The 72,089-nt window shown below is 43.4% G+C and overlaps 1 protein-coding gene across 1 annotated transcript; it reads right to left on the bottom strand.

The window, feature by feature from the left end:
* Positions 1-12,466: 12,466 nt before the first annotated feature.
* LOC126088390 (uncharacterized) lies at positions 12,467-27,230 on the bottom strand. The gene is made up of 2 exons (XM_049906530.1): positions 26,043-27,230; positions 12,467-13,000 (listed from the first exon to the last, which is right to left on the bottom strand). Exons 1-2 carry the CDS (start codon positions 27,228-27,230, stop codon positions 12,809-12,811), a joined length of 1,380 nt encoding a protein of 459 aa, XP_049762487.1. The 3' UTR covers positions 12,467-12,808.
* Positions 27,231-72,089: the final 44,859 nt, after the last annotated feature.

Raw genomic sequence — 72,089 nt, forward strand, 5'->3', positions numbered from 1 at the left:
TATGAACAGGCTCTCCTCAGCGACCATTCAGCGAACACTGCTGCATGTGGTCATCCACAGCAGACGCCTAGTTCATGTACCCTTTCTGACTGCTGTTCATCAGCGACAAAGACTGGAATTTGTACGCCAGAACCGCAAATGGACTTCCACTGACTGGTGGCAGGTGGCTTTTTCAGATGAATCACTTTTCATGCTCCTTAGGGCAGATGGCCTTTGGCGTGTACAGCGTGGAACACCTGAAAGCAAACACGCTGCAAAAATCGTCGGAGATTTATGGCCTGGGGAATGTTTTCGTGGCACTCCAAGAGAGATCCCGTTGTTTTGGAAGGTACAATAGATCAACAAAACTACGCATCAGTCGTTGGGGATCATGTCCACCATGCTGATCGTTTTTCCTCGGCACGGTAGCACCTACAATCAGGACAAAGTAATGTGTTACACTGCTCGCAGTGTACGCGAGTGGCTCGAAGAGCACCAGGGAAAGTTTATCGTACTCCCATGGCCACCAAACTCCCTGGATTTATACCCAGTAGAGAATCTGTGGGACCGCCTCGAGCGGGCTGTTCGCACCATGGATCCTCAAGGGAGAGATATTGCTCAGTAGGCCACGGCACTGGAGTCGGTATGGCTGTATAACGCTGTTGCCAGCTTACAGAATCTCAGCGACTCTTTTCATGCATCTCTGCGCTGCAAAATGTGGTTATTCAGGCTTTTGACAGGTGGTCACATTAATGCCCCGTTATTTTTCCGAACGATCCTATGCTCTTCTCGTGGTGCAGTCCGTCTGGAAGGATCCGTGCCTATTCTTTTTGGCATACCGTTGTACTAAATTGTACTGCATGGAACTGGGGACCAAGAAACGACGGAGAGGCTTCGTCCCTGCCGCAGCGCTCAGTGGGTCACAACCCCACAACAGACTACAGCAGTCCACTCACCCCACCGCCGCTACACACCGAACCCAGGGTTATTGTGCGGTTCGGCCCCCAGTGGACTCCCCCTCCCAGGAATGTCTCACACCAGCCGAGTGTAACCCCAATGTTTGCGTAGTAGAGTAATTATGATGTACGCGTACGTGCAGAGAGTGTTTGCGTAACAATCGCCGACATAGTGTAACTGAGGTTGAATAAGGGGAACCAGCCCGCATTCGCCGAGGCAGTTGGAAAACCGCCTTAAAAACGCCGCGCGAATTTGTGCCGGGGACCGGCACGCCTTCCCGCCCCGAAAGCAGTGCGTTAGACCGAACGGCTAACCGGGCAGGCACTAGCATACCGTTTCTCTGCTATCATATCCATTCGTTTGAAGTCATTGCGCTACAGCCAACTGTCTGCATCATCTGTCGGTACGATGCTCCCTTGTCCCTAATGCCAATGATTTGACCTTCCTCTAAGTCCAAATCATGGCGATGAACTGCACATGGAGGCATGGACGTCCTCTGGACCTGGGGTTTTACGATCTTCAGCTGTAAAAACTACTGTAACATTATACGCACCCAGTGGAGTTGAAATGTATCGGAATGGTACTTTTCTGCACAGAAAATACTAAAAAATAATACCGTATGAGGATGGCATTTTGATCAACATGACCCACGGGCTTGGAAATACTGGTGTATCATTTGGGTAGCGCTCCGTCAAGGTGCTCGGGGTCTAACAGTTTTTATTTCCGTCAGCGTGTAATACAGTGTGCCAAGCAAAATATATATTTTTATGAGACACCATCTTCTCTCCGCTTTTGAATGTTATCACATTGCCCTTTTTACATATTGACCTTCTGTGACTAGTAGAATGATACCTTTATTGTTTTCATTTGCGGTTGGTAACCCCTTTGGGTCCTATCTTCGGAGCCTATAATGGAGACCAGTGTCATATAGTGAGAGGGCTATTTTCTATCAAAACATCTTATTGTTGTACGTTCTGTACAATGATTCTGTATGCCAGATAACTTCAGAGTTTATTTCGATGAAGAAGGAATGAAAGTTAATTTAATAATTAGCCTTCCCTAGAAGTCGAATTCGTTAGATGGGGCACATAAACTGACATATCTACTATTTCCTAGAAAAGGAATCCGTCCAGTAGTCACCATAATTTATCGGGGACAACCTCAGAAAACGTGAATTTGGACGGCTGGACGGAGATTCGAAGCCCGAACCTTGCCAACGCGATTCCATTGCGCCAACCACTGTGCCAAATGGATCGGTTTGTTTTTACATTCTACATGAAATGTGTAGGACCTCAGAACGTTCCTCCGTCTCGCTATTATAACTACATTTGGAGAGCACTATAAAAAAGAGAAATATCATTTATGAGTTATTGTTGCTGTTTTTCAGAAAACGCTTATTTCAGACTTTACTGGGTAGTTGAAGATTACATTTCTCAGAACAATTTTGACTACTGGTGTAGTTGTCATTGTATTTTTGGGAGGTGTAGCCTTGGAAGTGTTCGCTGCCTCGTCACCAGGCAAATTGTCAGGCACTGTCAGCCCTGGTAGCATGTCAAAACGTTAGGCCACAGCAGCAGACGTAGGGAGGAAGAGCAATTGCCTGAGTATCGTTTAGAGACACGGAAACTTCAACCAGGCTGTATGTGTTTTTATGCTAGATTGCTTAAGCGGAGTTGGACCGCCCTATCCCGACAACGTTAAATTTAATGACTTGGCTTCCCTGTATTTCCGGAACCACTGTAGCCATTGACATGATACTTTTACAGAACATTAAACTGTATGTAATGAGTCTACTGAGCTACAGTAATTGCATTTCAGCCACTGCTTTCGGAAATACTGTCTAACAGTACACCGTTAAAATTTTGTGTAATTTTTTCTACATTATCCTAAATAATTTTAATTATATGTGATATTATATTCTCCTTTCAGTTCAGTAGACTCAGGATATGTATGTTATTACTCCTTAAAATTTGAATTTTTAGTCACTCAGAAGCACCCAGCACCATACTGTAAATCATCCTCTTGATCTTTTCCCAAGTTTTATCCTCTTTCCTTCTTTCTGGATTCCTTAGTGGCCAACTGTGCTGCATACTCTGCTTTATCAATGCGAACCTTGTCCATCTGTTCAAGTTCACTGACGCAGATTTTCGCCTGGCTTAATTCCCATATGCCGTAGTACTTTCACCCTACCAATGTTGCTATCATTAAACTCAATAACTGACCCTCCGCTTTAGTGTCTTCATTCCAACAAAAACATTTTTTGGTAAGCGAGTCCCTATAAGATTATTGAACGACTCATTGGGATTTTGAGTCTGACCATGCAGGGGATGGAATGTTTATGGTTGAATGAACTGTTTGAGTTCTGGGCATTGCGGTTATGGCACCACGAATCAGGTCCAGGAGGGCAAAGGTGATGTATCGATTTTTCATCAGTTGACAGTCTGTGGAAGAAGGTAGCCCATACTGCCTGCTTCATTTTCAACAGATCCTCAGTGTTATTTCTAAAGACCATCCCATAATGCTGCTGTAGTTCATCAATCATTTTGTCTGTCAGCCTGCCTCTTATGGATTTACCATCAGAAAGTTTCTTGTCACTCAAACTATGTTTCAACTTCCTCAACCTGGTGCCCGTACAAACATGTAATGTAACCTTTATAACACAGCAACCCACAGCTTTCTATATAAAAAATTACCGATTTTATTAGATCTTGAAGTAATGCATGTAAAAATTTTAAAAATTTCAACCGTGTAGATTAGATTTAGGAAAATAAAATAAAATACATCCCATGTGAGTTTACAAGTGATATATAAATCATTTTACTCGGAAAATTGCCAGTTTTATAATGAGATGAAGATCCAAAAATGTGAAACAATTTTTTTTCCATTCTAACTCTCCTTAAATCAGAAATCGTATACTCAAACGTGAGCAGCACTACGTATAAGACTGATGCTTCGCTGAGACGATAAATAGAGCTTAAAATAACTTCCTGCCGTCGTGTAACCGTGTTGAGTCGAATGAACACCTTACCATTCAGCATCGTTTCGTTGGTCTATTTATATGTATTATATGGTACTTTTATCTAGTTAAGCAGTGTCCGAAGGCATGCTTGTGAGGCTTGCTTATACATTTGATTCAGACATAGGTTGGTCGATGACCAAATCCATTCATCTGGGATTGTAAGCCTGTTCGGCAGGGTATTCATGGCAACGTGTTTCTACCTTGCAAAATCGATTTAGTGAATACGCCAGTGCCATAGTCGGCTCTTTATAGACCGAACCCGGTGTTGTTAGTGATAGAAAGAGTGCCTCGAGCCGTTCCAGTAATTGGTGGGGGTGCAACATGTAGAATATCATAATATACAGGAAGAACAGATCAGTACCTACTTATACAACCTCGGACGTCTTCCGGCTTAACACAAAGGATAGTCTTGTGACTTACATTTGGGACAAAGGAATAAACTAAAGACCACGGAGAAGAGGAGGAAACGAAAAAAAACAGCTTCACTTGTTGAGAAGCTATGTAGTGTTATTTCCGTTATATCAAATTTGGGTCAAATTTATGAGGACCTAGGCAACACGAGGCCGCTTATCAGTATGATGTTGCACCTCCACTGGTCTGAATGCTAGCACTGATTCGGTTAGAAATGGCCTCAATAAGCCATTATGAGCTCTTCTGAGGCAAGCTGGCCCACAACTATTTAAACGGGTCCTTAATATCCTGTATTCTGGCAGCAGGATGGAGTTAGTTTCGAGATGGTGTCTCATGTTCTAACGCGGACAGATTTGGGGATTCTGCTGACCATAGGAGTATTTCAGCAACACACAGGCAATTCATAAAGTCAGGTGCCAAGTGAGAACGAGCATTGTGCTGTTGAAAAATGGCACTACGATATTGTCACATGAGACGTAACACATGAGGACGCCTGATGTTCGTGACGTACTGTTGTCCCTTTAGAGCTCCCTCAGACACTACCATCCATGACATGAACCCAAAACCGATGGCTTCGCACATCATGAAGCCAGGAATAACACTGAAGTGCTTCTCCAAAACTTTGGAGGACTGGAATTTTTCTGCAGGTTTCCGCCAGTCACGCTGTCGATGGTCTTGTGAGGTAGTGCAGAGCCGTGATTCATCGCTGAACGCAGTTCGACGCCATTCATCACGTCTTTCCGTTCACGGTACCCCTCCAAAGGTAGCCTACGCTTGGGGTGCTAGTTCTCTAGTCTGGCTGCTGCTAGCCTCTGACCAGTGGTGGGGAATGACGCAGAATGCTGCAGTGTCTCCATTACTTGTTCTCGGATGGCAGGGGCAGTGTTCTTGGTGCACAATATGGCGATTCTCACTTGTGATGGTGAGGCGTGTTCTTTCGGAACATTGACGACGAGTTTGCCTGCCCTGACGCTCCAACACAGTCCAACAGCGGGCGATCGTCACATCCGAGCGCTCCACAAATCTGGACATTGCACGATTCGGCAGACGGGCAAGTGGAGAGCCATAACGAGGCCTCTTTCAAACTCTGTCAGATGCTGCCAACTTTGTCTCACTGAAATACTGAAACCTGTTAGTCAAGGAAGGCAGGATTCGGTTACGGTTGTGGATGGGGCCGTAATCAGTTACTATTGTTTCCCTTTTGCAATACACACATTTATTTTAAAACGATAATTCCAGACTCAGCAATAAATAAAGATATCACACGTTATTAATGAAAGAATAAACAACTGTGTAATTAATAGTGCTTTCAGTGCGTTAAAATTTACCAAATGAGCATAAAATACAGACACAGCAAATAATGGTGTAAAAACAAGCCAATGTGGCCCCAGTTAGAATTTTAAGGCAAGTAACGAAAGTCACGACTGAAGGCCTTTATCGCCACGAACGGCAATTATAAAAAAAATTTAACAAACACACAGTAAAACAGCAATGCTATATCAAAGGTTATTTTAAAAAGACAGGCAACTGACCACTAAATGGGTGAGACAAAATGATTGTAAACTTGGTAGCACAACCATTTAAACCTGCCGTAATGCCAAGAATGGCAATTATATAAAAAATTTTGGAATCATACAATAAAACAGCAAATACAATAATGAAACACCAGGGCCAGTCACAAAAGGTGCACCAGGAATCGACCTCTGAGTAGGTCCAGCAAAACACACATTCGCGAACGATGAGATAAACAGTCAAGAGTTGCATTCACTTCTCAAGATGGTAACTCATACTAGTGGCAGTCTAACAGATGACTAACGATAATCTTGCTGAGGCTACCTGACGTCCAATAAACCAGTATTCTGCAAACTATGTCTGCAGAATACTGTGCTTAGAGCGTCCAGAACGAGAAAGGAATCACTACCACCAGAGTAGAAGAATCGCCAACCAACCTAAAATGAAGAAAGCTGTCAAAACTACGAGCCTCACCGGACAGCAGCGGCAAGGCGAGGAAACGTACACTGCTGTTACATACACTAACCCCCAGGGCACGTTACTGGGACGTTAGCGGCCACGAGGCAGGAAATATATCGCTGATTGAGCTTAACAAATAGTAACAAACTGAAAGCAATAAATAGTACTTAGAAGTCCAGAAAAGCTAATCAGATCCGAGTTCCCCAATCACTCTACTCCCTGCTCTTCTCCTCGGTAACACTACAAGCAGCAACACGAACCCAAGTCACTGGAGAACAGCAAGATCTCACAGTGATGGAGGTTTCTCTACTTGAACCCAAATGCAAACACAAAGCTAGCAGGATCCAGTTTACGACGAGATCGTGCACCCTCGTGGCCACAGCCCTCCCATCCAGCAGTCCGTGCACGCCGCCAGCGGTCCTGGCGCATTGGCGCACTGCGCGGACCCTGCTCCTCCTGGGTCTCCAACCGAACTGCACACTCACTCGCCCAGAAGAACCACGACGTCACCCCACTGATAGGGCCACAGTTACTACATATCGATATCCGCCACTGCTGCCACTAGCGAACAGGCAACGCTTGCAAAACCTGGTGGCGCCAGTCAACACGAGAAGAAGACAAACAACCGCAACCATGTCAACCAAACGATAAGGTCTGGCCTCCAACAGAGGACGGAAACCTACAAACAGCACCAACGCGAGCCGCAGCACGGCTCAAATACATAGCCTCTGTGTGTCCTTCACACTCAGCATCTAACGCTGTTCACCCCCCTTGTATAATCTATCAGGCCTGGTGACAACATTAACCACAATGGCACTAATGAACTCTGCTGGTCGTTCTAATTGCGAAAGAGATGTGCAACTCTAATCACGTAGATATTAACGGATGATGGGTGCTTGCACAAAGTTACATTGATAAACGACCATGTCTTCTGCGTGCTTCACTCTTTTGTCCATCAATGTGTAATGTATGACTTATCGTGAAATGTGCGCTCTTGAATGTTAATAGTTCTCCTATGTCTGAAGCTAAAAATTTCGCTTGTGGCGTCTACCATTTGAGTTATTTGTTATTTCTGTTGTTTCGACAAAGCAATCAATGGCTCTTTTATATTTATATTTCAACCATGCTACACCTGTTTTTTCTGTATTTCAGGCAATTTTTACAGCCTAAACTGCGTACTAATTAATGATAAATAGAAAAATGATTTTAATGCATCAAAGGACAGCTAGTACGGCAGAATGTTGGCATTATAGTGTCGTTAGCTACTGACTCGATGACTATGGATTCAGTTTCTAGTGCCCCTGAGCCGTGGCGCCTTATATCGCTCCTGTCTAGAGCCGTACAATTAAGTTTCAGACCCTTTTTCAGCGTGCAACAACTCGACGAAAAGAATTTTATTGTACAATGTTAACTTCCAAGCCTCTGATTCATTCCTGTGATATTTCATTTGGTTATGGGTGCATATTGATGTGCTATGTACCCTGTGCAACGCACTACACTAAGACCTATAAAATGTAGAGGCACGTCTAGTGCGAATGCTGCCTTTCGATCATATCCACTCAGCTAAAACAATCGACTTTGCTTTAGGATGGTTGATTTATTTTAATGGAGAAATTATAAACAGGACGCCAATCGTGATTCGATTATAAATCACGCACTGAGGCATCCGAGCGGTTCGAATTCTGGCCCACTGCTGAATCATGGTCTTTTCAGCCAAATATCAAGCGAGTTGGTCATAGTGTAGAACAGGGGATGGGGACTATTTTTAATTTGATTTTGGTACTATTTGTCCCAGATAAAAATATGAGAGCCTAGTGCATTTGTAGTGCACTGGACTGTTTTGTATAATAGAGTAAAGCAGATGACTAACTCACAAGCACAGTCTACCCGTGTCTATGCAGACCGCAGACGATAAGACCGGTGACGACTGGCGACCTGTTTCAGCCAAATTGCAAACATAACGGTAATTACGAGAGGTGTTTAGTTAGTAAAGCAACAATTTTTTTTCTCTGGCAGTTTCGATTGAAAAAGAATGCAGAATTTGTTGTGGGACATCGTGGAATATTCCCACCCCGGCCTATAAGGTTTCATGAAGTTCCGGCGCTATACGTAGCTTCCAAAATAACATAACATCTGTAGCGGAGGTGCGATCCAAGCAGAGAACTTCCATTGTTTCTTTTGGTGGAAAACCAAACCAGAGCATCCCAGATATTAATAGGCGCTTGCAGAATGTCTAGGGAGACCTGGAAGTGAACAAAAGCAAGTCAGGCGAGGCGTATCTCATCATTGCAACAAGGTCATGCAAACCTGTCCCATCTTCCTCGTGCCGCCGAGACGCACACAGCTGTGACTCCTGAAATACTGAAAAGTCACTCTCATTGGAAGTAATAGATGGATCGCAGTCAAACAGCTCGCCGCACAACTGGGCTCTCTGTTGGTTGTGCTGACACACTAGTCCAGAAATTGAGGTATTGAAAGGTGTGTGCCCCAACGATTGACCATTTCTGTGGGATTGCTTGCTCGTTATGAGGCTAATAGTGACAATTCTTTGTCGAACATTGTCACAGGTAATGAAACTTAGGTTCATTACCGGGACCAGAAAAACAAATGGCTGTCTATGGAGTTGTGCCACACCATCTCTCCTACGAAGTAAAAGTTCATAGCCTCATCCTCAGCGGGGAAAGTTATAGCTACAGTGTTTTTGGACTCTGAAGGGATTATTCCGTTTGAAGTCCTCCATCGTGATGTAACCATTAACTCTCAAGTGTCTTGTGCTACTCTCAGGAAACTGAATAAACGACTTCAGCGTGTTCGTTCAAAATGGTTCAAATGGATCTAAGCACTATGGGACTTAACATCTGAGGTCATCAGTCCCCTAGACTTTGAAACTACTTAAACCTAACTCACCTAAGGGTATCACACACATCCATGCCCGAGGCAGGATTCGAAGCTGCGACCGTAGCAGCAGCGCAGTTCCCGACTGAAGCGTCTGGAACCGCTCGGTCACAACGGTCGGCCTCAAGGTGTTCGTCATCTGAATTTTCGTCGTCTGAATTTTTATATTCAGACCAACCTCCCCTTTATGACAACGCAAACCTCACACAAGTCTGGGCACCGGAGAGGACCTCACGAAACTTCATTGGACTGTTATTCCTCATCCAGTCTACAGCCTGGATATGTTAGCTTCCGATTTCCATCTGTTTGGCCCAATGAAGGGTGCACTCCGCGGGAAGCAGTACGTGCATGATGGGGAGGATACTGATGCAGCAAGACGTTGGCTCCTACGTCGAAGAATAAAGTGGTACCTTGCGGGCATACAGGCTCGTCCAGTAAGGTGGTATAAGGTCGTCGCTTCGAACGGAGGTTATGTTGGAAGTAGGATTTTGTAGGCAAAAGATTGGGGAATAATATGGTGTACTGGAATCCTGAATGAAACCAACCTGTGCTTCATTACTTATAGAACGCCCCTCGTACTAGTTTGTGTCGTAAGAGCAACAGAGGCTGTTGTTGTTGTTGTTGTGGTCTTCAGTCCAGAGACTGGTTTGATGCAGGTCTCCATGCTTCTCTATCCTGTTCAAGCTTCTTCATCTCCCAGTACTTACTGCAACCTACATCCTTCTGAATCTGTTTAGTGTATTCATCTCTCGGTCTCCCTCTACGATTTTTACCCCGCACGCTGCCCTCCAATACTAAATTGGTGATGCCTTGATGCCTCAGAATATGCCCTACCAACCGATCCCTTCTTCTAGTCAAGTTGTGCCACAATTTTCTCTTCTCTCCAATTCCATTCAATACCTCCTCATTAGTTATGTGATCTACCAATCTAATCTTAAACATTCTTCTGTAGCACCACATTTCGAAAGCTTCTCTTCCCTTCTTGTCTAAACTATTTATCGTCCACGTTTCACTTCCATACATTGCTCACTCCAGACAAATACGACTTCTTGACACTTAAATCTACACTCCTGGAAATGGAAAAAAGAACACATTGACACCGGTGTGTCAGACCCACCATACTTGCTCCGGACACTGCAAGAGGGCTGTACAAGCAATGATCACACGCACGGCACAGCGGACACACCAGGAACCGCGGTGTTGGCCGTCGAATGGCGCTAGCTGCGCAGCATTTGTGCATCGCCGCCGTCAGTGTCAGCCAGTTTGCCGTGGCATACGGAGCTCCATCGCAGTCTTTAACACTGGTGGCATGCCGCGACAGCGTGGACGTGAACCGTATGTGCAGTTGACGGACTTTGAGCGAGGGCGTATAGTGGGCATGCGGGAGGCCGGTTGGACGTACCGCCGAATTGCTCAACACGTGGGGCGTGAGGTCTCCACAGTACATCGATGTTGTCGCCAGTGGTCGGCGGAAGGTGCACGTGCCCGTCGACCTGGGACCGGACCGCAGCGACGCACGGATGCACGCCAAGACCGTAGGATCCTACGCAGTGCCGTAGGGGACCGCACCGCCACTTCCCAGCAAATTAGGGACGCTGTTGCTCCTGGGGTATCGGCGAGGACCATTCGCAACCGTCTCCATGAAGCTGGGCTACGGTCCCGCACACCGTTAGGCCGTCTTCCGCTCACGCCCCAACATCGTGCAGCCCGCCTCCAGTGGTGTCGCGACAGGCGTGAATGGAGGGACGAATGGAGACGTGTCGTCTTCAGCGATGAGAGTCGCTTCTGCCTTGGTGCCAATGATGGTCGTATGCGTGTTTGGCGCCGTGCAGGTGAGCGCCACAATCAGGACTGCATACGACCGAGGCACACAGGGCCAACACCCGGCATCATGGTGTGGGGAGCGATCTCCTACACTGGCCGTACACCACTGGTGATCGTCGAGGGGACACTGAATAGTGCACGGTACATCCAAACCGTCATCGAACCCATCGTTCTACCATTCCTAGACCGGCAAGGGAACTTGCTGTTCCAACAGGACAATGCACGTCCGCATGTATCCCGTGCCACCCAACGTGCTCTAGAAGGTGTAAGTCAACTACCCTGGCCAGCAAGATCTCCGGATCTGTCCCCCATTGAGCATGTTTGGGACTGGATGAAGCGTCGTCTCACGCGGTCTGCACGTCCAGCACGAACGCTGGTCCAACTGAGGCGCCAGGTGAAAATGGCATGGCAAGCCGTTCCACAGGACTACATCCAGCATCTCTACGATCGTCTCCATGGGAGAATAGCAGCCTGCATTGCTGCGAAAGGTGGATATACACTGTACTAGTGCCGACATTGTGCATGCTCTGTTGCCTGTGTCTATGTGCCTGTGGTTCTGTCAGTGTGATCATGTGATGTATCTGACCCCAGGAATGTGTCAATAAAGTTTCCCCTTCCTGGGACAATGAATTCACGGTGTTCTTATTTCAATTTCCAGGAGAGTATGCTCAATGTTAACAAATTTCTCTTCTTCAGAAACGCTTTCCTTGCCATTGCCAGTCTACATTTTATATCCTCTCTACTTCGACCATCATCAGTTATTTTGCTGCTCAAATAGGAAAACTCATTTACTACTTTAAGCGTCTCATTTCCTAATCTAATCCCCGCAGCATCACCCGATTTAATTCGACTACAGTACATTATCCTCGTTTTGCTTTTGTTGATGTTCATCTTATATCCTCCTTTCAAGACACTGTCCATTTCGTTCAGCTGCTCTTCCAGGTCCTTTACTGACTCTGACAGAATTACAATGTCATCGGCAACCTTAAAGTTTTTATTTCTTCTCCATGGATTTTAATTCCTACTCCGAATTTTTCTTTTGTTTCCTTTACTGTTTGCTCAATATACAGTTTGAATAACATCGGGTACAGGCTACAATCCTGTCTCAATCCCTTCTCAACCACTGCTTCCCTTTCATGTCCCTCGAGTCTTATAACTGCCATATGGTTTCTGTACAAGTTGTAAATAGCCTTTCGCTCCCTGTATTTTACCCCCGCCACCTTCAACTGAGGTTATTCACCGTATATGGTTTCTGGTCTCGACAAATTTTTTTGAACCGCAGAAGGTGGTTCGTAAATTTTGCGGATATACGGGAAAGAAATTGGTTAGAATTATAGAAAAATAAATGGTTCACTTCGAAGTATCTGCATTTATTCGTATTATTTGGCACAAAAAATTACGTACAAATAACATCGTATAAGTTAATGAACATGCCTTTTGAGAAGCCACATGACGTATCTTACTGTGGCACCTCGCAAATGTGTTAGTCCGATTGCATATTCGGTACTGAGAAGCTGCTCCATTCTCCTCTGCCGCAGGTATTTCTTAACGTAATCTGGTGGTGAAACACTTCTCAAGGCTTGTGTTCTTGTGTCGTGCAGCGCCAGCGTCATCGTGCAAAGCAAGTCGTTGCAGCGGTAACTGTTTCGTCAACCTTGACGGTGAGGGGGAAACTGCCGGTGGTATTCTGTTGTGGAGGTGCTGGTGAGATATCTCCTTCTACTGCTCGGCTGGTGGTAGTGATGCGTGGAGCTACTGGTAAGACACCTCCGGCCTGAAGCCGGTCGCGTCGGCTCTGTACGAGACGACTTGCTGCCGACCGTCTGGGAGCAGCACGCGGTACTGGCCCTTGATGCCCTCCTGTTGCGCAGATTCCTCGTGGGCGAAATCTGAGGCGGAGGCGGCGTCCTGGACCGCGTAGCTGAACTGGTAGTTGGCTGGTGTCTGTAATTCAGGGAAATACATCAAAACTGACCGGTCGGTACATGAAACTACATTAGAAACAAAGAAAGAATGCTATAACGTTGTCGGCTGGGTATGCCAGGCTTGTCTTGTATAGATCAGTGACAACCGAATACAGAGCTGTCATAGATACCACGAAGAAAAGGCACTAGAGACAAAGACAACTAAGAACAGGTGTATGGAGCGCTCCTAAAAGAACAGAAAGAATAGAGTAAAAACACCAGCTGTGTTATCTACAGTGTATAAACAGGATCGGAGGTTGGAGGGACTAAACTGAATACTTGCTGAAGTGGCTTCTTCCAGAATATAATAGCGACACTCGTGGTCAAAGAGATTATCGAAAATGTATTCATCCTACCATTTGCGGAAGAATAAGGTGCAGCTGCTATAGCTCAGCCAAAGAATGGAAAAGCGTCCCGTCCTGATTACATTAAAAAAAAAAAAAGACACTGAAAACAGCAAAGAACAAAATTGTTCATGTCTTCACATGCTGAACGAATCAGTTAGATTCCTACGGTCTGCAAGTCTTTAATAGTCCAGAAGAGCAATGGTTCATAAGAGCTACAGACCTAACTGCCTTATTAGCATCTTGAATAAAGTACAGGAATGCTTGTTGTGCAACAGACTGAAGTCCCACTGGGAGCGACAGGGTCTCGACCAGAGCCGGTTCGACTTCAGAAAGGGCAGACCTATAGACGATGCAATTAACTGTGCCCTCAGCATTGTGGTATACTGCAGTAGCAAATACACTCCTGGAAATGGAAAAAAGAACACATTGACACCGGTGTGTCAGACCCACCATACTTGCTCCGGACACTGCGAGAGGGCTGTACAAGCAATGATCACACGCACGGCACAGCGGACACACCAGGAACCGCGGTGTTGGCCGTCGAATGGCGCTAGCTGCGCAGCATTTGTGCACCGCCGCCGTCAGTGTCAGCCAGTTTGCCGTGGCATACGGAGCTCCATCGCAGTCTTTAACACTGGTAGCATGCCGCGACAGCGTGGACGTGAACCGTATGTGCAGTTGACGGACTTTGAGCGAGGGCGTATAGTGGTCATGCGGGAGGCCGGGTGGACGTACCGCCGAATTGCTCAACACGTGGGGCGTGAGGTCTCCACAGTACATCGATGTTGTCGCCAGTGGTCGGCGGAAGGTGCACGTGCCCGTCGACCTGGGACCGGACCGCAGCGACGCACGGATGCACGCCAAGACCGTAGGATCCTACGCAGTGCCGTAGGGGACCGCACCGCCACTTCCCAGCAAATTAGGGACACTGTTGCTCCTGGGGTATCGGCGAGGACCATTCGCAACCGTCTCCATGAAGCTGGGCTACGGTCCTGCACACCGTTAGGCCGTCTTCCGCTCACGCCCCAACATCGTGCAGCCCGCCTCCAGTGGTGTCGCGACACGCGTGAACGGAGTGACGAATGGAGACGTGTCGTCTTCAGCGATGAGAGTCGCTTCTGCCTTGGTGCCAATGATGGTCGTATGCGTGTCTGGCGCCGTGCAGGTGAGCGCCTCAATCAGGACTGCATACGACCGAGGCACACAGGGCCAACACCCGGCATCATGGTGTGGGGAGCGATCTCCTACACTGGCCGTACACCACTGGTGATCGTCGAGGGGACACTGAATAGTGCACGGTACATCCAAACCGTCATCGAACCCATCGTTCTACCATTCCTAGACCGGCAAGGGAACTTGCTGTTCCAACAGGACAATGCACGTCCGCATGTATCCCGTGCCACCCAACGTGCTCTAGAAGGTGTAAGTCAACTACCCTGGCCAGCAAGATCTCCGGATCTGTCCCCCATTGAGCATGTTTGGGACTGGATGAAGCGTCGTCTCACGCGGTCTGCACGTCCAGCACGAACGCTGGTCCAACTGAGGCGCCAGGTGAAAATGGCATGGCAAGCCGTTCCACGGGACTACATCCAGCATCTCTACGATCGTCTCCATGGGAGAATAGCAGCCTGCATTGCTGCGAAAGGTGGATATACACTGTACTAGTGCCGACATTGTGCATGCTCTGTTGCCTGTGTCTATGTGCCTGTGGTTCTGTCAGTGTGATCATGTGATGTATCTGACCCCAGGAATGTGACAATAAAGTTTCCCCTTCCTGGGACAATGAATTCACGGTGTTCTTATTTCAATTTCCAGGAGTGTATGTAATAGGAGTCATGGTTGACATCTCGGGCGCCTTTGACAACCTGTGGTGCCAGCAAAGTTTTCCGCTTACGGCAATTGGAGGATCCAAAATGTTCGTATTATAACTTCCTAGCTTACTGTGGAGGGCAAATTGTGGAGTAGAGTGCAACGTCCAGTAAAGTAGTCTGGCGAATTACTAAGGGCTGTCAACAGGGATATGTGGACTAATTTTCTGAGACCTTACTCTTGAGCCTTTGCTAACAACTGCAAACGAAAACGCTGAAGTGTCGAGGGTAATAACCTATGCCGTCGACACACTGGTTGTGTTGGCAGAGAACTAAGAGCCAGGCTGGGAAGAAAAGCATGTTATCTACTTGCTCAGGTGCAAACGTGGCACTCAGATAACAAATTAGAAATCGCAGCAAATAAGACTACCTGCTGTTCAAAGGGAGCCTCTCCCTCTCGCGGAATCCCACTCTCAAAATTTGGATTGGTATTGGTGGGGAGGGGGAAGGGAGAGTCCGGTGCGATGCAGTGAGATATGTATTTAGGCGTACACTAGGACGAGAAGTGTAACCTTCACACTCATACATCTCGCATAGGTCAGAAAACTAACAAAGATATGTGCAAGTTGGAAACACTGGGTGCAAATGACTTTAAGATCCCTTTGCCACAGCTTCGACTCTATCATGACACAATACTCACTGCTGTCGTGGGATTTGCCGCCAGCGTGGTGGCACACAGGCCGTGATACAGTCGAAACAATTTAATCCTAAGACGTACACCGAAAAGTGTGTTGCTAAGTCTCACTGACATATGGAACAACATTGACGGAGGCACTATTAGTCATAAGAGGCATGTGACAAATGCATATTACTGTCAGATATAGAGGGAATCTTCCCAAGATGAGAGAAATGATGGGTCAGGAAATAACAACGAAACATGAGTTAAAATTATGGAAAGTGTATGAGTGGCAAAGAGAATAGCACACTATGACAATGTCAAATGTATTCGCAGTTGCGGATATGTACAACCTTCAGTTGTATAATGGAATAATGACATTGAAAATGTGTGCGGGACCGTGACTCGATCCTGGATTTCCCCGCTTGTCGCGAGCGGTTGCCTTAAGCACTTCGACTATACGAGAACAGTTGATGGTTAGACCCAAATTGCAATATGTAGTGGTCCTTGTGTGTACAACCTGCACTCGAACATTCATTGTGCATATTCCTGAACAGGAGAGACATTTTAATTGAAAGTCGCTAGCCCTGTATCGGCGGATAAATATGATACTGCAGTGCATGCATGTTCGAAGAAGCAGCACTGCAGCGACTACAGTTGTTACGAAATATAAGAAATGTATTCGCAGTTGCGAATATCTACAACTTTTAGCTGTATAATGGAATGACGAAATTGAAAGTTTGTGCCGGGCTGGTAGCTGGTACTCGAGCCCGAATTTCCATCTTGTCGCAAGCAGTCTCCTTAACCATTCGGCTATCGAGCCATGCTCTACGGCCAGACACAAACTGTCGTTGTCTTTGGTTAGTAGCGGGTAAATTCCTAGATCATGCACTGCTAGTTGGAGGTGACTTTAACTTACCAAGTATGGCCTGGGATGTCTATATATTCATTGTAGGGAGTAGAGACACGTTTTCTGAAAACTTGAGCAGCTAGTTCAGCAGTCCACACGAAATGGAAATATCTTAGCTCTTGTAGCTACAAATAGCCAGACCTTATGGGCAACGTCAGTATCGAAACGAGGACTAACGATGATGATGTCATTATCGCAACTATGATTACGAAAGTTAATAGATTAGTCAAGAAGGCTATGAGAGTGTTTCTGCTAGAAATAGCCGATAATCAGTTGTTAGCTTCTCACTTAGACAATGATCGACATCACTCGTTCCAGTAAGATGGACGGAGAGTAATTATGGACAAAGTTTAAGCAGGCTGTAAAACTTGGTCTAGAGAATTATGTGAATAGTGAGTGAATTAAGGACGGAAAGGACCCATCATGATTTAATAACGAGATTCGGAAAATGCTGAGCAAGTAGAGCCTGTTGCACTCTCGGTTCAAAAGAGAACGCGCAAATGAAGACAAGTCATGGTTAGTAGAGAATCGCACGTCTGTGAAAAGATAACTGCATGGTCGTGAAACATTGACTGCGGGAAAACCGGAACAGAAGATAATAGAGGTATTTGAGACGTGGTGCAAACGTGGTGCTACAGAAGAATGTTGGAAGTTAAGTGGATTGATAAACTAAGGAATGAGGATGATCTCTGCAGGATGGGCGAGGTAAGGAATATATGGAAAATACTGCTAAGAAGAACGGACAGGATGATGGGACGTCGGCAAAACACCAGGGAATAACTTCCTTGGTCCTGGAGGGAGCCGCAGAGGGTAAAAACTGTATAGAAAGACAGAGATTGGAATACATCTAGCAGATAACTGAGGACATAGGTTGCTGCTGGTACTCTGAGATGGAAAGGCGGGCACAGAAAGGAGTCGGTAGTGGGCCGCGTCAAACCAGTCAAACCACTGCCGGAATGCTGGAAAGACTCTCTGTGTAAATATATATATTTGGTTGTCTCTATTTACTCATGCATTCACATTTATCTCGTCTCTTCTGTTAAACTGATTTTTTTCCCTGTAAGAAATATCACACACACAGAGAGCAAAATAAATAACCGAATGAGGTTTTACGTAAAGCCTTATATGTTTCGGAAAATACAACGTTTTTCACCTTGTCTTATTAAATGTATTTACTCATGTTCGCGATTTCGGCTGTTGTGCCGTTATGTAGTTTCAGCTCAGAATGACGTGTACCAGAGCATATAGTTCTTTTTGACATTGTCCTCGTTATAATCCTCTACATTACTAAACGGCTAAAACACTTAATTTGTCATCCAGTCCCAGTCACATTTGCCTGTCTAACGGCTTTCAGGAGCAACAAAAATTTGTTTTTCTGTTATTCATATAATAATTAATGACCAAATTAAAAATTTAAAATGCTGTCATAATCTAGTAGGATGTAAAATCCTACGTTAGAGGTTTAACACAATAAACCATATATGTGCTTCAGTTAAATTACAGGGACCGCCCTCTTTGTTCGAAGTCAACGTGCAATACTCAATCACAGACTCAGGTGGCAGCACTAGCAGTGGAGGGTAGACAGAGCGAGTCGGGCGGACGCGGATAACAATGCAGTCGTTGTCCTAGTGCGGCAACGCAGCGATTTATCTGATGTCTAAAAGGGCATGATCATTGGCTTTCGGGCCAAGGGTAGAAATATTTCCGATATTGCTAAGTTTGTAAACTGTTCGTGTGTCGCTGTCGCTAAACTTAATTGTGCATGCCACAGTGGCGCTATCCAAAATTGGTGCCGAGCCAGCTGTGGGATACCAGGGTCCATAGATGACAGGGATGAACCACAGCTGCGGTGACATGCACGGACGAGTAGACGTGCAACTGTTGAGCGAAACTTCCTGACAGATTAATACTGTGTGCCGGGTCGAGACTCAAACTCGGGACCTTTGCCTTTCGCGGGCAAGTGCTCTACCAACTGAGCTACCCAAGTACGACTCACGCCCCGTCCTCACAGCTTTACTTCTGCCAATATCTCGTCTCCTACCTTCCAAATTTTACAGAAGCTCTCCTGGTTCGCAGGAGAGCTTCTGTAAAGTTTGGAAGGTAGGAGACGAGATACTGGCAGAAATAAAGCTGTGAGGACGGGACGTGAGTAGTGCTTGGGTAGCTCAATTGGTTCTGCCAGTATCGTAAAGTAGGAGACGAGATAATGGCAGAAGTAAAGCTGTGAGGACGGGGCGTGAGTCGTGCTTCGGTTGCTCAGTTGGTAGAGCACTTGCCCGCGAAAGGCAAAGGTCCCTAGTTCGAGTCTCGGTCCGGCACACAGTTTTAATCTGCCAGGAAGTTTCATATAAGTGCACACTCCGTTGCAGAGTGAAAATCTCATTCTGGAAACTGTTGAGCGACTCACAGCCCCGAAGAACCAAGGGTCTACCAACAGAGTCACCCAGTGTTTCCTGACCAACCGCTGAGAGAAAGTTGCTGCATATGGTCCTCCGCAACTGGCTATTGGTTCATGTATCCATGTTGACTGCTGCTCGTCGTCGACGAAGGCCGAAATTTCATGCCAGTGGTGAAACTGCACCTCCACGGAGTGGCGACAGGTGACCTTTTAAGATGGATCACGTTTCAGGTTCCAATGTGCTGATGGCCGTTGTCGTGTACAGCGTGAAACATCTGAAAGCAAACACCCTTCAACCAGGAGGGAGTCTTGAGGTCTGGGGAATGTTTTCGTGGTTTTCCCTGGGTAATACTGTCATTCTGGAAGGCCCTAAGGATCAACGCAAGTATGCATCTATCCTTGGGTACCATGTACGCCCCTAAGTGCTGTTTCATTTTTCCTCAGCACGATGGCATATACCACCAAGACGTTGCAAAGTGTCACACAGCTCGCAATATACGAGCATGTTTTGAATAGCACCAGGGTGAGTTTATCATTCTCCTCTGGCCGCCAAACGTCCCGGATTTAAACCCAATAGAGAATCTGTAGGACCACCTTGATCGGATAGTTCAAGCTACGGATCCTCAATCAAGAAACCTGGCTCACCTGGCCACGGCACTGGAGTTACCATACCTCTCCGTCCCTGTCGGTACCTTCTGGAACCTCATTAACTCTCTCCCCCCACATCTCGTGCCGAAAAAGGTGGTTATTCAGGTTTTTAACATGTGGTCACATTTACGTGACTCGACTGCGTATTAAAGTTAGAAATAATGTTTGTGTCTTGAGACAGTGGATCTCACTTCGCGCAGATTATCCAGATTATATTCAACCACTATTTAAGAATGAGAACACTTGCCGAATTCCAAGAAATATTACAGACAATTTCAAACCTTCTCGAAAGTTCGTATCCCCCCATAAAATAAATAAATAAATAAATTTTTTTATACGGTTTCGCTGTTCATGCAGTAAAGCTTCGGCGTCAGACATGACGTTTCAGTTAATACTTCTTTAGGCTACTACTAGCTCTGTTCGAAACATGTTTTGCGTACAGTAAACCACATACACCACTGAATGTAACGGCAAAATTATATCGTTGTACGACACATATTTCTAAAGGCATTACGCCACAAACATCGAGACGTCTGAAAAACTGACTTTTCCTCAAACGGATTGCAAGCTTTTCAGAAACATATATTACTTCTCAAAATCGGAAACTTTGTTGGCGAGTAGTTCTCAAATGACTACTATATATATGGCCTACGAGAAAGTAGGGCAATATGCTGCTCGTATTTTCGATGTGGGCCTGCAGGATGTGGTAAAAGTTATTAGTACAAAACAAATGAAACCAACGTCATTTGGAGTTTTTTGTCTCCAACCATAAAGGTTTTACATGCTCAACGGAAAATACTTAATACGTTAACTCATTCGTAAAATTATCAAAGGTTTGAAGCCTTTTTACACATGGGAGTTAAATTATTTACAGAATAAGGACGGGGGTTTATAGTGTTTACATTTTTCATGTATATAATAAGAGAGGCGTCTTCGTCATCTATACAGGGTGGTCAGAAACAGCATAAAAACATGTAAGAGTGTTTCAGGGGAGATTGTGCTGAGAAAAAAATTGTTAAAAAAAATTAGTTATGTTCCTGCGCTTCCTAGTTGTTTAGCATTGAAGTTAGCCAGTGAGATCGTCATGAGCTAAAATTCAAGCAGCCTGACAGCGGCGTGTCGCCAAACCTGTTCTTCGTTTGGTTTCCACAAATCGAAGAAACGTGGCTTTTCTCACGGAGCTTAAATTTATCACTTCCGAAAAAGACACATTTTTATCTGGTAATGAGCATCTGAACACGTAATAACCTATGAACCCATAGATGTCTGTGCATTACCACATTTTAGCGCATGCAAGTGCTTGATTTCGCGCGCGCGATGACCTGATTGGCTAACTCCAATGCTATATATCTCGGAAACGGAGTAACGTATCGAATTTTTTGCTTAACAAAACAACCTACCCTGCAGCACTCATAAGAGCTTTTTAGACTGTTTCTGATCACCCCGTATAGTTGAACGTGGCACTTAATATAATATAAATTGTATTAACCAGTAGTAAACAAATAGTTATTGTATCGGAAGCTCTTGGTTATTCTGAACTGTAATTTTTTTTGAAAGTGAAACCCACAGGTGATTGTCTAACATAACAAAAAACGTAAGGGTGCACAAAAATATACAAAGAAATTATGTGTTGCTCCATATGGAATCCTTAAAATACACTCCTGGAAATGGAAAAAAGAACACATTGACACCGGTGTGTCAGACCCACCATACTTGCTCCGGACACTGCGAGAGGGCTGTACAAGCAATGATCACACGCACGGCACAGCGGACACACCAGGAACCGCGGTGTTGGCCGTCGAATGGCGCTAGCTGCGCAGCATTTGTGCACCGCCGCCGTCAGTGTCAGCCAGTTTGCCGTGGCATACGGAGCTCCATCGCAGTCTTTAACACTGGTAGCATGCCGCGACAGCGTGGACGTGAACCGTATGTGCAGTTGACGGACTTTGAGCGAGGGCGTATAGTGGGCATGCGGGAGGCCGGGTGGACGTACCGCCGAATTGCTCAACACGTGGGGCGTGAGGTCTCCACAGTACATCGATGTTGTCGCCAGTGGTCGGCGGAAGGTGCACGTGCCCGTCGACCTGGGACCGGAGCGCAGCGACGCGCGGATGCACGCCAAGACCGTAGGATCCTACGCAGTGCCGTAGTGGACCGCACCGCCACTTCCCAGCAAATTAGGGACACTGTTGCTCCTGGGGTATCGGCGAGGACCATTCGCAACCGTCTCCATGAAGCTGGGCTACGGTCCCGCACACCGTTAGGCCGTCTTCCGCTCACGCCCCAACATCGTGCAGCCCGCCTCCAGTGGTGTCGCGACAGGCGTGAATGGCGGGACGAATGGAGACGTGTCGTCTTCAGCGATGAGAGTCGCTTCTGCCTTGGTGCCAATGATGGTCGTATGCGTGTTTGGCGCCGTGCAGGTGAGCGCCACAATCAGGACTGCATACAGCCGAGGCACACAGGGCCAACACCCGGCATCATGGTGTGGGGAGCGATCTCCTACACTGGCCGTACACCACTGGTGATCGTTGAGGGGACACTGAATAGTGCACGGTACATCCAAACCGTCATCGAACCCATCGTTCTACCATTCCTAGACCGGCAAGGGAACTTGCTGTTCCAACAGGAAAATGCACGTCCGCATGTATCCCGTGCCACCCTACGTGCTCTAGAAGGTGTAAGTCAACTACCCTGGCCAGCAAGATCTCCGGATCTGTCCCCCATTGAGCATGTTTGGGACTGGATGAAGCGTCGTCTCACGCGGTCTGCACGTCCAGCAAGAACGCTGGCCCAACTGAGGCGCCAGGTGGAAATGGCATGGCAAGCCGTTCCACAGGACTACATCCAGCATCTCTACGATCGTCTCCATGGGAGAATAGCAGCCTGCATTGCTGCGAAAGGTGGATATACACTGTACTAGTGCCGACATTGTGCATGCTCTGTTGCCTGTGTCTATGTGCCTGTGGTTCTATCAGTGTGATCATGTGATGTATCTGACCCCAGGAATGTGTCAATAAAGTTTCCCCTTCCTGGGACAATGAATTCACGGTGTTCTTATTTCAATTTCCAGGAGTGTATATACACTGCTCAAGCAGGCCTGGAAGAAAATAGTGTAGACTATAAGCAAGGGTGCTGGATGCAAAGCTTTCTTCTATTCGTGGACTTCCGCGTAGTCGGAACTGTCGGTTACAGAGTGACGAAAATAAAACTAACTTGGAATATTTTTATAAGCCTGAATACAAATAAGTCACGTTACTTAAAAAACAGGAGAACTGCTCTTAAGAGGAGGTGTTGTGAATGTACCTCAGCAGACCGAAACCCGATGTACAGAACAAGGTGGCACGTACGTTATACCATTGTTAGTTCTACCTTTTCCTTTTCCACTCGAAAATGGAGCGGAGGATAAGAGGTGACCTACGTGTCGCAATATCTCTTATTTTGTCCTTAAAATCCTTAAGCTTAATAAACATGAGAGGTAATAATAACTTTTGGCAGTCGCAATCTAAATTATGTTACTAATAGAGTTTAGCGAAAAGTTATACTTCTCTAGATCACAATTTATTTCCTAAGCACTCTTGAATTTGATGCTTCGTTGTGTACACTGTATCCCACAGTTGTGACGAAATGCAGCACTAACATCTCGGGCGGGTTTGCTTTTGACGTCCTACATACAGGGAACCACCTCCGTCAATAATAGCATCAAGAGGGGTCATCATCTACACTAACTGTACCCTCTGATGTTTTTTAAAGGACAAAGAGAAAGTAAAACCATCACCCAGAAAGTCATCCAGTCGATTATGTCACCAACTCGACAACGTCAGATAAATAGATTCTTCCTGTAAAACAATTCCCATGTACTGTTCCCAATGTGCTCTGCAAGAGACGTTCGTCAATGGCATTGGAAGTATGATCACCGAATCCGTCTTTCTACATCAGAATTACTTCAGTTTTTCAAGAGATTTGCTGAAAAATACAAACACAGACACACACACGTTTAAAGAGAGGGAGAAAGAGGGAGAGAGAGAGAAAGAGGGGGAGAGAGAAGGAGGGAGAAAGAGGGAGAGAGAGAGAGAGAGAGAGAGAGAGAGAGAAGTAGAGAGAGAGAGAGATCTTGGTTACGGGTTTGTAGTTATTACTTATTTATCAAAGACGCGTTTCGCCTGATTCAGGAATCTTCAGATTGGTCTACACAAAATATGTAAACTTCATTGGAAGTATCATAATTCCATTATTCAAAATTGGAGTTACTGGCAGGAAACTGTAGCACGACTTACTGATAACAGATAATGTTAGGCACACGGGACACCAAGCACACAAAATGTCGAAGCAAATAATTGTCTCTTCAAATATAAAACTGAATAGAACGGAATGTAGCCGAAAAATAATCAAACCCGGTTTTATCATGAAAATATAGTACACACTTTGAATAAAGAAGAAAAAGATAAACAACGGATTAACTTCTTGAGTCTTGCACCAAAGTCCAATGAGTACAAAACAGTATCAGGCCTACGTAGATCTGTCACCAAGTAAACATGTTGGATGTGCAATTGCTCGTATTCTGGCTACGCAAATAGTACTGGGCATGGACACAAAGAAGCCGAATGTCTCCAGCTAACAGCAGGTGGCGTCAGTTTACTGACAGTTTCCATGTGTTATATACTTGCCAAATATAGGCAAGGATGAAATAGCAAAACATGAGAGCTATCACGAACAACACAGATATTAATCTAATCGTATTAAACATTGTGGGTAATCCGTTTACAAACATGGGCCAGAAAAACAAGATAAAAATTAATGAATAAAATTTGTTGCTGTAACGCATGAAGGACTCTCAAATGGTAATGACAATCGTCAAAGATGAATGCACGAGGTAACTGGTTATACATTACAGGCCCATATAGAAGTTGAAAAGATTACAATTAACATAAAACTCGAGCATTAAGCAGTAGAGCCTAAAATACTGCCGATATGAGATGCACAAAAATCAAATGGTCCTCCAGGCCTCCATAGGGAACAAATACAGAAACACTTCCCAATATCACTTCCTTTATCTCTGTGAAAGACTGCATGGAGCCAAGAGCCAGCAGTAGCGCGCGCCCATAATCTCGAAAGTATGGAGCAAAATCTATGGTTAATAAATAATGTATACAAGTGAATCTATACAGAGGGAGAAACAAGCCACATCATTAGATCGTGTCATACTGTGACCACTTGCCACACAAACCTTAGGTATTATCAGTACCACATGCAGATTCTATGTGTGGGTGATGACCAACATGCGGTGTAGAATACGGTGCGTATACCAAATAAGAAGCAATAAGTAAAACAGGAAGGCTAAAAATTACAGTTTAAAAAGTAATCAATGTTTTCGACAAATACAAGGTATCTCAGACTAAACTTAGGATACTATGCGACATGTCTAAGCTACCTCGTATTTGTTACCTTTCAAACTGTAATTTTTAGTCTTTCTGTTTTGGTTATACAGTACGTCGGTTATCACACATACATAGAGATCTTACTTTTTACCTTGCTAGATTACCCACAATTTTAATACGATTAGTTTGAGATCAGTTTTATGTATGATTCGTAATATCTCATGTTTTGCTGTACATCCCTTGCCTATATTTGGCAATTAAATAGTACTTGGTGACTGACAGCTCACTGACGCCATCTGCTGTGACCTGCGGACACTCGGCGCTCGCTTCTCTGTGTTGCAGTGCCCACTCCCCAGTGCTATTTGCGTAGCCCGAATATGAGGCACTTCACCTCCAACATGTTAACATGATGACAAATTTATGTAGGCCTGATACTGTTTTGTACTCATTGGACTACGGGGCATCCCTCAGCAGGGTAATATGTTGTTTCACTTTCTTCTTTTTTCACAGTACTATTTTTTTTATTTATAGGGCATCGGGGGATGTTTCCGAATATTTGACTAAGGCATTTATTTGCTGTGGCGTTTTCCATGCTCGATATCCCGTATTCCTAACACCATCTAATATCAGTAAGCCGTGTCACAGTTTGTTACTAATACTCCAGTTATCAAAATGGGATCAAGCCATTTCTAATGAAATTTGCATTTTTTGAGTAAGGCCATTCTTAGGTGCCTGAAACAGGCGAAACTCGTAATTGGTAAATAAATAATAATTATAAGCCTGCAACCAAGACAGTTTGTTTCTGCAGCAGATGCCGATATCAATATACGTATGTAATCGTTATTAAGAATTCGTACCTCTTTTTCCGTAGATATTTCGTTTGAGATTGCTGGGAAGCTGCACGGATTCTCTGGTGTGCAGAGGGCCCTGTTTGAAATCGAAACTCTCTGTGGTGAAGAAAACGCTTCAGGCCTGGAGACCAGCTGCGCTGAAGAAGCACTCGTGGGAGGTGCGAAACGAGAAGCGCCAGAGCTGGGCACCACTTGTGACGGAGCCGCAGTGTTGGAGATTGACGGGCGAGGAGCTTCTGATCTGGGGAACAGCTGCGTTGGCGATGCGCCATTTGAAAGTGGCAGCTGAGGAGCATTTGGTCTGAACACAACCCTTGCTGGAGGTGCATTGTTGGGAAATGACAGCCGTGGGACGTCAGAGCCCATCTGTGTTTGAGGTGCACTGTTCGGAAGTGCCACCCTGGAAGTGTCGGATCTGAAGATTGGTTGAGCTGGAGGTAAACTGTTTGTAAATGACAAGCGAGGAGCGTCAGATCTGGAGACCAGTTGCGTAGGAGGTGCGTTGTTGGAAAATGAAAGCGGGGAGACGTCAGATCTCGAGGTCAGCTGCGCAGGGGGAGCGTTGTTAGAAAACTGAGAAGTGCTAAATGAGACTGTAGCAGGCGAAACATTCGGACGCGCCTCCATCAGAATCTGTGAGAGTGCCTGATTCTGGAATGTTCCAGTCAACGGGAGAGGCGATACCGAGTTGACAGAGGAGCGGGAAAACTCTGGTGGCGGGGGGAAGTTGGCGAAACTCTGCACGCGAGGTACGGGGTCAGATGGTGCTGCGGTAGGGAATCCTCTGAAGAAGTTGTTGGGGTTGGGGAACGATGTCACCTGCAGGGGATCAGGGCACGAGCCGGAGTCCCTGCAGTTTGCAGCACGCGCCGTGAGGCCATCGAGGTCCGAGAGTGGCGGGTTGTCGCCTAGCCTGAAGAAGACTCGCCGAGTGGGGACCAGGTCGCCGGACGGCTGCCCAGCCAGCGGCGATAGTGGCGGCGGAGGCGGGCGCGCGGGGAACCCCGTGGGCGCGCCGGCGCTCTGCAGGAAGCGCGCGTCCACTGGTGGGCCCTGCGGCTGCGGAAGCGACTCGCCGGCCTGCCGGAAGTCGCTGGTGAAGGCGTCGGCGGGCGGCGCCGCCAGCAGCTCCGACACGTCCGCCTCGGCGCGCAGCGGCCAGCAGCTGACCAGCAGCAGCGCGGCAGATATCATCTGCAACCAGGACGTGGCACTTGAGCCTGAAGTCGCAACAAGGGCAGTCTCGCAGGAACGCCCCAAAAGCACGCTCACTCACTCACTCTCTCGTGTACTGCCTTCCGTGAACATTATCATGAAGTAGAGCCTTCGGGGCGTGGAACGAATCAAAATACACTACTGGCCATTAAAATTGCTACACCAAGAAGAAATGCAGATGATTAACCGGTATCCATTGGACAAATATATTATACTAGAACTGACATGTGATTACATTTCACCCAATTTGGATGCATAGATCCTGAGAAATCTGTACCCAGAACAACCACCTCTGGCCGTAATAACGGCCTTCATACGCCTGGGCATTGAGTCAAACAGAACTTGGATGGCGTGTAGAGGTACAGCTGCCCACGCAGCTTCAGCACTATACCACAGTTCATCAAGAATAGTGACTGGCGTATTGTGACGAACCAGTTGCTCGACCACCATTGATTAGGCGTTTTCAGTTGGTGAAAGATCTGGATAATGTGCTGGTCAGGGCAGCAGTCGAACATTTTCTGTATCCAGAAAGGCCCGTACAGGACCTGCAACAGACGGTCGTGCATTATCCTGCTCGCAGGAATCGAATGAAGGGTAGAGCCACGGGTCATAACACATCTGAAATGTAACGTCCACTGTTCAAAGTGCCCTCAATGCGAACAAGAGGTGGCCGAGACGTGTAACCAATGGCACCCCGTACCATCGCGCCGGGTGATACGCCAGTATAGCGATTACGAATTCACGCTTCCAATGTGCGTTCACCGCGATGTCGCCAAACACGGATGCGACCTTCATGATGCTGTAAACAGAACCTGGATTCATCCGAAACAATGACGTTTTGCCATTCGTGCACCCAGGTTCGTCGTTGAGTACACCATCACAGGCCCTCCTGTCTGTGATGCAGCGTCAAGCGTAACCGCAGCCATGGTCTCCGAGCTCATACTCCATGCTGCTGCAAACGTCGTCGAACTGTTCGTGCAGATGGTTGTTGTCTTGCAAACGTCCCCATCTGTTGACTCAGGGATCGAGACGTGGCTGCACGATTCGTTACAGCCATGCGGATAAGATGCCTGTCATCTCGACTGCTAGCGATACGAAGCCGTTGGGATCCAGCACGGCGTTCCGTATTACCCGCCTGAACCCACCGATTCCATATTCTGCTAACAGTCATTGGATCTCGACCAATGCGAGCAGCAATGTCGCGATACGATAAACCGCAATCGCCATAGTCTACAATCCGAGCTTTATCAAAGTCGGAAACGTGATAGCACGCATTCTCCTCCTTACACGAGGCATCACAACACCGTTTCACCAGGCAACGCCTGTCAACTGCTGTTTGTGTATGAGAAATCGGTTGCAAACTTTCCTCATGTCAGCACGTTGTAGGTGTCGCCACCGGCGCCAACCTTGCGTGAATGCTCTGAAAAGCTAATCATTTGCATATCACAGCATCTTCTTCCTGTCGTTAAATTTCGCGTCTGTAGCACGCCATCTTCGTGGTGTAGCAATTTTAATGGCAAATAGTGTATTAGGCGGACCAGCAAATACAGTACACTAATAAAGTCATGGCGCAACTGTGAACGCTTCTAGTGGCTGACAGAATCGAAAGGAAAGGTTGACCGTAAGGAGTTCCTGCAGAATAATGTTCAGTGGCGTCCACCTGCTGATGACGATGCACCACAACAAACTACTTAGCAGCCGTCCATCCACGAGGTGTGGACGATACAGAGGAAAGTTCATTGTGGTCTGTGGCTTACTAAATTTGAATCGGTATACAATGAAGAGCCACCACTTAAAAATAACGTTAATCAATTATTTCGAACATGGCTGTTATTCAGCAACCGTACATTAGTTTCAATATGAGATTAAACTGCTAATCGGTTAGGTACATTGACCTATGTTTCGACACCTACTAGGGGTGTCTTCACCAGGATGAACAGTTGCTAATTCGTAAAATTACTCAAAGTCTGATGTTGTTCCCAGCTGGGCACATGTGGCAAAAGCTACAACGTTTTTTATACTTTTGACTTGAGCATAGCTGCACAAAATTCCGACTATTGCTTTTTAGCAACATAATTTTGCGATTTAGCAACTGTTCATTATGGTTAAGACACGCCTAGTAGGTGTCGAAACCTAGATCAATGTACCTAACGTTTATGTGCTGCCGATTGGCTGTTTAATCTTATATTGAAATTAATCTGTGGGATTTTCAGTTGAAGGATACGAGCAGTTTGATGGAGAAACACCTTCCTGGTACGTCTTCGGTAAGTGACGAGTCTGTAGAAGCTGTACAGAGTAGTTACAAAAGCAGCGCCAAAGAATCAGTACGTGCACGCGCTCGAGAATTAGACGTGAAAAAGAACAGTTCGTAACGCTTTAAAGAAAATTGTTTGTTTTTCGGGTTACAAATTACAGGTTTTGCACGCTATCAAACCGACTGACAGACTTACACGATTCGGGTTTGTTACAGACATGCTTAATGAGGTGGACTTCGATGAACTTTTTATGAAGAAGATTGTGTTTAGCGATGAGGCTACAATCCCTATCTGTGGTCACGTTCATCGCTGTACTGTCAGAATGTGGGCTTCTGAAAATCCTCGTGCCTACACTGAGTATGTGAAGCAACATGTTTACTGTGACCACATCAACGACATTAATCATTTAAAACAGAGAATTACAGACGCTATTCGCGCTGTTACATCAGATGTACTTACACGTGCGTGGGAAGAACTAGAATATCGTTTAGATTTGTGTAGTGCAATAAATGGAAGCCACGTCGAGCCGCGCTGAACAGGTAAACACACTTGGGTAGTTTCTCTTTCTGTCTACATTGTTTTACATATCTGTCTTGTTTCATTGTTGTTGCGTGACCGCTTAAAAACGCACCATAACTTTAAGGACACATTGTAATGTTGTTTCTACAATAAATTCAAACATTAATTGTAAACAAGTCGTTATCAACATTATTTTGATATTTAATGTGCGAATTTTCATTGCCAGATCGATAAAAATCAATTATTTTTTGAGCAAAATATCCGGAGATTTTATATTGGTCGTCATTTTCACATTAATGTAAATCCAATGGCGCAATGTCGGGCGAGCGTGGTGGCTGAGGCAATGCGTCCCACCTCAGTTCAATTGCACGGCTTCTCGTCCACTGCAGACGGCCGCGCCGTAAATCAAGTGCATCTCAGCTATCTCGCGGTACGTGTTGGAAGCCATGTTACCTCCCAACGCTTCCACGGTGTGAATGGTCCTTGCGCTCCGCCCGTGTTTGTATAGAAACGCCCTGTCGTAAATGTAGCACCCTCTCGTGTTTGTGAACCCTGGTTCATATGATTACTAACCCTTGTTGTATGCCCGATGTTCAATGTCAGTTTGTGAACGTTTCTTCATCACCCTGTATATTTACTTTACAGAGCAGTTTCAAAGAAGGTAGTGAGAAAAAGTTTGAAGAGCTTGTAAGGGTGTTGCAGGTTAAGTTGTGCTGAGAAATAATTGTTAACCAAAAATTCGATATGTTGCACCGTCTCCGAGTTAATTGGCACTGAAGTTAGCCGATAACGCCGTTGCGCGCGCAATTTCATGTGGGGGTGGGGGGAGGGGCAGAAAACATGTCCTTCGTTTAGTTTTCAACCGCAGAAGAGGACCATACAAAAACTGGACATGGCGCAGTGCTAGGGATCGAACCAGAGTCAAAGGCTGAGCAGTCTCGTGAGCTATTGTCTACGCTGTGGGAACAACAGACACTAATTATATCTGACGAGGAGCTTAAATGTGTTATTGCAACGACCTGACTGGGCAGCTTCAATGCTGATCAACCCGCAAACGGCGCAACGTGTCGAATTTTTTTCTTAAGAATTATTTCTCACCACAACCTATCCTGCAACAACCTTACCATCTTTTCAGACAGTTTTTGATCACCCTGTATATTTTTATTTCTAGTGCAACTAAAAGTCATTTACGTGTGAAGACGGAACAGACACACGCTAGGTCAGATTACTGTCCTGATGACTCACTGAAACAGTGCAAACATCCTTTGAACCCTCGTGTTCCGTTCACATTACACACTGACGTCGTCTGGGACAAGAATTCAGCATTTGTCCTACAATATCTGGTTTGAAGGGCGTTCACTCTACTTAGCGCAACAACTCTGACGTCGACCTATTAGCTAAGACGCGAATTTTCCACTAGCTTAACATCTTACATCGCGAAATCACAATTGCTACGCAGGTAAAATTATGTCCCGAATCCGCTACCCGCCGCAATGCATTGCGCTGCGGCTGTCTACCCAGACTACGCAACGCAATTTAAAATAGTGTTTGTCTTGAGTAGAAATGCTGTAGACTTAATATGTGGTTTTACGGTATCTCGGACAAGGATATTGTATATGCAGCACATTTACGTTAGGAGCTCTCAAATGGCAAACTGCTTTTCAGGTCATTGTAGGAACTTGGGAGGACTACGTATCACTGTATACAGTGTGATTCCAAAGTCATACCCTATAGGACAGAGTCTAGTCTACATTGTTGATTCAATAGACTTGGACAACTGGACAAGCCCGTATTCATGGATGAGACAGGAAAGATCATGCCACGTAAAAAAGTGTAGTAAACATGGGCTCTACAATGCATACCTTAACAGCAGTCTACATCTACATATACACTCCGCAAGCCATCGTGCGGAGCGTGCCGGATGGCATCCTGTAGTACTGCTACCTGTCATTTCCTTCCTGTTCCGCTCCCAAATACAGCGAGGGAAGAACGACTGTCTATACGCCTCTGTATGAGCCCTAATTTCTAGAATCTTATCTTCATGGTTCTCAAGCGCAATGTATGTTGGCGGCAGTAGAATCGTTTGGCAATCAGTTTCAAATGCCTATTCTCTAATTTTATAGTCCTGTCCTCCTCAGTTGCGCGCAATATTACGGTATATTAATAATTTTTACTTATGGACCGTCTGACAGCAACTGAATAAAACACAATTTTAGTGCCATACGCGTTTCGCCTTTATTTTCTGCAAGGCATCATCAGTGGCAGGTTGCGTGGACAATTTCCTACATATTACGCTCCTGTTGCATTTTTGGTGTTGTTCTTCTTCTTATGAACGCCAATTTGCGGTTTTTTTCGCCATCCCACAACACTATGCACAGAACGCTTGCTTTAAAGCAATGTATGGCACTAAAATTGTGTTTTATTCAGTTGCTGTCAGACGGTCCATAAGTAAAAATTATTAATATACCGGCCTATTCTCTAATTTTCTCAGCAATGTTTCTCGAAAAGAAACGCCTTCCCTCCAGGGATTTCCGTTTGAGTTCCCGAAGCATCTCCGTAACACTCACGTGTTGTTAGAACCTATCGGTAACAAATCTATCAGTCCGCCTCTGAATTGCTTCGATGCCTTCCTTCAATCCGACCTCGTACCGATCCTAAACACTCGAGCAGTACTCAAGAATATTTCGCACCGGCGTCCCATACGCGGTCTCATTTACAAGTGAACCACTCTTTCCTAAAATTCTTCCAATAAGCCGAAGTCGACGAGTCGCCTTCCCTACCACTGGTCTCACATGGTCGTTCATTTCATATCGCTTTACAACATCTCTCACATATATTTAAACGACTTGACTGTCTCGAATGGGACACTAGTAATACTGTAACTGAACATTACAAAGTTTCTTCTTCCTACTCATCCGCATTAACTTACATTTTCCCACATTTAGAGCTAGCTGCCATTCATCACGCCAATTACAAATTTTTTCTAGGTCCTCTTATATCTTCCTACAGTTTCTAAACTACGACTTCTTACCGTACACCGCAGTATCGTCAGCAAACAACCGCAGATTGCTGCCCACCCTGTCTTCCAAATCACTTATGTACAGTACATAGAGAACAACAGCGGTCCTATCAACTTCCCTGGGGCACTCCTGACACTCTGAGGAACACTCGCCGTCGAGAACAACGAGGTTCCATTACTTATGATGTCTTCGAGCCACTCGCATACTTGTGAACTTACACTATATGCTCGTATCTTCGTTAACAGCCTGCAATAGGAGACCAAGTCAAATGCATTCCGGAAATCTAGGAATACGGAATCTGCCTGTGGCCTTTCATCCAAGCTGAGCTTTGCATGGGTGATGCTTTCTAAAACCACGCTGATTCATCAATATAAGCTTCTCAGTCTCAAGAAAGTTAATTATATTCGACCAGGGAATCTGTTCGAGGATTCTGAAGCAAACCGAAGTTGGGGGTATTGGTCTGTAATTCTGTGGGTCCGTTCTTTTACCTTCTTATATACTGGAGTCACCTCCGCTTCTTTCCATTCGCCTGGGACTTTCTGTTGGGCTATAGATTCACGATAAATGCAAGCTAGGTAAGCGGCCAATGCCGTAGAATACTCTCTGTGCCGAACTGAGATTCCATCCGACTCTGGTGATTTGTTTGCTTTCAAATCTTTCAGTTGTTTCTCTACGCCAGGGATGCTCATTACTAGGCCGTTCACACGGAAGTATGTCCAATGGTCAGATGACGGTATGTTGGTACGATTCTCTTGTGTGAACGATTTGTTGAACAAGAAATTTAAAACTTCGGCTTGCGTTTTTCTATTTCCAACTGCCACAACAGACTGGTCAACAAGGGACTGGATGGAAGCCTCAGACCCGCTTAGCGATTTCCGTAGGACCAGAACACTTCGACACGGTGAAACGACTCTCTTCTTCTGCCTTTGCCTGCTGCTGTTCGCCTTCCATATTTTGATAAATGCTGGCATGGACAAAAACAAGAAAAAATGTCCAGTAAATATGAGCTCTAAAGTGAGTACTTTAAAAGCTATGAGCAATTTTTCATCTTCGCTACTGTGAATCACATTCCTTTTAGTGAACAAGTGCTCATAGCTCTTAAGGAATGCGTATTAGAGCCTATATTTACTAGACTTTCTTCTTTCCAATGATCCTGTCATATCCCTGAATATGACTTTGACCTGTGGGCTAAGACTATTGAATTACCAATGCAGACTTTATCCAGTGGGACATGACTTCTGAATCTCCCAGTATTCCTGCAGAATCTGGTACTTATTGAACAATAAGTGAAGTTAATTGCTAAAAAAATAAAGGGAAACCGGAAAGATGTTAACAGAAATCTCAGCGAATTGGGCAGTCGTCGCTGAACAAATTTCGAGGCTGTATATTTAAAAAAATCACTACTGATAGAGATGTGAAGTGAAATAATGGAAGAGATGAAATACTCGAAGGGAAATCTTCAACTGTGGTTCATTTACAAAAAACTGATGACGTTTATCCCACGAACGACGGACGCCTATACGTAACGGTATGTTGACGCTATTGTATTTGCATACAAAGATCGTATTAGAAAAAAACAAGGTCGTTTCAGAAACTGTTACTTAAAGAAAATCATTTATCATAGTTTCCTTTTAATTTGGCTGTTATTGAGGAATTAAGTACAGTGAAATAGATTTCATAAGAATAGTATGAAAGAACATCAGTAAATGGTTACGACATAGAACTGTTAAATGACAGCGAAACTACTTAGAGATTTACACAAACGGCAGAATGTGGGAGGCATGTATTGTCTTCAAATACTTCGGTCAGATTAAGAAAAATAAGTTACTCTTACTGCTTTCATTCGGAAACATAATTATTTAAAAGTGAGACTTGGAATGTGGGGCAGTGGGAAAACCGGAAATGATGAAACCGGAAGAATTTAAGACGAAAGGGTGCAGCTACATAAACATTATACAGATTAGTTTTTCAGTTAGATAGTTAATGCAGACATGATAGAAACATAGGAGAAAATAAATCTCACTAGTACTACACACATCAAAAAAAATTTTGCATCATCGCGTTTCCCAGAAATTTTGAAGATAGACGTTGACTGTGGATATCGTATCACAGACACAGTCCCTTTGATTGTTCAGAGATGCCTCTAAACCCGACCAAACATGTAAACAACCATATATGACAGCGCCTATTAGACGGAGGGGGTCCAACAGCTGATCAGTTCCAGTCATTCCACCAGGAAGGAGGTACACAACTCTTGTTGTCTGCAGTTCAATCAAGCCAAGACGGTCAATACTGAGGTTCGATCGCGTCCGCATTGTTACTTTGTCAGGAAACGTCCCTGAAGTGTCCAGGCGTCTCGGAGTGAACTAAAGCGACGTTGTTTGGACATGGAGGAGATACAGAAAGACAGGCTACTACTGCAGTGGATGACCGCTACCTACGGATTATGGCTGGGAGGACAACAATGCCACCATGTTGAATAACGCTTTTCGTGCAGCCACAGGACATCGTGTTACGACTCAAACAGTGCGCAATAAGCTGCATGATGCCCAGCTTCACTCCCGACGTCCATGGCGAGGTTCACCTTTGCAACCACGACCACATGCAGCGCGGTACAGATTGGCCCAACAACATGCCAAATGGACCGCTCAGGACTGGCATCACGTTCTCTTCACCGATGAGTGTCGCGTATGCCTTCAACCAGACAATCGTCGGAGACATGTTTGGAGGCAACCCGGTCAGGTTGAACGCCTTAGACACATGTTCCAGCGAGTGCAGCAATGTGGAGGTTCCCTGATGTTTTTGAGGGGCATTATATGGGGCCGACGTACGCCTCTAGTGGTCATGGAAGGTACCGTAACGGCTGTACTATCCGTGAATGCCATCCTCAGACCGAGACTGCAACCATATCAGCAGCATATTGACGACCACAATTCTCGCCCCCATTGTGCACATCTTGTGAATGACTTCCTTCAGGGTAACGACATCGCTCGACTTGAGTGGCCAGCGTGTTCTCCAGACATGAACCCTATCAAACATGCCTGGGCTAGATTGAAAAGGGTTGTTTATGGACGACGTGACCCACCAACTACTCTGAGGGATCCACGTCGAATAGCCGTTGAGGAGTGGGACAATCTGGACCAACAGTGCCTTGATGAACTTATGGATAGTATGCCACGACGAATACAGGCATGCAACAATTGAAGAAGACGTGCTACTGGGTATTAGAGGTACCGGTGTGTACATAAATCTGGCCCACCATCTCTGAAGGTCTCGCTGTATGATGGTACAACATCCAATGTGTGGTTTTCATGAGAAATAAAAAGTGCGGGAATGATGTTTATGTTGATCTCTATTCAAATTTTCTGTGCAGTTTCCGGAACTCTCGAAACGAAGGTGGTGCAAAACTTTTTTTTGCTGTGTATATTTCATCTGTCGAACACGACAGCAGAAGTGTGGGAATTTGGTGGAATGCTTGTAAAGGCACCGAAGAGAAGTTAATTTTGCAATGGAGAGAAAGGGAGGAGCAACGGTCATAAGGAATATAGAAATGAAGACATTGGCGAGATACAAAAGGTTTGCTGTATATGACTAGCCAGGAGACAACAATGAAATACGAGAACAATTAAGTGCTTATCTAGATAAGGCCCTTCATTAGGAGTACATATTTGTATATTGCTAGCAGTTTTAAACATTTTCATCTAACATGAATGCTTCATGAATAATTAATAAATGAAAAAAGTTCAGAACAAAGGCTACGCTTTGGGTGTAAACATATATCAACCACATTATTTCTATCTTAACGAAGGATTAGCGAGAATTATGTTACAGGATTTTGTTTGGTTTTGTGATTTGCGAGTGTTCCAGTGACTTTTCAGAGTCAATACAGTACAATTTCAAAAGTATGTGTTTTTATTATACTTATCTGTCCACGTGACGGGTACCAATGTGGCTGAAGTAAGTGTAAATAAAGTGAAATTGAAAATTTCTAAAACGACGACTGAGAATTCTTATGCAAGCGTCTGTTGATATTTATAAGATAGAAGCAATAGGGTATCTGATCTTCTGAGAGTAGCGATAAGAAAAAGCCACAGGGCTAAGAAAGGCGATGCCATAAATTTAAAAGAGCACAACGATGTCACATTGCATTATGGACACAAATCTAGGACGATGGTGGAGGAAACATATTGCCATAAAACGAGTAATTCCACTGTAGTTCAATGCGTTTCCCGTACTAGGAAAAGAAGGAACAACTGAAAGGTGGAAGGAATATACATAGACGGATTTCATAAAGGGAACGAACTTACAACCCCATGGAAAGGAAAGAGGAAGTAGATGAAGAGGTGATGGGGAAATGGTAGCACCCGAAGGAACTGACAAAGAACTGAAAGACCTAAATCGAAACAAGGTACCTGGAGCAAATTACATTATCTCAGAATGATCGAGATCCTTTGATGAACATACAGTGACAAAACTATTCCACCTGGTATTCAAGGTATATGAGACTGGTGACGTATCATCAGGCTTCAAGAAGAATGTAATAAAACCAGTCTCAAAGAATGCACGTGCCGACAATTATCTATTACCGTACCATTAGTTTAATGAGATATAGTGACAAAGTAAAACGAAATTTTTACGAAAGAATTGGAAGACTAGTAGAATCTGGTCCAGATAGTACAGTATAGGCCCCGAAGATACGTGATAGCACACCCTGTAATACTGAAATTACGACTAATCTTAAAAGCTAAATTCTAGAAAGTAAACCTACGTTTAAGGCAAAGGCCCAGAGAATTAAAGACATTAGAGGCCATTGATTTATATCAATGGGGAAAGTTGAAAATTTGTGCTGGACCCGGTCTAAGGCGCTGCAGTCATGGACTGTGCGGCTGGTCTCTGCGGAGGTTCGAGTCCTCCCTCGGGCGTGGGTGTGTGTGTTTGTCCTTAGGATAATTTAGGTTAAGTAGTGTGTAAAATTTGGGACTGATGACCTTAGCAGTTAAGTCCCATAAGATTTCACACACATTTGAACATTTGTGCTGGACCAGGAATCGAGCCCGGGCCTTCTGCCAACCAGACGCAGTGATCATCACAACCGCTCGGACTACCCTAGCATGCGTCCCGTCAAACGCAAATTCTCATCTCATACCATACACTACCAATGCACTGACACTGCTCATTAGCGTCATTAATCACGACATCTCGTCAATTCCCATGAGAGTTCGTGCTTGTTGTGCATCTGCACTGAAGGGATCATTGGCCGTCATCGCCGTAATTATATATAAGACTAAAAACAGCCGACCAGTTGCAATGGATAAGGTAATCTTTACCTAGGTTTCGACAGATTTAAATCTGTCTTCTTCAGAAGGCGGCAGTATTACATTAACATGGAATGATGTATGATTGTCGTTTTAACAATACTGTAATTATATATGCTACTACGAATTAACTTGTTCCATTGATAGAAATCAATGACCATTGACAGGTAACGTCTTAAATTCCCTTGCCTTGATTCATAATGGCTGGAGGATCAAAATGGTGTTCGGAACAACAGAAACATATACAGTTATGTTTAAAACGTTGTAGGTTTAGAGAAAAGTTCTGACAACAGTGAATCGAATCCACACTTCTTAAAGTAGTAGAGATAAAAAACAGGGATATAAAGAAGTATAAAGATGATCTACAATTTTCAGAGAATCCACTGAGCACGTAACAAGAACAAAAAAAAAAGTGAAATGGAATTCAATTTTAGGAAGAAATACAAAAAATTTTGAGATTTGCCAATGACAGTGTAATCCTATCAGAGACGAAGGAGGTTCAAATGGCTCTAAGCACTATGGGACTTAACATCTGAGGTCATCAGCCCCCTAGACTAGAACTGCTTAAACCTAACTAACCTAAGGACATCAAATAATCCGTGCCCTAGGCGGGAGTCGAACTTGCGACCGTAGCATCAGCGCTGATCCTGACTAGAGCGCCTAGAACCGCTCGGTCCCAGCGGCCGGCGACGAAGGCGGACTTCGAAGATTAATTGAACCGAATGGACAACAGTATACAATTATTGCATAATCCAGTGAGCTGTTTTATTGGTGGCATGGTGTTCATAGAATGTGTTTCGAAATTACACAGTCTTCGGACGTGCTTGTGTCAGTCCATCTCAACATCGAAGATCATAGACTGATCCGAGACGTAACTACGTCTAAGATCAATAGTGTTACTGAAAGCGTAAAGTATGCCAGTTCTTGTGTGTATGTAACACGAGGACCAAAAAATATACAGTAACTGAAGTTCCGAGCCTGCCCAACAAAGTTTCTGTGGATTGAGATATACGGGATGTACAACTTGCATGAATGACCGAGTCCTTACAGTGTGGACTAGACAAGGCTCAGTAACGAAATGTGAAAACAGATAAAAGCATTGTCACGCGAAGGCATAGCCATCATGCTGCTGAGCATAGCGTCTCGAAGAAGAAATGCGGGAACGAGTACTCGGAAAGGTCACCCACCGCAGCGCCAGCCACGGAGAGAACAGCTAAGTGCTGGAGAGGCGACACGCCGGTGTTTACCTGCGGTAACATGGTGGCTGGTTGCAGTCGGCGCACTCACTGGATGCCGCGGAGGGCTTTCCGTATTTAAGAGGTGCGGCGCAGCGCAGACCGCAGGGGGCGCGCGGGGGCCGTGAACCGCGACCGCCTGCCGCCGACCCCGCCAGCGCCCCCCTCAGTGCGCAGGCGACTGTTTTTGCTCCTCCTCGAGGGATTCGTCCGCGGGCTGACAAAGTGGCACGCCGTTAATAAGGCGAATTAGCTCTCGGTGCAATAGCTATCCAGTTTCTGGGCTCAGCGCGGTGATTTCAATTCTCCACGCTTTTTGTTTGACCGTGCTACGGGACCTCCCAGCCGATACTAATGGACAGCCTCGCTACAGTATGAACAGATTTCTTGATGAAAATGGCTAAATTGTATACCTTGCAGCGGCCACAGTGACCTTAGCTGAAAACGATTCTGAGCTCTCGATTCACTGGCTGATTCACCGATCCAGGATAATGAGGAAGATTGTGGTTCCTTTCCGTAACTCCTGTGACGACGAGGTCATTAGAAATGGAGCGCAAGCCTGTGTGAGAGGAGTCTTTGGATCCATCAAGGACTAATTACGGCCGGCCGCGGTGGCCGAGCGATTCTAGGGCTTCAGTCCTGAACCGCGCGACTGCTACGGTCGCAGGTTCGAATCCTCCCTCGGGCATGGATGTGTGTGATGTCCTTAGGTTAGTTAGGTTTAAGTAGTTCTAATTTCTAGGGGACTGATGACCTCAGATGTTACGTACCATAGTTCTCAGAGCCATTTGAACCATTTGCCTAATTGCGCTGGAGGAAAGACTACCAGCTGATGAAAAAGTCAACTGACAAATAAAAAAAAATATTACTGTGGATACAGCCTACAGATAAATTCGAGAGGCCTTTGGAGAGAAGAGAAGCAGCCGTATAGATATCAAGAAATCGCGAGGATGTAGAAGGACTACATAGAGGGTCTACCCAAGGGCGATGAACTTCAAGGCCATATTATAGAACTGGAAGAACGTAGGTGATGATCAAACGGGACGTATGATACTGGCAGAAGAATTTGACAGAGCACTGAAAAAGTAAGTCGAAACAAGGCACCAGGAGTATAAGACATTCTGCCAGAACTACTGATAGCTTAGAGAAAGCCAGCCATGACAAAACACTTCCATCTGGTGTGCAAAATGTATAGCACAGGTGAAATTTCCGAAGACTTCAAGAAGAAGAAAGCAGGTGCTGACCGGTGCGAATATTAAAGAACTATAAGTTTAATACGTCAAGTTTACAAAATACTAGCATGAATTATTTACAGAAGACTGGAAAAACTAGTTGAAACCGACCTCTAGGAAGTTCAGTTTGGGTTCAGAAGAAATGCAGGAACACGCGAAACAATTTGACCCTACGACTTAACTTAGAAGATAGGTTAAGGAAAGGCTAAGCTGGGTTTATCGTATTCGTAGACTAAGAGAAAACTTTTGACAGTGTTGACTAGGATACTCTCCTTGAAAGTCTAATGGTAGCAGGGGTAAAACACAACGAGTGTAAGGTTGTTTACAACTTGTACAGAAACCAGACGGCAGTTATAAGTGTTGAGGGACGTGGAAGGCAAGCAATATTGGACAAGGGAGTGACGCAGGGTTGTAGCCTATCCCCGACGTTATTAAGTCTGTAGATTGAGCAAACAGTAAAGAAAATCAGACAGAAATTTCGATTAGGAATTAAAGTCCAGTGGGAGGAAATAAAAACTTTAAGGTTTGCCGATGACATTGTAATTCCGTCAGAGACAACAAAGGATTTGAAAGAGCATTTGAACGGAATGGACAGTATCTTGAAAGGGGGATATAACATGAACAACAACTAAAGCGAAACAAGGATAAGGGAATGTAGTCAAATTAAATGAAGTGATGCAGAGGAAATTAGATTAGGAAACGAGATACTTAAAGTAGTAGATGAATTGTATTATTTGGGCAGCAAAATAACTTATGATGGCCGAAGCAGAGAAGATATAAAATATAGACTGGAAACAGAAGTGAAACAGCGTTCCTGAAGAAGGGAAATTGTTAAAATTGGTTATAAATTTAAGTGTTATGGAGTTTTTTCTGGAAGTATTTGTTTGATGTTCTAATCATTACGTAGCAAATGTAAGTAAACGCGGATGTCTGGTGGAAATTTGAATAGCAATTTTGTCAAATGAGAGTTCAATTTGTTGACCAGTGTGCCGTCTTGCTGAGCTTCACAGAACCAAAGGTCACCGAAATTTGCGTGTAGGAAACACTGTACCCTGACGTGGTAAGTGCCAGGGTGAATTAAGAATTATTTATTGTGCAAGCTGTACACAATGCTGTAACATATTTCTTCAACTCTAAGATGTACGTCATCTCGCACAGAGTGGAAAAATCTTCTCATTTTGCACCTCCATAGCTAAATAATATGAATTTAAAACCACCCCGGCTTTATTTGAAGTGCGTTTATTAAGTCAGACCTCGACTCAGTACAGCGTAGCATGTAATGTTCCCTGCACGTACTGATTGTTGTGCTTTTGCCAGGCTGTCGGCCAAGTGAATCAGTGAGATTGTTCTGTTTCAGAAGGCATTTTAGAGTTGTGCCTGGCGAGTAGAATTTCAGGTCGTTTTCCACGTCACCTGAAGGCGTTCGTTTAGAACTATACCTGTTTTGGCGTAGTAACTACACCTGAAATATGGGTGTGGTGGTTTTTATTGATATTCCCACTAACAGGAATTCTTCTGTGAGTCTGCCAATCACTCGTGCCCTGTATTGTGTACCTTCCCATCTTTACGGACTTTCTCGACACCAAAAAATCTTTGAGTGGTTCTCATATGAAGAAATTACTCTGAGAATGATCTCATGAGAGAGATGGATGAGGAAGACACTATATCTCCACGTCTGTGATTGCGACAGCCATTGCAGGGGCTGTATAGTCATGTTGCAGCAGAACAACTACAGTCAACAAACCACATCGTTGCAATGTGATTGCGACAGCCATTGCAGGGGCTGTATCGTCATGTTGCAGTAGAACAACTACAGTCAACAAACCACATCGTTGCAATGTGGTTGCAGGCTGAAGATGAATTCTTCAGCATGAACGTGATTCAACAAAGATTCAGCCCTGATTACGATTAATTGCTGGGGCCGAAAGGGGCATCTGACACGAGTTGACTGAAAAAGAAAAAGTTTGATGGGACATAGCCGGAGGCATTAGAGAATAGTTAATTTCGTTGTAGAAAGAAGTGGGAGGAGAGGGCAGGATAATTATTCAGGGAGACTAACGCTTGGCAGCAATGAGCTCTTTCAAGTGGATATACTTTTCAGTACCTATGCATGGATCACTGCAACTGAACAGGAGACGCTAGCGTGCATGACTGAAAGAGACCTGTCTCCGGCCTGAAACCCGAAACAACAACAAAGGTTCACTAGGACGGGGATCCCTGGGGATGTACTTCACTCAAAGACAACCCCTTTTTCGTTCGCAGCAGTATCTGCATTGCATTCCCTTTTGGTGACTGTGTTCATAACTTCCTTCATCTGGATTGTGAGGACTGTGCCATTCCTTATCAGCTCTCCCAATTAATACTTTCCGAAAACGGAACCTATCTTAGCCGGCCGGTGTGGCCAAGCGGTTAAGGCGCTACAGTCTGGAACCGCGTGGCCGCTACGGTCGCAGGTTCGAATCCTGCCTCGGGCATGGATGTGTGTGAAGTCCTTAGGTTAGTTAGGTTTAAGTAGTTCTAAGTTCTAGGGGACTGATGACCTTAGAAGTTAAGTCCCATAGTGCTCAGAGCCATTTGAACCATTTGAACCTATCTTAGTCCCAGGTAGCAGTTCATGAAGGACATCATCACCTTCGCAATAATGCCGCAGAAGTCGTTTACTCAATCAACACTTTGCTGTGTCCATTCAGGAATCTGCCGTCGGTGCGTACACCTCGGAGACACTTTGCGAAAATGAAACACGTCATACACAGTGTGGTGAGATGCGCATAGATTAAAGGTTACAGTTTCTGCAGCGTAGCGCCACTGGGTGGGTTATCTGTCACGATGGCAAAAACAGCTGCAGCGCCGCACCGTTAGCGAACTTCTATCTCTTTTCAGTGATTCTGCATTCTGTGGTGCATTTAAATAGCTTTCCATTGCCTCTACGAAGAAACAGAATAAAAAAAAACCTCTGTAAGAACCTGGTGCACGTTGCTAGTAGGGTGGCATGTTAAATGTGTTTGTGTGTTCATTTTTGTGCACCTGCACAGTTATATTATCTAGTGAAGATCTAGTACACCCTTTACCAACGCATAAGTCGGTTCAGTTTTCTACTTTCTTATTAGGTGTTTACCGTTTGCATTTTATTTATACTCGCAACACCCTCCTTCTTCGCACTGGTTAAGAGATTGATGGAATATCGGAAAAAAGAGACATTTATTAAAACACTGAAAAATTGTCTTACAGTAACTGCCGTCAGCTCCAAGATAATTTCAGATGATAGATGGTGTATATGTCTGGAGCTTCTCATCACGTTTCGCCAAAAGTCGGCTGAAAATTAGGAGCCGGCCGGAGTGGCCGAGCGGTTCTAGGCGCTTCAGTCGAACCGCGCGACCGATGTGGTCGCAGGTTCGTATCCTGCCTCGGGCATGGATGTGTGTGATGTCCTTAGGTTAGTTAGGTTTAAGTAGTTCTAAGTTATAGGGGACTGATGAGCTAGGACGTTAAGTCCCATAGTGCTCAGAGCCATTTGAACCATTTGAAAATTAGGAAATCCATGACATAACAACTCGTCACCAAAAAGGCTTTCGTAACTTGCCCACCATCCTTTCTTTCAGGAGTGCTAGTTCTGCAAGTTTCACAGGAGAGCTTCTGTAAAGTTTGGGAAGTAGGAGACGAGGTACTGGCAGAAGTAAAGCTGTGAGGAGGGGACGTGAGTCATGCTGGGATAGCTCAGTTGGTAAAGCACTTGCCCGCGAAAGGCAAAGGTCCCGAGTTCGACTCTCGGTCCGGCACACAATTTTAATCTGCCAGGAAGTTTCAACTATTAATTCGTTTTCAAAACAGTTTTTATTTCCCATATATACTATTATTAATTTACTGCGAAAGTATTCGAATATGTTCTTGGCCGTATACTTTTCCTCTTTCTGAGAAAGAGTCAAGTGAAGTTATGAATACTGGAATCAATGGGTTTTGTAAATGTTCTATTCAAGAACGTAGCTTTTTTATCAGATTATAATCATTTAGTTACGCACATCCACATTTATACTCCACAAGCCTTGCGCGGTGCTGAACTCCTGTCTTGAATGACGTTTGATAAGCACCTCATCGGTACATGTGCACTTACTGAAATAACCAGTAGCGAAACACGACGATTTGCTTCGGGTTGGTCTTTCTCTTCTAATAATTCTACCAGATAAGCGTGAAAAACAGTACGCATTAATCGGCCGAACGAAGGTTTTGCAAACTACCTCATGCGTGGGTGATTAACATTTCTTTTTCTTCTAAAAAAACTCAATTGCTGTCAGCCTTTTCAATAGCCATCTTTAAATGGGCAAAACTATTTAGATCGCTCGAAACTCCTAAATCTAGATATCTAACTGTCCCAGTGATTTTTTTTCGACTGTATGATAAACTAACAATGAGTATCTCCGCCTATGTATGTCCAATACGTTACATTTATTTACATCAAGAAAGATGTTACGTCCCCTGTGAAATAGCTGATCCTCTACAGATATTAAAACATTTCACTATAATTTTGTGGCATTTTTTTCTTTACGTCTGAGAGCGACATTCATTAACAGCTTCCGACGCTATCCAACATACTAAATATTCTTCATTGTGTGTGCCACAGCCTTAATTTTATTACCTTAATGACCATTTTTCCACTTAGGCTATTAAGATTTACGTTTGTATCACATATATTCTCGCTTTTTTGAGTCATTGCTCAATATCCTATTCATTATTTTATATTTATTTAATCTTCATTAGCCCTTTTTTCTCTGGGTGTAGGCGTGCATATGCATAAATAGGTCTCTGAAATTATTAGATAGTCCTCACTTTTATTCTTTGTCATACATCTGCAGTGTCATACATCTGCAGATTTCCTCCATAGTGTACACAAATTATCTGTCATAGTGTCAATAACAGTTAAGTTTGTAAACCAAAACGGAAGCGTATAACATGAATATGTTGGCATTTTTAAACATCTCGCACGTTTTTATAGGTAAGGGCCTTCCCTATAATTTACATTCAGGCAACTGTGTTCCTTCCAGCGATGATACAGTGTGCTTTTACTACACAGCTAAAAATTGAATAACGACTTAACTGGATCCTATATGCCATCACCATATCCCTATTTTGCTTTCCATCTGTTTGTAAAGGTGTTTCCTGTAGTGTCTGCACTCGTATGGCTCGTATTTCTTATGGCTCTACTTTAATGGCCATTTTTCCACTTAAGCTATTACCTCATGATCTCATATGTCTTCTGGCTCTCTCTTTATATTCAGTTTACTCTTTTCCCCAGACTCTGTCCCTCCCGCTTGTAGCGTTCAAGGTCGTTAAAAATGACATTCACTGAAAAGTCGCCTCATTCGAGATAAATTACTACCTGCTTTTCCGCTTACTTTGCCTCTTTTACTGAAGATTCTTCAAAGTATTTGTGTGAACTCATTTCAAATTTTCACTGTGCACTGGGCCTACACACATGCTGTCGGACGTAGCGCTTGGATTTAGTTTAAATTTCTCGGTTTTTGTCCTAATAATCGTACTTACTGACCAGCGTGCAACAAGGGCCTGTAAACGACAGAGGTAGGTAAAACGAAAACAGTGTAAAGATGATTTACCTGTAGTGTGTATTCCGGGTGGCCAGATTTTCAGCTCTCCATAGCTGGAAAAAAATTCTTTCTCGCTACTGTGAGGTCTTGAAAAAGTAGCTACTGGAATCATTTAAACAATGTTTCTAGGAAAAAATCCATGTAATCAAATTTTCCTCGTATCACACGCACAAAATACCAAATGCCTGCAGAGTTGTTTCTTCTCCTTAGTACCTAGCATAGCTCAGACTCCACGTCCAAATCACAGTTCTACAAATTCTGCCTCCATCCAGTATCGTCCAGATTAATTAAAGATGTTTTATTTCGCCTCACGGATTTTAATACAAGTGGTACATAAAAACTAGCTGAACCGAAGCGGATGAGGTAAATATTTGCCTAGTATTCTCACGGAATTTCAATTTCGTACAATGCGTGTCAAGTACAACCAAAGTGTCTGTCTCAGGATAACTTAAATTTCTGTCACATATAGCCATTCAAGATCCCCGCTCATTTTGTAACAACCGTCACAAGTGAATTCTCTGCGAGGTTTCGATATAGTGACACTTACTCCATCGCAGTGATTAGCACACTGGACTCGCATTCGGGAGGACGATCGTTCAATCCCGCGTCTGGCCATCCTGATTTAGGTTTTCCGTGATTTCCCTAAATCGCTCCAGGCAAATGCCGGGATGCTTCCTTTGAAGGGGTACAGTCGACTTCCTTCCCCGTCCTTCCCTAATCCGATGAGACCGATGACCTCACTGTCTGGTCTTCTCCACCAAACAAACCCAACCCAACACTTACTCCCTGACACATTGACTCTGCATTTTCCTCTGGCGCTGCTTTTAGACAACAACAGTGCGGACAGCAAACAAACTACTCGTTTTTGACCACCAGTGCACCTAACTATGTGCTAGATAAGCACCCTTATCGCCGCATCACGTTCCTAATTAACCTCCCAATCAGGATGTATATAGTTATTTTTTTCTGTAACAGGTAAATTGTTACAGAAAATCCTATTTAAATTTTTTCTTCTATTCCAGTAATACAATATTTTGGAAAAATAATGGTTAATTTTTGATATAATTTGTCTAAAAGTAAGAAATAAATTAGAGAAACATTAGACACGCTATTGAATAATGCTCAAAATCATGCAAAGCAAATGAGAATGCATTTCCTTTTCACGTTATCTGAAGGATTTTCGAAACATTTTTGAGGTTGAAAAATTGTTGGAATTTTTTTTTTTTTGCCCTTTCGGGCATATATGATAGAAATAGTGAAAGGCGGCAGTCGATATACCTCTCATACAAATTGTTGTTCTATCAAAGTCTGCAGGCCGTCTTTTCTCCATTTGTGTCTTCTCATATTTTACCGTGCGAGAGAGGAAGGTCAAGATGGGAACTGAAGTTGAGTGTGTTTTATTTTGATTTCTTATTATAGTTGATACTAGGCACACCATGTATCTTTAACCATCTGCTCTAAAGAGGGATGATCGCTGGATCAAATGAACGTGGGTGTAATTGTAAATGCAAGCACCTGAGTAAATTCATGTTGTCTTTCTTGGTTTAGCTTTGTGGCAGAGGCCTGGAAACAGCAGTTGAGTTCAACTTTCGAAGCTTACTTCAGGCACCGCGTTACCTGCGCGGGTTTCCATAACGGGCTACCTCGCAATTTTATGTGTCGTGTCCATGCGCCAGGAACGCATTCTTTCAAACTTTTAGATGTCGAACCAATGGACAATTTTGAAACCGATAAACAGGCGTCGTTCCTCCTGTCTTCTCAATGGAGGACATCCGTGGTAACACTAAGAATGGGTGTTGTTGATTGGCCAGTTCGTCATCTCGGAGTTTTCTCGGTCTCTGTGCTCGGAGACGAGGCGATTTCTTTTTAAGACAAAACTTAGCGAGTTGTGGAAGAGTCGAGACTTAAAGCAGTCACTGTGCTGCTGTATGGTGAGTATGATGTGTCACTTCATCGCGCACTTAGGCGGTGATTTCTGGTGGGAATTAGTTCACATTTGTGGAATCGGGAACTTTGTATAACCTTAAAGTCATCTATAAGAAGTAACAAGGGTAATCTCACGAGTCATTATTTTACTATCATTTAACTAAGTTGAGACGAGGCAGAACGTGTTCATTTCCCGGTCACTATTCACTTCATGCATCGTGATTCTAATTACGTCTCGTGTTTTCTAGTAAATGCACAAGCCAGTTTTGATGATTAAACTTTGACTAGAAAATGGTGAATATTGTCATTGGTAATTTCATGAATTTCTGAGACTTTACGTGTGAGCATACGTGCGTCCATGTTGCTCTCCTTACTCAATCTAGTCCCCGCTGAATAATAATAATTAGTATGTATTCCATGTTTAATGCAGTTTAGCAGTACACCCCAGTTTGTAAATAAATGACATTCCAGTCTCAATCTATCAAAGTTTCCGCCAATGTGCGTACCAGCACGTCATCATTTCTGCTGTGATGACCGACCTCTTGTACGCTGTAAGAGAGTGTTAATACGAAGCAATTAGTAAAACGTAATCCCGGATAATTCGATCTAGAGCCCGGTAGTTAAACGTCAATTGCCTGTTTTTCCTTGCTGTAGAAGCTAAGGCTAAACTAAATTACTATTTCTGGGGCTTCAGACGTCCTGGCACTCAGAGTAAGGCAGAGAATCTTAAGCACGGTAAACGGTATTTCTTCAATACGAAGCTCGCGGCTACAGAGAGTCCCTATTACAGGGCAAAAAATCGTCCCACCAAAGAGTTAACTACCGGTATTTAAACGTTTTGGATAGTCAAGAGGCCGGCCGGGGTAGCCGAGCGGTTCTAGGCGCTACAGTCCGGAACCGCGCGACAGTTACGGTAGCAGGTTCGGATCCTGCCTCGGGTATGGCTGTACGTGATGTCCTTAGGTTAGTTAGGTTTAAGTAGTTCTAAGTTCTAGGGGACTGATGACCTCAGAAGTTAAGTCCCACAGTGCTCAGAGAAACTTTTTGCATGTCAAGGCCACATAACAGTCAACTGAACGGACAACATAATACATCATCAAATATCCTCTAGTACTTTTCAAAATTCTAAGATTCTACGTTAAACATTGAACAATAAATTCTTAGTCGGCACCTCATGTGCTGTACATGATTTCGTGTATCATTCGATCACTAAGTCAAATGTTTCTATAACATATTCCAGTTCTTACTTTTAGACAAATCATTTCACAAAACGTTTGGCATCCTACTTTCGAGATTTGTTTTATTTTATTGATTTGTGCAGAAAGTATGACTTTTTTGACACCTCAGTTGCTTTCCTTGCGTCTTCTATTTTTGGAATGGGCCCAACATAGTACTTGTTTTGGAGGGAGCCATTTTGCCAGTTAAATATATCACTAATGCAACTTTGTATGCGAAAAAAACTAAGTCTCAAAGAAATTAACTTTTTGGCACTTAATTTGCATAGCTAGTAGCTGCTCCTCGTGAAGTAGTTTAATTTTCTGCCGAACCACAAAATATGTTTCCTTAATTATCCTGATTTCTTTCGACCAGTTCAACATGTTTCTGTAAAACTTTATTAAACGATATGTTTCGAAGTCCAAAGTTTCATCTTCATGCGCCACCAAATAATTATGGAAATTGCGTGGTGGTCCGGACAGTCAATCATGGTCGGTCACATCCATGTCAGACAAACACAAGGGAGCGTAGAACCGCAACCGCGGCGCCCGCTTTGACAGCCCGACACGGAAGTGGCTAGTGCAGCGGGCCAGGAGACCAGCTGCCTGTGTAGGGGGGCGCTGCGACTGCTGGTTCTGCGGCCATGCGTTTGTCTGACGTGGATGTGACCGACCATGACTGACTGGCTCGAGGCCACCTCAAATTCATGTCTCGATAACTGTTTGGTGGTACTTGAAGATGTTTTAGTCTACGAGACCGGTCGTGACATAAACAAGAAATTACTGGCAGCTGCAGCTGATTTTGAATTCTAGCAATTCCTCATTTGACATAAAAGGTTTCTGAGTATCGTACAGCGTCATAAGGCAGAAAACTACGTTGGAAAAACCAACGTTTCGATCACGGTTACAGTGGTTTTCTTCTGGGTCTAATGGCCGACCGCTAGGCGCTTCAGTCCATAACCGCGCTGCAGCTACGGTCGCAGGTTCGAATCCTGCCTCGGGCATGGATGTGTGTGATGTCCTTAGGTTAGTTAGGTTTAAGTAGTTGTAAGTCTAGGGGACTGATGACCTCAGATGTTAAGTCTCATAGTGCGTAGAGCCATTTGAACCATACTTGGTGTAATGTTGAGATCTAGCTGTGCGGAATCGCTTAAATTTTTTCATTGCTGCTCACTGAGCATGACCTTACGTCACAGTTTTAAAAACGTCGGTGTTATCATTGGTCAGCTGAGGTGGAAGAAGCGGAAACTCATAACAGGTTGCTACGCTGCAGACAGTGGAGATCTGCTGTCAACTACTGATTATTGCGCTGTTTGCTGTGATTGCTGCTCATCAGCGAATAAGTCTTGGGCTACAGCATTCCTCCTGCTGGACACAGGTCTCTCGCAGACAGTCACTCGCCAGTCGCGCTCGAGTCATGTCTTGTATGTGTGTCCTGTTGGACTCTTAAGGGCTGGCAGCCGGGACGGGGCAAGCCTGTGTCAATGCTCTGTGTTCACGTTGAGTCCTTCATTATTTATAGGGCTTCTGAGATCTTGCGTTTCGTCAAAGCCTGCTGCTTGGAGAGAACGCAGGTTTCGTCATATTTGATTTCCATGCTGCATCTTGCGGTGTTCCACCACTGCATACTCGCTGTGCTGCCTCAGACGAATGTAGGGCTCGTGTTCGCCATCAGCGTTGCTATCGGCTTGCCGGTCTCACTAATGTATACTTTTCAGCACTGACATTCCACCTCGTATCCTGAATGAAATTTTCACTCTGCAGCGGAATGTGCACCCTATGTGAAAGTTGCTGGTAGATAAAAATCGTGTGCCGGACCGACGCTCGAAATCGGGACCTTTGCCTTTTGCGGTCAAGTAGTCTACCGACTGAGCTCTCACCGGCACGGTAGCTCAGCGTGTTCGGTCAGAGAGCTGGTTGGCCTCTGTAATAAAAAAAATACTGAGTGGAAGGATCAACAAACAAACTTGAATGGATGTCATGTGACGTCCGCAACGACCAAACACAAAAAAAAGAACTACGGTGTCAGACAGGGAGGTAGTCTCTCGCCCGTGCAGTACGAATTGCAGTTCAAGAGTGGGATTAAAATTGAAGGTGAAAAGATATCAGTGTTAAGATTCGCTGATGACATTGCTATCCTGAGTGGAAGTGAAGAAGAATTACAGGACCTGTTGAATGAAATGGTCTAATGAGTACAGAATGCCGGCCGCTGTGGTCTAGCGATTCTGGGCACTTCAGTACGAAACTGCGCTGCTGCTACGGTTGCAGGTTCGAATCCTGCCTCGGGCATGGATGTGTGTGATGTCCTTAGGTTAGTTAGGTTTAAGTAGTTTTAAGTTCTAGGGGACTGATGACCTCAGATGTTAAGTCCCATAGTGCTCAGATCCATTTGAACCATCTGAGTACAGAATATGAATTGAGAGTAAATCGTAGAAAGACTAAAGTAATGAGATGTAGGAGAAATGAGAGCACCGAAAAATTTACCATAATAATTGATGGCCGTGAAGCAGACAAAGTTAAGGAATTCTGCTACCTAGGCAGTAAAATAACCAATGGCAGACGGAGCAAGGAGGACGTCAAATGCAGACTAGCACTGGCAAAACGGGCATTCCTGGACACGAGATGTCTATTACAACAAACGTAGGTCTTCGTTTTAGGATGAAATTTCTGAGAATGTACGTTTTCAAAACAGCAGTGTGTGGCAGTGAGATATGGACTGAGGCAAAACCGGAACAGAAGAAAATAGAAGCATTTGAGATGTGGTGCTACAGGCGAATGTTGAAAATTAAGTAGACTGATAAGGTAAGGGATGAGGAGGTTCTACGGAGAATCGTAGAGGAAGAGAATATGTGGAAAACACTGACAAGGAGAAAGGACAGAATGACAGGACATCTTTTAAGAGATCAGGTAATGATTTCCACGGTGCTAGACGGAGCTGGATAGGGCAAACACTGTACAAGAAGAGAGAGATTGTTAAACACACAGCAAATAATTCAGGACGTAGGATGTTGCAAGCGCTGTTCTGAGATGAAGAGGTTGGCACAGGAGGAAATTCGTGGCAGGCCACATCAATCGAAACAGAAGACAGAAAAAAAAGAAGAGAGAGAGAGGGAGAGAGAGCGGATCAGTCCTCGCGTCTTCTCGTTGTTTCCTTGACCTCTAGTTTTAATTAGCAATAGAAGTAAAAGACTAGAAGTGTTTTGCGAGAGTGAAGGCTATTCGGTTTTTCCCAAACGACCGATACAGCGAACTCCAATTGTTCTGTGAAGTGAATGAAAACTTGGTCCAAGTAGGGTGTATTCTTTTTATTATCTCTACGGTCAGTCAATCATGGATCATTTTCAGGCATGTATCTTAAGCTTGCAGCTTCATTTTATATTCTAATGCATGTCTGATATAATTTAAAAAGAAACTTTAAGCTTAAGATACGTGTTTGAAAATGACCCAAGGTTGAAATCGGCTGATCGCACAGTTAATGAAAGTAATACAGCCTACTTAGACCATGTTTTCATAGTCAAAACTCGTTGAGGCTATGAACCCTTCAAAAAATAAAATTTTAAAATGTTATCTGAAGGTTTTAGTTCTGGAACGTCATGTACGTGATTTTAGTATGATGCGATTCTGGGAACGCCTGCACCATAAGTTGGCAGAAACACGTCTCTGTTCCACTGTGAATTTTCAGTTGATGAATAGTGCACACTACAAAGATTTATTTGACAGCGTTTTATAAAAAAAATGCTTCACCTTCCATAGAAATTCGGCATATATGCATAATTTGGAGGACTGTAAACGATTTTAAAAGATGTTTCCAAGAAGATTTTGATAGAGCGAAATGTGGAAAGGATGGAATGCGTTCAAATGTAGTTATTGGGATTGGATGACCTGACTCGCACGCTGAAACTGCCTCGTAGTGACATTCGGATAGTGGGTTACTGATGCTAAAATGGTAGTCGTGTTTCTCCTTTTTCGTTGGCGTATCTTACTTTTCACTTGTCACTCTTCCAGCTTACTGATGTTTTGCTGTTTAATGTTTGCGGAGATAAAAGCTGTGAGGGTTGCCAAGGTCAATATTCCTCTCAGTATGCATTCACACCGCCGCTCAAATAGTTTGTTGACATTCACCATAAACGAAAACATGATTCACATTTTTGAGTGTCGCATACATTGTGGAAGTACGGAAGATAGGAAGATTAGGGTTTAACTTTCCGTCGACATCGAAGTCACTGGAGATGGGACAAAAACACTACTTAACCTAAATTATCCTAAGGACAAAAACACACACACACACACACACACACACACACACACACACACACACACACACACACACACACACACACATGCCCGAGGGAGGAATCGAAACTCCGCAGGGATCAGCCGCTCAGTCCATGACTGCAGCGCCGTACACCGCTCGGCTAATCCCGCGCGGCCATGGGACACAAGCTCGGATTGCTTCGAGGATGGGGAAGGAAATCGGCAGTGCCCTTTGAAAGGAACCATTCCGGCATTTGAGTGGAGCGATTTAGGGACGCCACGCAAAACCTGAAACTGGATTGCCGGATGCGGCTTTGAATCGTCGTTTTCCTGAATACGAGTCCCGTGTGCTAACCACATTCTGAAAGTCTGAAAAGCTTCATGTGTTGCCCGATCGCTACATCAGTACAACAAGGGCTGATGGACATTAAGTGTAGGGGGAAACACACGACCCGAACCTGAGTGACGTGTTTGTTTACATTAGATACAGTAGGGCGGTCATTTGTTGTACTTCTTCTCCTGAAGGCAGAACGGTGGCTTGCGGCGCATTTATCTTGCCGCAGTTTGGTCAAGTTCCACACAACTTGTTCCCTTAAGAAGAAGAAGGAAGAAGAAGCAGAAAAAGAAGAAGAAGAACAGGAAGGAAGAGAGAGAGAGAGAGAGAGAGAGAGAGAGAGAGAGAGAGAGAGAGAGACGTTAACATAATTATCAAGCTATAAAAGTTAATTATTACTTGCTTGCGTCAGAACAATCGACACATAGTGTGCTATAACTTGGCGACCACCGCACCTCGATATTTGTACTCGGTACTAACATATTAGGAGTTTTTGATGCCTCACGATGCACATTCAGAGGCTCAGTTGGTGGAGAAATTATCAAAAAAAAACAAGTAAATTACTTTTTAGGCAGCTGGTGGCGTTGGGAGGTTATGCTAACGATTTGAGCTTGCATGTCGCAAGGCACTTTTTTGACGTACGATCAGTTCGACATTTCCGACATTAATTGCGAAAGAATCTTTTCTCTTTCTGGCCTCTAACTCGTACCATCACAGGGACGGCATGTTGATTTTTGGATTTGGCGATGTCAGTGGTAGGAGCGTTGTTGCCAACCTTTCGCCCATCGGGACGGAATTTGTGTACCCCAACTTTCTGCGTGTGGCGTTACGCCACGTGAAAGTATGCGAGCATATTTCTAAATGAATGAGAATCGTTTAACCGAGGCTGGACCTGGGTACCATCCCAGTATTCACCTTGTGGGATGTGGGAGACCGCCTAAAAACGATATTCAGTTTGGCCGGCATAGCGGCCTGCATCGTCAATTCGCCGGGCGGATAAGATCTCTAGCTGGCGCGCCTCCCCAAATCCCGGAAGAAGCGTGCTAACTCGTGCGCTGTCCGGGCGGGTCTTTTTTGCAGAACAACAACTAAAAAATCAGTCACCGTCAGTGTAAATTTCTAGGATGTCTCAACAATCTAAGGGAACAGGTTTTCACGTAGGAAGGTTATAGCAGTTTCCTTTTTTATAAGTCTGAAATAAGGTCTATAACCGGATTTAAAAATTGTAGATTAAATTTCTATATAGTCTGACTCCGGTAAGCCGCCACTGTTATGGGTCTAATATAAAAAAATCCCATGAAAATATTAATTAACCAACAGAAAAATCAAAACTACGGCCCTAGAGTATGCACCTATGTGAGTAATGTTCCACCCGCTCCGAAGAATAATAACTGTCAAATAATGTTATAATATCGCACAGCAATTGCTAATAAAACATGCACACAATTAAAAATGAGATAATCTCACCTTCAGTTCATTAAGTTTGTGAAGAAAACGATGATGTACTGAGAACAAATAAATTCAAATATTCCTTGAAGTAAAATTCAAGAACAGCACCGCGTAATGTTTACTCTTTCTTTTAAAGCAATGTTGTAATGATAGACGTAGCCATAGTCTGTCCTAACTAAAAATACGTCACTCCAAAACGGGTATAGACCCAAATTTTAGTCATCATTCTTCAGAAAAGAGCGACTGGTTATAGTCGCGGTGTGTCTTGTTCCATGGCCATTGTTCCGTGTCGTTGCAGGTCGTGATCTAGTGGTTAGCGCTGCCACTGGATCAAGGAGTCCCGGGTTCGATTCCCGGCCGGGTCGGCGATTTTCTCCGCCCGGAAACTGGGTATCCGTGTCGTCCTCATCATTTCATCATTCAGCAAAGTGGTGATACTGGACTGTGAAAAGATTGGGAATTTGTAGGGGCGCTGATAACCGCGTCGTTGAGCGTCCCACAAACCAAATATCATCATCATCATCGTCATCACCATCATCATGTTTCGTGTCTCCACCACGTTACTCCATATCCCCGAATTCGAAGCTTGAGTGCCTGATAGGAAGTTCTCAGTTGCGAATATGAAACAGATTTTGTTCACAAATATTAATAAAAGAATTTTTCTCCAATTGCTTTTCATCTCGCTGCGTTCATCAAAAACTTGGAATTAATGTTTTACCTCATTTACGTTTGAAATTAAAACATCACCAGGTAGTAAATAAAAATGTGTGTAACTATATTGTTATAAGTTAATATACATCGCTCTCTTCAGGATTCGTGAGGATAAAACAGAACCACAAAACCAATTTTTCCCACCCTCCGCTCACGAATATGTGTTGTAATCGAAAGTATCTTACGTCATGCATTTGACAGTACTGAGTCTAGAAAGAACTGGTGGCTACCTTTAGTCGTGAACAGGACTCTTATATTTCACTGAATTCCCGTCTTGCGAATCCAAACGTTGTTTTCAGCTCCTCTCCACAAATATTAAGATGTGGCAATGCTTTCACTCCAGTGGATATCTACTTTGTCGCAAATGAAGATGTAAAATGAAGTGACAGTCTGAAAATTTTTCAAGCTCAGTTACTCATTTTCCATTTCTCACGATGGGAAAAATTTGTAGGTTGATGTAGCTTTTACGTTGTTAAAATGCCTTCACTTTTAACTTTAATACTCATATCTTAGTTTCTGGTCAGAAATAAGAAATTATTGAAATACTCGAATTAAGAAATATGATGCTATTCCCTATGAAACGTCCCCTTTCAACAAGTATACATGACTGTGCTTAAACTGACACACAATATTTTTTAGCGCAACGCAATCTGACTTTCAGAAATCCCTACAAAGGAATGGCCCTGACTAACATTAACCTGTACCTTTCACAAATCACTTACCTCTTCGTTACTCAAGCTACTGCAATACAGCGAGCGCCACTACTGCCAGCTAAATAAAAGATTCAAACTACAGAAGGCACTAACTACCGATAGGCATAGTTAGCAATTGAAAGATGTTAATAGAGAACAAACAATATATTTACCTTAACAGTCAAAATATATATAGTAGTTCATGACATTCAGTGTTACAAATTTCAAAACTCCGCCATCTCTCTCCCCACATCCACCACTGCTGGCGGCTCACCTCCAACTGCGCAACGCTACGCGCTGTTCACATCCAGCTGTCCAACACTACAATGGCAGACAACAATGCAAACTAGCCACAGACTGCACACAGCACAGCCAGTGATTTTCATACAGAGCGCTACGTAACGTTGCCAATAAGAAAACATAAACAGCCTACTTACATAGCCCCCATGCTCCCCATAAAAAATATTACAAATTGTTTTGGGCACTGGCCAATAATGATTTGATAAAATTTTTCATAATTACAATAACAAAGATATCAAATGCACACACTTATTGATACAATGTTGGTCAAAAGCTAAAATTTTCTCACAGTCCATAAAGACAGTCCTGATCATTCATCACAGTAAAACTGCCGTTTCTTTTATCAAAGTCTGAGCAGTAAAAGACAATGCACACAGAAGTAGTGGATGTCCATGCAGTCTTGAAGAAGTAGTGTTGTCCTTCCAACGGAAAGACAGTGCTGACTCTTGACATGCTGACAGGTAATGGGCCACAACAGAGCAAACCCACCGCAGAGTCAGTCGAAGTTGATGAATATTGGTAGGTAGGTCATCACAGAGTAGACCCACTGTAGTCCTGGTAGAGATTGTGGTATTGGTGGGCCACCAGAGGTGCAGACCCACTGCAGTCCTTGTAGAAATAATGGTATTGGTGGGCCATCAAAGATGCAGACCCACTGTAGTCCTTGTAGAGATAGCCAGCAGCGATCTGTTGCGACTGTGCAGGTGCACATTCACCATCGAAGAGTCTTGCAGAGAAGATAGCAAGTCCATAAACCACCACTTGTGCACACACAAAGTTTTTGGAATTGTCCTTAGAAGTCTTGCAGACAATATAGCAAGTCCATAAACCACCACTTGTACACTCACAAAGTTTTTTTTTTGTCCTTACAACCAGCAATGCTGTTAACCAGACCCTTGCTGAATTATTAACACACGTGCAAACACTATCAGCCACTACTTCTCACATATTGTCCATATAGTATGACCAACAGAAACGTGTGCAGTGAAATGGAACTTACAAGTTAATAATATGATGAACTGGTGTCAATTACAATTTTATAACATAAGAATACAATTACAAATGTACAAAATACATTATTAAATAACATAACAATACAGATAACATTTGTAGTAATACGGGCTGTACAAAAGAATCGAAATAACATATACACCAGTGTTACAGGAATTATGACATGAGTACATACATAAAAGATCAGAATAACTTTCGAAACATCAACTTCACACATGAGCATTAAGACAAAATAGAATAAAGAATGTCTAAACATCTTTACAAAGAAAATAACATATTATCAGAAAAATTCTACAACATAGCTCTCATCAGCTAAACGCATAAAGCCAGGAAAAAGACAAATAAACAAGGGTACATAAACACATAGTGGGAAAACACAAGGAAAGGACAGGTTTTGTTTTATTGCAGTATTTTGCAAACAAAACTTTCTTTGCTTCTTGGAGATCTCCCTTTATTCATCATTATTCCCAAAAAGTCCTATCTATACCTCTTCCTATATTCTATTCATATTTCTTTCAAAATAATTATTTATGATTGTACAATACTCATTTTGGCCCAAATCTTTTTCATATAACTTTGCAATGCATTCTTTACCTATTCTCCATAGTCAGTTTCTTATATAGTCTACCCCTCTTAAGCTAACTTAAATCTACTGAGCTCAGATGCTAAACTAAGGGACGAGGCAATGCAGCAGCACAAAACAATTAACACAAACAGCAATGACAAAAAAATTCAAATTGGCAAAGTAAGCAACAATATTACAACTAATATAAGGCAATGAGCAGCAAACAAGAAAAATAAATCAGTAGTAAACTGGCTTGGCAGAGTAACACAAAGTCAAATTCAGTAACACTATGCCTGGCAAACAGCAGCAGCAAATGAAATAACTTATATCTAAACATGACATAGCTCAAGCAAAAAAAAAAAAAAAAAAAAAAAAATTACACTACAGACAACAATGCAGACAAGGGAATTGTATATTCACATCTTAATATCTATGTAATTAAAGTGGTGCACCACAAAAACTAATTCTACAAAAAATTACCAAGTACTTGAAAAGAAAATTATATGTGCAGTTATTGTTATCAGTTCCTTCTTATTGCTCTTTCCATTCCAAGAGCTGCTTTTCCGAAGAATGTGGATCATAAAATAATTATTTAATAGATCTGTTGACAGAAAGTGTTCACATTAGCAAATGCATTTAATTTTATTTTATGAAACCAATGCTGCAAGACAGCTGGAAACCAGATATCAAATGAAATAAGCAACTATGTACAAAGTAAAGCATAAGAACATCATTCAGTAGTCATGAGGCATTTCGTAAGTTAGTAGAAAAATCTCTCAACTAGAAAGACAGTAGTCATAATCAGGTGTATAGACATAAAAATATTTCTCATCATTTTATTAGGCATTTCAGTAAATATCATAAATTAAAAGCTCCACAGTGTTATCATATGTTTTCAAGTTTGAGTGTGTCATATTTGCGATGCTTTCTACAAAGAAATGTCAATAGCAAGGATAATGGCCTCCCTTTTTTTTTCTACCTGTGTCTCTGAAAAGACCCATACTAATGGCTTTTTCTCCAGGCGTCTGATGCAGCTGGGTGCCCACGATGCATTACGTGCAGGTGGTCACTTAACTTTCTTACGGAAATATTTACGACAGCAGTTTCCGCTACAGTGACAGTCTCATATACAAAATTTCACGGGTCGAGAATTTGCGTTGCAAATGTGTAGAAACAAAATCTTATGAATATAACAGTGTCCAAAAAATTTTCGCCAGCATTGTGATACATTCACGCATTTACACACATTTCATAACTCTTAAAGTACGATTCTTGGTTTCCAACAACCTTTTTCACAAACCAGAGTCCCTAAACACTACTAATTATTCCTTACCTTATTCGTCGATACTTCTTCAATATTTCATCATAAGAAATACGTAGCATAATCAAATTCCTCATATATGGTAGCATCATCTTATTGATCATAAACATACCTCAACAGCATAATACACATAGTCATCGTAATAATAACATCATAACACCTCAGTCAACTCTCAAACCCCCGTCGTAGCTTTCTCCAATAATTTCAAAACCTAAAAAAATTATCTGCTCATGTCAAAAGTGTCATCTGCCTCAAACGTACTTTAAAAATCGTGATCCCATACCAAATATATCATTCAAAGCTCTCATAATATCACAATGGGTCCGAAAAAATATGAAGGGTTCACACAGTACAGACAAAATACAATCTCATAAGTGTGAAGTTATCTAGCTGTGTAACTGCGTATACATCTGTCACTGACATAGTAAAAAAATTTGTCTCTCTCAGTTAAATGATCAGATAGCTGTGTAATTATGTGTTAGAGAAATATGGTACTGATGTGTAAAGTTGTATAAGCAAATACCATATTAGCTAGGGCTCCTTGTGCTTGCCAAACACATAGTACACAAAGTAAGCATGTACCCCCCTGAGGATTAATGTAATTATACCCTCAGGTGTTACAGATTACAACAATGGAATGAAATGTATTACGGAAAACCTTTGTATCATTGTACTTCAAATATCTTTAAAAATAAATGATTTAAGTACAAAATTAATCACTCAAATACGTGTCCTGTAGCGCTAAATGTGAGTCTTGCTTTAAGATAATCTCTGTGGAAGTGTCGTAGTTATTGTCCTCCGAAAGCTAAGTTCTGCAGAAGTCAATGTACTTACGTCATGATAAACAAAAGTGAAATGCTTTGCATATAGATATCTTAGTTATTACGCTTATTGTTGTGATGAAGAAATTACTGTGCTGTAACGTGTTGTTGTGCTACGGAAAAAGCTGTCTCATTGTAGCCATACCACAAAAGTTACTACTAAAACATGTTTTTCTTTCCAGAATAATTCAGAAAAACTGTGCAGATGTAAAACAGAAACACAGCAAAAGCAACATTGTAAATTGTCACTCATTAGTAGTGTCATGATAAAATCGTGTAGCTGTCACATAAACTAACCACTGTGTCATCTGGTATCTCACAGAAAGTACTTTAAATCCAGAACGTATTTTCAAGTAAACCAAAACGTTGCATTAAAATCTCATTAGCAGTACTGGTATATGTTCCAAGTATGTGAGCCTCATAGTCGTTACGCGATCGTGCAACTAACATGCAAGAATGTACAAACAACAACACTGCGTCGTCCGTTCACTATAACAATGCATTCGTAATTTCTGTTTAAATAAGTTCTCTTGGTTCTTGACTGGATATTTAACTTCAAACACTGTTGCATGTTAACAGATACTAAGTCTGACAAAGCATACTGGTAATGTAAAGTGAAAAGTTATATGGCAAAGACAAAGTTAAAAAGCAGATTATCTTTCAATAAACGGTTTTACATGTGAAATGTGGTGTAAACCTTTATTCTTCCTAGTACCCAGACGTTCAACTTGAACGGAATTATCATGCGGTATACGTCGGTGAGGAATGCTAAAATTTTTCTCAAGGTTAGCGTCTATGTTATTTTTCTCTGAGCCAGCCGGCGCACATGGCTGCCTGCGGTGCGAGTCATTGTCTGTTTCTTTGTTGGCGCGCGTCGTTACTGGGATTCGATGGTGATTGTGCACCTGCACGGTCGCAACAGATGACTGCTGGCCATCTCTACAAGGACTACAGTGGGTCTGCATCTTTGATGACCCACCAGTACCATTATTTCTACAAGGACTGCAGTGGGTCTGCACCTCTGGTGGCCCACCAATACCACAATCTCTACCAGGACTACAGTGGGTCTGCTCTGTGATGAACTACCTACCAATATTCTTCAAAACTTCGACTGACTCTGCTGTGGGTTTGCTCTGTTGTGGCCCATTACCTGTCAGCATGTCAAGAGTCAGCACTGTCTTTCCGTTGGAAGGACAACACTACTTCTTCAAGACTGCATGGACATCCACTACTTCCGTGTGCATTGTCTTTTACTGCTCAGACTTTGATAAAAGAAACGGCAGTTTTACTGTGATGAATGATCAGGACTGTCTTTATGGACTGTGAGAAAATTTTAGCTTTTGACCAACATTGTATCAATAAGTGTGTGCATTTGATATCTTTGTTATTGTAATTATGAAAAATTTTATCAAATCATTATTGGCCAGTGCCCAAAACAATTTGTAAAATTTTTTTGTGGGGAGCATGGGGGCTATGTAAGTAGGCTGTTTATGTTTTCTTATTGGCAACGTTACGTAGCGCTCTGTATGAAAATCACTGGCTGTGCTGTGTGCAGTCTGTGGCTAGTTTGCATTGTTGTCTGCCATTGTAGTGTTGGACAGCTGGATGTGAACAGCGCGTAGCGTTGCGCAGTTGGAGGTGAGCCGCCAGCAGTGGTGGATGTGGGGAGAGAGATGGCGGAGTTTTGAAATTTGTAACACTGGATGTCATGAACTACTATATATATTTTGACTGTTAAGGTAAATACATTGTTTGTTCTCTATTAACATCTTTCAATTGCTAACCATGCCTATCAGTAGTTAGTGCCTTCTGTAGTTTGAATCTTTTATTTAGCTGGCAGTAGTGGCGCTCGCTGTATTGCAGTAGCTTGAGTAACGAAGAGGTAAGTGATTTGTGAAAGGTACAGGTTAATGTTAGTCAGGGCCATTCCTTTGTAGGGATTTCTGAAAGTCAGATTGCGTTGCGCTAAAAAATATTGTGTGTCAGTTTAAGTACAGTCATGTATACTTGTTGAAAGGGGACGTTTCACCTGAAGCATTTCACATTTACAGCTCCTCTCGACTACGGTGTGCGGAGACAGGATGAATGGTGTACCAATGACTTTCTCTTCCCTTTCTATTACATTCGCGAATGGTAAGAGTAAGGAATACTGTCAGTATCCTTCCTCATGATCCCGAATAACTCTAATTGTAGCGTTGTGGTCGTTGCTTGAGACACATGTTTGAGGAAATAATATATTTCTTTACTCATTTTGGAGTATGAGCTCTTGGAATTTTATGTGTAACGTTCTCCCGATGCAGAACATCTTCATCGTTAAGTCTCCCATTGCAGTTCGTTGATAATTTCTGTGACACTTTCAAGCTGACTCAACAAATCAATGAGGAAACGTACAGCTCCTCGTAGAATCTCACCTGTCTCTTCTGTTAATTTGGCAGGTATCCGACGCTGGCGAAGAACATTACAAAACTGATAGAACAAGAATTTTATGTGAGACTTCTTTCCTGATTAAATTACACTTGTTGAAAATTCTTGTAATACATCCGAGTCTGACATCTACCATGCCTATTGGCAGTCTTGCGTGATCTTTCCTTCTTAAATCTCTCACTCAGACAAAAGTCCAAAATTGAAAGTTGTTCCAGTGACTGATCACTGTTCACATAAGACAACGACATCGGAATGTTTCGCCTGTTCACTCTCTTTTGAAAGATTTATTTATGCTTGATGTTAGATGCTTACCTTCATTCACTGATTTTCTTTAGGCGTATCTGCATTTTGTAACCGGTATCTAAAACTCCTGTACACAACAGCGTCGTCTGCAAGGAGGTTCACAGAACTGCACAGATTATGCTCCAAATTATGTAGAGTCATGTATTTGACAAGTTGTGTAATACATGCTTTATTTTTTGAGTGTTCAGTTATTATTGTATCTGTATGTAACGTTAAGAATTTTGAAGAGTCTTTTGCCAGGTGTGAATGTCGAACTGTTCCTACTATTTTGATTCTGTTGTTGTTGTGGTCTTCAGTCCAGAGACTGGTTTGATGCAGCCCTCATGCTACTCTATCCTGTGCATGATTCTTCATCTCCCAGTACCTACTGCAGTCCACATCCTTCTGAGTCTGTTTAGTGTATTCATCTCTTGGTCTCCCTCTACTAGTTTTACCTTCCACGCTGCCCTTCGATAATAAATTGGTGATCCCTTAATGCCTCATAACATGTCCTACCAACCCAGCCGGCCGCGGTGGTCGTGCGGTTCTAGGCGCTCCAGTCCGGAGCCGCGCTGCTGCTACGGTCGCAGGCTCGAATCCTGCCTCGGGAATGGATGTGTGTGATGTCCTTAGATTAGTTAGGTTTAATTAGTTCTAAGTTCTAGGGGACTGATGACCACAGCAGTTGAGTCCCATAGTGCTCAGAGCCATTTGAACCATTTGAACCTACCAACCGATCTCTTCGTCTAGTCACGTTATGCCACAAACTCCTCCCCAATCCTATTCAATACCTCCTCATTAGTTATGTGATCTACCCATCTAATCTTCAGCATTCTTCTGTAGCACCACATTTCTAAAGCTTCGATTCTCTTCTTGTCCAAACTATTTATCGTCCATGTTTCACTTCCATGCATGGCTACACTCCATACAAGTACTTTCAGAAACGACTTCCTGACACTTAAATCTATAATCGATGATAACAAATTTCTCTTCTTCATAAATTATTTCCTTGCCACTGACAGTCTATATTTTATATCCACTCTACTTCGACCATCATCAGTTATTTTGCTCCCCAAATAGCAAAAACCTTTACTACTTTAAGTGTCTCATTTCCTAATCTAATTCCCTCAGCATCACCCGACTTTATTTGACTACATTCCATTATCCTCGTTTTGCTTTTGTTGATGTTCATCTTATATCCACCTTTCAAGACACTGTCCATTCCGTTCAACTACTCTTCCAGGTCCTTTGCTGTATTTGATTCTAGATTTAAAAAAAGTCTATTGTTTGTGTATTGTATGAATGCTGAGCGCATAACAAGTAACTGAATTCAAGTGAGTTTAACGAAAAAAGTCGAATGCGTACACGAAGTCCCGAAATCTTATGATATTAAAACAGAAGTGAGGCAAGGTAATGGAGTATTTTCTTTCATTTTCAGTCTTGTACTGGGTGAGAGCATCAAAATGTGACAAAAAAATACCTGGAGTAAACATGGGAACAATACGTAAAATAATCGTTACAGTACGTTTTGCCTATACTATTACTGTAGCCAGACACGCCCTAATGAAGGTTAATGAGACGGCTGGCAAATGTGGCCTCCAAATCTCTTACGAGAAGACACAGAGCACCGACTCCTAACACCCAGACCTCGGATCTCTCATTAAGGAAAATGGCAACATCACTCAGCTTCAAAACTTGAAGTGCTTATGCAAATGGCAATGAAAAAGTGGACACTAAAACTCTCGGGAAAAGATGGGTAAACCCGAGACAATTGCTTAGGGTATAAGTAACAAGAAACCCAGTTCCAGCAAAGACCAACCACACCACTACCAAATACTCGTTCTCGCGTAAGCACTCTACGGAGATGAGACTTCATTAACCATGAATGACAATGTCATCCAGAAAATGGACCGACAGATATTGCTGAAAATATTCAGGTGCTCCATGAAATCGGTATCTGGATGCCCAAAAGTTCAGGTGAACAGTATTCCGTGACAGAACAGTTTAGTTTAATTGCACAGAATAGACCTGTAAAATTTTATGGTTATAAAACACGAATGGACGAGTTGTGATTAACAAAGTAAATTTTCACCATCATAAAATGGACCCGAAAACGAAAAGCACGATTGCTAGCCGACACCCGGAGAGACCTCAAGGAAGTAGTCGTTGACTCACTGGCAGCTACACTGTGAACATAAAGAGAGGAAATCGATTTTCAGAAGTTCACGCCCAAACGACTAACACAAGCCTGAAACAAAAAAGTCCCTTGAGAGTGGAAGGAAGGTAGGATGAAGAATTTTTGGGAAGATACGAAGAAAAAGAAGCCTTAAGCGGACTAGTGGTTTTAGATGGCCTGTAATGGGTCAAACAAAATGAAAAGAATGATGCATCTGACTGGTAAAATATCACCATATGCCAAAAGCCTAGTCACAAGAGAAAACGAAAGGATGTGTTTGTTTAACAACCTACAGTTCAGTCACATCCAAAATGTACTCTCTCTCTCTCTAACTCTCTCTTGAAACTTTCACACGTACACGCACTCATGCACACACCCACACACACACACACACACACACACACACACACACACACACACCCTTACTAAACAAATTTAATTTGATCTGATTTAATCAACGAGGAAAATATTGCGTGGTTTATCGCTCTGCCATTCTGTTGAAGACAGCCAGTTCCCTTGAGGAGTAATAGAAGACCCTTTACAAAGTGTCTGTTTTGCACAGTGATCCAAATATTTTGTGTCTTTTGACCTCCAGTGCTTCGCATTTGAAGATTAAATGTGGTACGGTTTCGTTCCCCACATCACATAGTCTGTACTTACGGGCTTCTTTCTCTATAGCCATAGTGTACAGGTTTTTCCTGAAGTTGTCATGGACAATTTAATCTGCCTCCTACTCAAGCCCAAGACTGCAGAACTTCTCTTAAAACATGGTTTCGGCATCATTAGCTTGCCATGTTTTGGATGTTACCCCAATATTCTAAGTGGTATCGTCTGATCAAGATACGTAGTTTAGTTTTTATCATCGTCTTAGTGATGCTTAATGTTATTCCGTTGCTTTCCCCTCACCAGGCATTCATGACATTCTGCGACGATATTGCAGGGACTGACAGAGATTTCAGAGCTGCTTTGCTGTCTGAATGACTGTAGATGTCAGGATCCTTGGAGTACCTGCGTAGATTTTCCCCCGTGCACGTACTGTTAGAGAGTATCTCAGCATGGTATATCGAAGCCAGATTTCCTAGAGAGATTTCGTTCTCTACCCCCCATGAACCATGGACCTTGCCGTTGGTGGGGAGGCTTGCGTGCCTCAGCGATACAGATGGCCGTACCGTAGGTGCAACCTCAACGGAGGGGTATCTGTTGAGAGGCCAGACAAACATGTGGTTCCTGAAGAGGGGCAGCAGCCTTTTCAGTAGTTGCAGGGGCAACAGTCTGGATGATTGACTGATCTGGCCTTGTAACATTAACCAAAACGGTCTTGCTGTGCTGGTACTGCGAACGGCTGAAAGCAAGGGGAAACTACGGCCGTAATTTTTCCCGAAGACATGCAGCTCTACTGTATGATTAAATGATGATGGCGTCCTCTTGGGTAAAATATTCCGGAGGTAAAATAGTCCCCCATTCGGATCTCCGGGCGGGGACTACTCAGGAGGACGTCGTTATCAGGAAAAAGAAAACTGGCGTTCTACGGATCGGAGCGTGGAATGTCAGATCCCTTAATCGGGCAGGTAGGTTAGAAAATTTAAAAAGGGAAATGGATAGGTTAAAGTTAGATATAGTGGGAATTAGTGAAGTTCGGTGGCAGGAGGAACAAGACTTTTGGTCAGGTGATTACAGGGTTATAAATACAAAATCAAATAGGGGTAATGCAGGAGTAGGTTTAATAATGAATAAAGAAATAGGAGTGCGGGTTAGCTACTACAAACAGCATAGTGAACGCATTATTGTGGCCAAGATAGACACAAAGCCCATGCCTACTACAGTAGTACAAGTTTATATGCCAACTACCTCTGCAGATGATGAAGAAATAGATGAAATGTATGACGAGATAAAAGAAATTATTCAGGTAGTGAAGGGAGACGAAAATTTAATAGTCATGGGTGACTGGAATTCGTCAGTAGGAAAAGGGAGAGAAGGAAACATAGTAGGTGAATATGGATTGGGGGGAAGGAATGAAAGAGGAAGCCGCCTTGTAGAATTTTGCACAGAGCATAACTTAGTCATAGCCAACACTTGGTTCAAGAATCATAAAAGAAGGCTGTATACCTGGAAGAATCCTGGAGATACTAAAAGGTATCAGATAGATTATTTAATGGTAAGACAGAGATTTAGGAACCAGGTTTTAAATTGTAAGACATTTCCTGGGGCAGATGTGGATTCTGACCACAATCTATTGGTTATGAACTGCAGATTGAAACTGAAGAAACTGCAAAAAGGTGGGAATTTAAGGAGATGGGACCTGGATAAACTGAAAGAACCAGAGGTTGTAGAGAGTTTCAGGGAGAGCATAAGGGAACAATTGACAGGAATTGGGGAAAGAAATACAGTAGAAGAAGAATGGGTAGCTCTGAGGGATGAAGTAGTGAAGGCAGCAGAGGATCAAGTAGGTAAAAAGACGAGGGCTAATAGAAATCCTTGGGTAACAGAAGAAATATTGAATTTAATTGATGAAAGGAGAAAATATAAAAATGCAGTAAATGAAGCAGGCAAAAAGGAATAGAAACGTCTCAAAAATGATATCGACAGGAAGTGCAAAATGGCTAAGCAGGGATGGCTAGAGGACAAATGTAAGGATGTAGAGGCTTGTCTCACTAGGGGTAAGATAGATACAGCCTACAGGAAAATTAAAGAAACCTTTGGAGAGATGAGAACCACTTGTATGAATATCAAGAGCGCAGATGGCAACCCAGTTCTAAGCAAAGAAGGGAAGGCAGAAAGGTGGAAGGAGTATATAGAGGGTTTGTACAAGGGCGATGTACTTGAGGACAATATTATGGAAATGGAAGAGGATGTAGATGAAGACGAAATGGGAGATACGATACTGCGTGAAGAGTTTGACAGAGCACTGAAAGACCTGAGTCGAAACAAGGCCCCGGGAGTAGACAACATTCCATTTGAACTACTGATGGCCTCGGGAGAGCCAGTCATGACAAAACTCTACCATCTGGTGAGCACGATGTATGAGACAGGCGAAATACCCTCAGACTTCAAGAAGAATATAATAATTCCAATCCCAAAGAAAGCAGGTGTTGACAAATGTGAAAATTACCGAACTATCAGTTTAATAAGTCACAGCTGCAAAATACTAACGCGAATTCCTTACAGACGAATGGAAAAACTGGTAGAAGCCGACCTCGGGGAAGATCAGTTTGGATTCCGTAGAAATGTTGGAACACGTGAGGCAATACTGACCTTACGGCTTATCTTAGAAGAAAGATTAAGAAAAGGCAAACCTACGTTTCTAGCATTTGTAGACTTAGAGAAAGCTTTTGACAATGTTAACTGGAATACTCTCTTTCAAATTCTGAAGGTGCCAGGGGTAAAATACAGGGAGCGAAAGGCTATTTACAGTTTGTACAGAAACCAGATGGCAGTTATAAGAGTCGAGGGGCATGAAAGGGAAGCAGTGGTTGGGAATGGAGTAAGACAGGGTTGTCGCCTCTCCCCGATGTTATTCAATCTGTATATTGAGCAAGCAGTAAAGGAAACAAAAGAAAAATTCGGAGTAGGTATTAAAATTCATAGAGAAGAAGTTAAAACTTTGAGGTTCGCCGATGACATTGTAATTCTGTCAGAGACAGCAAAGGACTTGGAAAAGCAGTTGAACGGAATGGACAGTGTCTTGAAAGGAGGATATAAGATGAACATCAACAAAAGCAAAACGAGGATAATGGAATGTAGTCAAATTAAGTCGGGTGATGCTGAGGGAATTAGATTAGGAAATGAGACACTTAAAGTAGTAAAGGAGTTTTGCTATTTAGGGAGTAAAATAACCAATGATGGTCGAAGTAGAGAGGATATGAAATGTAGACTGGCAATGGCAAGGAAAGCGTTTCTCAAGAAGATGAATTTGTTAACATCGAGTATAGATTTAAGTGTCAGGAAGTCGTTTCTGAAAGTATTTGTATGGAGTGTAGCCATGTATGGAAGTGAAACATGGACGATAAGTAGTTTGGACAAGAAGAGAATAGAAGCTTTCGAAATGTGGTGCTACAGAAGAATGCTGAAGATAAGGTGGGTAGATCACGTAACTAATGAGGAGGTATTGAATAGGATTGGGGAGAAGAGAAGTTTGTGGCACAACTTGACTAGAAGAAGGGATCGGTTGGTAGGACATGTTTTGAGGCATCAAGGGATCACAAATTTAGCATTGGAGGGCAGTGTGGAGGGTAAAAATCGTAGAGGGAGACCAAGAGATGAATACACAAAGCAGATTCAGAAGGATGTAGGTTGCAGTAGATACTGGGAGATGAAGAAGCTCGCACAGGATAGAGTAGCAGGGAGAGCTGCATCAAACCAGTCTCCGGACTGAAGACCACAACAACAACAACAACTCTAGGTTTCACCACGTCTACCCCGGCCTCTGCATCTTCGTCTGTTTCCGATTCGTCAGTAAACCAGACTATGTCTTCTGAACCGTATTGTGGTCTATCCTTCCACAGCTTCCTATTTACAATTGTTGTTACGTTGAAAGGTATCTGAAGCAGCTGGAAGCTACTGCACCGTCAGCGGGCAATTCTCCAACCATTCCTATATCGACCGCATTCATTACATTAGAGTGGGATTCTAGATAAGCTAAACGTTTCCATTTTTTTCCAGCTTTTAACGTGCATGCCGCTGCCACTGTGTTCATTGTTGTTGTTGTTGTGGTCTTCAGTCCTGAGACTGTTTTTATGCAACTCTCCATGTTACTCTATCCTGTGCAAGCTTCTTCATCTCCCAGTACCTACTGCAACCAACATCCTTCTGAATCTGCTTAGTGTATTCATCTCTTGGTCTCCCTCTACGAATTTTACCCCTCCACGCTGCCCTTCAATACTAAATTGGTGATCCCTTGATGCCTCAGAACATGTCCTACCAACCAATCCCTTCTTCCAGTCAAGTTGTGCCACAAACTCCCCTTCTCCCCAATTGTATTCAATACCTCCTCATTAGTTATGTAATCTACCCATCTAATCTTCAGCATTCTTCTGTAGCGCCACATTTCGAAAGCTTCTATTCTCTTCTTGTCCAAAATATTTAACTTCCATGTTTCACTTCCATACATGGCTACACTCCACACAAATACTTTCAGAAACGACTTCCTGAGCTTAAATCTATACTCCATCTTAACAAATTTCTCTTCTTCAGAAACGCTTTCCTTGCCATTGCTCGTCTGTGCACATCATAAACAAAACATTTAGTGAGGACATTTTGACCATGGTTTTCAAACTAACAGCGTGTGTGCTGATAATGCCATCTGTTATGGCTGGGTAGGCCAATTTCTGCACTTTCCCAAGCTCGTTAGCAGCCACATTATGCTCTAATTTAGTCCATTATACTGTCGCCCACCAACAAATGTGATATGTCTTCTTACAGAAGTGTGTTTTGAATACATGGTCTTGGGACTTAGACTACATAAATAAACTCAATATTATAACAATTTGAGTGTTGCAAAAATATCCCTCAGATGGAATCTAGGTCCAGCCGCGGTGGCCGATCGGTTCTAGGCTCTTAAGTCCGGAATCCCACTGCTGCTACGGTTGCAGGTTCGAATCCTGCCTCGGGCATGGACGTGTGTGATGTCCTTAGGTTAGTCAGGTTTAAGTAATTCTAAGTCTAGGGGACTGATGACCTCAGATGTTAAGTCCCATAGTGCGCAGAGGCATTTGAACCATTTTTGATGGAAATTAGTATTTTTAAATGATGATTCCTTTTGTCTGCTCCTAATACGTTATCTTCGCTCTGTTCATTGTGTAGCTGCTGCACGTGACGTAATCACAATCGGAGTAGGAGACCCTGGCCGCTGAAAGATATTTACATTTACATTATTGTTCACGTATGCAATCAAAAACGCCAACAACTTTGAGCCTTGTGCTAAAGTGATGTGTTAGTTTTTATCCCGTGGTGCCATATAGTGTCACAGGTTACCCAAAAGTTGTACGTACCATAAACACATGCCTAGTTAATTAACACAAATCCTCCTGACGCTGGAGTATAATCGTCCGAAATTCGCAGTGGAAATAATAATAAATTTTGTCTGGCTAGAATAATTTGTATTTTCAACGGTCAAGGTCAAGCATAACATAAAACATTTGCATCTCACGAGGTTATTTACATTGGACTGCAGCACCCCTATACATTGC

Source organism: Schistocerca cancellata, chromosome 6, assembly GCF_023864275.1.
Source record: "Schistocerca cancellata isolate TAMUIC-IGC-003103 chromosome 6, iqSchCanc2.1, whole genome shotgun sequence".
Taxonomy (NCBI): Eukaryota; Metazoa; Arthropoda; class Insecta; order Orthoptera; family Acrididae; genus Schistocerca; species Schistocerca cancellata.

Coding starts and splice junctions, on each gene's coding strand:
- LOC126088390 (XM_049906530.1), bottom strand. CDS start 27,230: ATGATATCTGCCGCGCTGCTGCTGGTCAGCTGCTGGCCGCTGCGCGCC. Junction 13,001..26,042: donor AAATATCTACGGAAAAAGAG/GTACGAATTCTT, acceptor CCTGAATTACAG/ACACCAGCCAACTACCAGTT.